Source organism: Camellia sinensis, chromosome 13 (assembly GCF_055761805.1).
Source record: "Camellia sinensis isolate YWXY chromosome 13, ASM5576180v1, whole genome shotgun sequence".
NCBI lineage: Eukaryota > Viridiplantae > Streptophyta > Magnoliopsida > Ericales > Theaceae > Camellia > Camellia sinensis.
In genome coordinates this window covers 68,634,959-68,707,047 of record NC_138973.1, presented here as the reverse complement: position 1 = coordinate 68,707,047, position 72,089 = coordinate 68,634,959, and the positions used below count along the sequence as shown (strand labels likewise).

The 72,089-nt window shown below is 37.6% G+C and overlaps 1 protein-coding gene and 1 long non-coding RNA gene across 2 annotated transcripts; both read right to left on the bottom strand.

The window, feature by feature from the left end:
* Window positions 1-22,445: 22,445 nt before the first annotated feature.
* On the bottom strand, window positions 22,446-22,773 carry LOC145805848 (uncharacterized). Its single transcript, XR_014348003.1, has 2 exons — window positions 22,711-22,773; window positions 22,446-22,631 (listed from the first exon to the last, which is right to left on the bottom strand). It is a non-coding gene; the product is annotated as an uncharacterized LOC145805848 (long non-coding RNA).
* A 34,587-nt stretch (window positions 22,774-57,360) lies between these two features.
* Window positions 57,361-58,358, bottom strand: LOC114299926 (thaumatin-like protein 1). Its single transcript, XM_028244753.2, has one exon. It carries the CDS (start codon window positions 58,276-58,278, stop codon window positions 57,598-57,600), a length of 681 nt encoding a protein of 226 aa, XP_028100554.2. The 5' UTR covers window positions 58,279-58,358; the 3' UTR covers window positions 57,361-57,597.
* Window positions 58,359-72,089: the final 13,731 nt, after the last annotated feature.

The following is a 72,089-nucleotide window of genomic DNA, read 5'->3' as shown; positions in this document are numbered from 1 at the left end:
GGGAAAAAAAAAATAAAAAAGGTATATTTGAAATAATTGAAAGTATTTTTCAAATAGAGATAGAAATGTAATTTTACAAAATTGAAGGGGACACCTGACCCGTCTGGTCCCAATGTGCCTTTGTCCCTACCACCATGACCACACGCAGACAACACCATCCAATTTGATCTCCACTAAACACTATAATATATAAAAAATTTAGAAATCAATTTCTTTTTTGTCAAAAGTAAAATTTTTGTTACAAAAAATATTAAGAGATTAATTTCAATCGTCATTTGAGTCATCAAGAAAAATTGAAAAAGTCAACAAAGGACCTTGCCAAGAAAAAATTTAAAATGTCGCTAGTAAATATATTCTAAAAGAATAATTAATTTTGTGCTAGAAGGTTTAATTTTTTTAGATGAAAACTTTGATCCCAAAATGAGAAAACAATTTGTTATTAAATGTCTAATTGTATTGCAAAAATTTTAACAATGATAGTTTTGATAGCCAAGATATTCTCAGGTCCCAAAATTTGCCGAGATATGTACAAAATGACTTGGAAACACAGTTGTAAAATAAAAAAATAAAAAATAAAAAATACAGGTCATTGCCTGCTTTATTCATAGGCCTACAAATGAACAAAGTCATTCATGAACAAACTCGAGCTCAGTTTGGTAAGAGCTTGTTCGAATTCAGTTCGTTAAAAATTTTTTGTGTTTGAGTTCGAGCTTGTTAAAATTTTAATAAACAAACTCAAACATACTAAAGCTCAACTCGGAAATTCGACTCGTTAGCTGACTCATTTAATATTTATTATTTATATATTAAATAATATAAAAGTATATATAAAAAATAAGATAAATTTGTTATTTATATATTTAAAAAATATAAATGTAAATAATAGCTAAATATAGACAATATATTTATATAATAGTGGCGGTAGATATTATTATTTTGGTAAAATATTTTTTTTAGTATGTTTATATATATTGTATATATAATTGTATAATGAATGTTTCAATTGTCACTTTAGTTTCATACACAAGTATAAATTTATAATATTTTTAATTTGTTAAGGTTCGTAAACATACTCGAGTTCGAATCAAGTCTAAGCTAACTTGGCTCGAACTCAATTCGTTAAATTTTTATTGAGCTCAAACTTGAGTTCGAATTCATTAAAATCTCAATAAGTAAAAACTTAGCTCGACTTGACTCGTTTGCAACCTTATTTATTCAAATACTTTCAAAAGGGCCCAACAGGGTGACCAAAATATTTTTGAAACTTGCCTAACATTAAATTGATGTTTATAGGTCGTGCAACTTTTTTTTTTTTTTTTTTTTTTTTTTTACAGGGAAATCCTCCCACCCTCCCGCAGGTCCAAGGCATTAAACCTACACCAAGTAGCTGATTAGGCATCCTTGAGGTCCAATCTCCTAACCAACAGTGCTTCGCCCAATAAATTGGCCTAAAGAGGGAATTGAACTTGTGACCTTGGGGCTTAAACCCCAAGACCTTACCATAATGCCACAACCCCTTGGGTTAGTTCAACTCTTAAATCTTATGTATAGGAACTACTAAACATGCATGGCTTTAGTGACCACATACCTATTGGGTTAGGCTCATATTTAAACCTGTATGTCTTTAGTGACCATGTTACATATTGGGTTGGAAAATGTCTCGTAGTTCAAATTTTGTGACTCAAAAGTGGCTCAAATGGAACGACGTCGTTTTGGCCATTTTTATGTTGTTCTGTACTCAAACGACGTCGTTTTGGCCATTTGAGCCACTTTTGAGTCACAAAATTTGAGCTACGTAACATTGTCGTTATCAATTTGATCCAAACGTTTTCTTTTGGAGGCAACTACATGGAATGCTATATTGTAATTTCCTAGAAAAACCCAAGTCTTGACAAATTGGTACCCCCGCAAAATTGCAATCTAGATATAAATGACTTTCGCTTGATGACAAACTAGTGATATATTCATGTTATGCATGGTTTAAATAAATAATTAAAATTTAATTTTAAAATTAAATAACAATATAAAATTTGTTTGGCATGTATAGAAAAATAATTTAGAATTAGTTAAATTTTAATCATTTTTATTAACGGTTTTTTTTAAAATATATTTATGACATTAATTTTATGTTCTAGATTTTTAATAAGAACTAAATGTTAGAGTTTAATTGATAGAAATGAAAACAAAACAAAAAAGAAACAAAAACAAAAACAAAAAAACAAAGCGAGAGCAAATTACATTTGTGATAAAATAAAAATACATTATGTTCTATAAGTTTTTTAATTTTAGTTTATCCTATGTCAAAGTTCACCCAATTATATATTAAATCATAGAGGAAACATCATTTTTCTCCCCAAACTATAACACGTTTTTTACGTTGACCCCCATACTTCGATTTATTTCAATTTAGTACCTGAACTTTCCACAAATTGATCAATTAGACCTCTGTCGTCACCTTCCGTCCACAATTGGACGGAATGTGCTGATGTAGGGAGCAAATTGATTTTTAAAGTATAGTTTGGAGGGTAAAATAAAATTTTAAATACCACATCACATTCCGTCCAATTGTAGACGGAAGGTGACGGTACAATTGATCAATTTGTGGAAAGTTCAGGTACTAAATTGAAATAAATCGAAGTATGGGGTCAACGTGGAAAGCGCGTGATAGTTTGGAGGGCAAAATAATATTTCCACTAAATCATATTGCATAAAAGTACAGTTTCCTTTATAACTTTCACGTAAAAATGGATAATAGTTGGATTGAGTAATTATTATTGAGCTGGACATGACACAGAATCCAGTCAAACCGACCTTTACACTAATTCCGCTCTAACTTAATCATTAAAATATTATTTTATGGGGTGTTTAATTACCTATTCAATACTTAGAACTAAATTAATTAAGTGATAATCAATTAAGCCCATTTGATAACCATAATTGATATCACTTAAAAATTTAATTGTCTCTTAAAATGTACACTAAACCTTAAAAAAAAATAAAATTAAATCATATGAAACTTATTTAATTCTCATTGAATTTATAAATACTAAATATAAGTATTGATATACACTATGTTCTACAATTCTGATTGAATTTATAAATACTATAAATACATTATGTTCTATAACCACCACCATCACATTTACCGCCATCACGTCACCGCCACCGCCACTGCCACCATGCCACTGTCACTGTCAGCACTATAACCAGCATCACCATCATGTTGCCGCCGTTGCTACCTCCACCACCACCACCACCACCACCACTACTATCATCACCTTCATCACCATTGTTATTGTTGTTGCAAGCACCACTATCAATTTATTACTACTACCATCACTTGTGCCACGACATCCACTACCATCAACGCTACTGCTACCACCACCACCATCATGTGCTACAATAATTTACACTTTTGGCGACCAAATTTGGTGACTAAAAGGATTTAGTCGCCAAAAGTTCAATTTTTGGCGACTAAAAATGATTTTGGTTGTCGTTGGTTTAGGTTTTTGCTACAAAATTAATTTAGTTGACATATATTATTTATTGACGACTAAAAAACATATTAGTCAGGAAATATTGCACAATAGGCGACTAAAAAAAATATTTGTCACCATTACTCTAGTTTTTAGGCAACTAAATTTTATTTTAGTCGTAGTATACAAATTTTTGGCTAACTAAAATAAATTTAGTCGCCAACTAATAGCCAAAATTGCATTGTTACTCTTTGGCGACTAAGAGTTTGATCGACAAATATGCATTTTTTGCGACTAAAAAATATTTAGTTGCGGTATACTCAATTTTTTCTTACAAAAGAACAATTAGTCGCCAAATAGTCAATTTATGCCAACTAAAAAAAGTTTTAGTCGCTAAAAGCTTTATAAAATTTTAGTGGGAAAATTTTTATGATTGGTGCCCAAATTTACATTGCTTTCCTCTGTCTCTCTTTTACACAGAGAACCTCACATCTTCTCACTTCACTGAAGTCCCTCACCACCATTGCTCACGTCTGCCATACATCGCCACCGCCGCAAATCACTACCGCCACTGCCGCAATACGAACAGGTTTTCTCTCTCTCTCCCTCTCTCCCTCTCTCTATTTTCGTATTTCTCACTCTTGCTCTAGGGTTTTACATGATTTATTGAGTTTAATTTCGTGTTGATTTATGAAATAGGTTTGGTTTAACTGATTTGATTTCTATAGTTTTATGGGTTTGATGTCGCAAATGGGTTTGTTTATTCAGTGGTTTGATTTATACAGTTTTATGGGTTTGATGTTGTAATTGTAGCATGATGAACTAAGACTATTACAATGCATTCATATGCATGATCTAATTTCCATTTCCATTAATTGAAAAAAAAAAAACTTAAAAAGAGACCGATCACAGTGATTAACAAAAGGCTATCATTAATGCATTACAATTGGTTTTAAAACACATGAATAGATAGATACATTCAAGCATGCATTTCTAATATTAATGGGTGCAAATATTTATTTATTTATTTTTATTTTTTTTTTAGATGGCTTTTGGCGTGGACTTGTGGATAATCCATTTTGTGTATGGAGGACAAGTTAGACTTTTGTATAATCCTACTAATTTTGTCGTCATCTACTTTTGTGTAGATTAGTATTACTCATACAGATAACTTTTGGCATCGAGAGGATAATTACTAGCGTGGCATATAGATTATCTTTTTGTCGTGGTACTGATTACGATGGTAATTTATACCATGCCAAATGGCCATTTGGCATGGCAGTGCATATATTTTTTGTATATAGAGTGCCTGATTTTTTTATGATTCTATGTTTTGTATGGAATTATTATTTTAGTTTGGACTATAGTTGGTTTGTATGGAATTTAACATTTAAAGTTATTCATTTTTGGATGGTTGGAAGTGAAATGTATATAGATTGTGGGATGATTGATAATATATGTTGTACGGGAAAGAAATAAATCTTCTCGTATGATCCTGTTGATCAAGTTTGCACTCCTCCAAACAACGTTGCTTTGCCACCTGAAAACACAAATGTGAGCTAGCCGGCGGGTGTGTGCCGGAAACTCCTCCGATGCCTAAGTTAGTAACTAGACAATAGACAATAAGCTCTATGTATTCTAGAGTAAGAATTGGGATACCTGTACAAAGGTCTGGTCATGAGCTTTTATAGACTTTACTTTGGCACAATCTTAGTAGGATTCCAACTCTCTCTATGAGAGTCCTCCTAAGAATCACACACCCTACTCACTACCAACCAAGTGAGATGGTTTTGCACAATCCTAGTAGGACTATACTCTCCTTAGCAGAGTCCTCCTAGGAGTCATACTCTTACTCACTACCAACCAAGTGAGATGGTTTACACAATCCCAGTAGGACTCTAACTCTCCTTAGCAGAGTCCTTCTAGAAGTTTCATCACAGCAAGCCAAGTGAGATGGCTGAACCTTTTACCTCGGTTATACATTCCTGCCCAGACTGATTTATCTCAGTCCCCTGCCTTTCGGACCGTGTGATCGAAAGCCGATCTAACGGATGCCACTCTGCCGAGCTATACACAGCTCGGCCCTCGCCATTGATGCTACCTCATTTTAATAAGCTGCTGCAACCACACCGAGCTAAGTTACCTCTGTCACACACTTAAGTAATGATGTAGATGGCGCCCAGCCGAGTTATACCAAGACCGGCCGAGCTATACCAAGCCCGACATCCTTTCTCACCAATACCTTGGCTAACCACCAGGACCACTTATTTCGGCTGACATCTTTACCTCGGCTAACATTGCGGTCAACCAAGTTACTTCGGCTCTGTGATACTTTAAGCACTACTATCAGTCTTGACTTCGAGATGACGCCTTGTAGAGCTATCGTTTAGCTCGGTCCTCTTTCTACCGATACCTCGGTCCATAGTTTGGCCCAAACCCAAAATATGAGATGTCTTCTTGGCCTAAGACCGAGCTACACCAGCCCTTATCTCGGCCCATTACGCGGTCCAACTCCTAAAGAAGACTCTTCCTAGCTCGGCCCAATTTGTTTACAAATTACCCTCTCAATTGCCCCTTAATTCCATCTGCGTAGCATGATTGGGATTATTTTTCCTCCAGCCGAGTTAAGAAGTTGTTCGGTTTCACGGCCTGTTCGGTCCCAATAAGCCTTGTCAGTTGCTTAGCATGTCCTTCCTCTAATCTGGTACGACGTTATTCCCAGGATACATGGCGTGCCCCCAATATCCTTGTTCTCCTTGTTACCATCGTCATGCCAAAAATTTGAATAGCCCTGATTTTTTTGCCTTTAACATATGTATCCTTCGAGTTTGTATACGTCGAGTCGTTCTTTCTGTGTTTTGCTGAACAGACTAACTCGGTTTATACGAACCTTGCTAACCTGTTTTGGCCGAGGTAATCATCATCCCGGCCAAAGAGTTTTAGAAATTTTGTTGGACATAACTGCCAACTTCCTGCAACCTAGATCCTTATCTCAGCTTAGGAGAAGTAAGTGTTGGTTTTTCCAGTCAATCATTCTTTAGCCGATATCCTTACTTTGGCTAAAGAGTACCAAGTGTTGGTTTAATCCAGCCAACCACTCTTTAGCCGATATCCTTACTTCGGCTGAAGAGTACCAAGAGTTGGTTTAGTCCAGCCAACCACTCTTTAGCCCGATGTCCTTACTTCGACTAAAAAGTACCAAGAGTTGGTTTAATCTAGCCAACCACTCTTTAGTCGATGTCTTTACTTCGGCTAAAGAGTACCAAGAGTTGGTTTAATCTAGCCAACCACTCTTTTAGCCGATATCCTTACTTCGGCTAAAGAGTACCAAGAGTTGGTTTAATCCAGCCAACCACTCTTTAGCCGATATCCTTACTTCGGCTAAAGAGTACCAAGTGTTGGTTTTTCCAGCCAACCTCTAAGTTGGTTATTCCGGCCAACCTAGAGTAAAGTGTTTGGTTATTTCAACCAAACATCCTACAACCTGGATCCTTATCCTGGGCTTAGGAGGGGTGTTGGTTTTTCCAGCCAACCTCTAAGTTGGTTATTCCTTAGGCAGACCAGACTATGCCCAACCCAGCTTTCCACCAACTCCTACCGTATAATAATGGGTATAGCTGAACTAAACCGCCAAGCAGGCATTAACCTCGGTCTAGCCGAAATCTTCCACCAGTATTCCATAGGTTCGAAGGAAGACGGCTGGGTGTACTATCTTAGAATACCCCGTCGACGTGAGAAAATAATAAAAAACACACCGGATAAAGACTTGAATGATGACGACTTTTTCTAGGTGTCTGGGAACTTTGAGGATCACCAAGCCCAGATTCCTGGCCGAAGTATTAATTGGAAAAAAGGAACACCTGGTATAATTACTTCGGTTTCCTCGTCTGCTTCGTTTTATTTTGGTTTCCTATTCTGCAGCCGAGCTAATAGTGTCTTTTTTCGAAGATTCAGCACATCTTCAATCACTTTACAGCTACCCCAATCTAGGCACTCTGCGCGCCGCACTACGGTATCCAGAACGGAGTTGGGCCAAGCTGTTAAGTTTTGAACCGACATATAGATACAGCAGCCGCCGAAAAGCGAGAGTGACCGACTTTCTGCTAGAGGAGGCCCCCGAACCGGACCCAACCTTGCCACAAATTAGACTAATCCCACTGACCGCTGAAGAAGAAATGGCCAAGAGAAACAGAGTCAGGGCCCTCTTGACCAAGACAAACAGGGCTGAGGTACCGCCACCAAACCAAACACAAGAAGCCGTGGTGGCCCTACCATCCCAACAGCCTTCCTCATCTCGGGCGAACAAGCGTGCCCGGACTAGCCAAACCGAGCAGCGCCTTGTGGACGAAGATGAGACCATTCTTCCGCCACCAAGCCTTCTACCGAGCCCTCAGCCGGAGCGATCCGACCGATCTAGCTCTTCCAAGTGGGCAGCCAAGCTCACTTTCCAGAATTGAGATATCCAAGACACCGACTCAGTGGTCGTAGAGAAGGATCACATACTGGCCTTCAATCTGGCCAAGAGTGTGTGTCTTCTAAAAGACATGGAGCACCACCATAACCAACTGAACACTGAACTGAAGTCCATCCGGTCTTCAACGAAATCAATGATTCTGGTAAGTAGGTTTTTTTGATCTTTCTAATTCTTCCAAGTTTTAGCTCGGTTAAAAAGAAACAATTCTTTTGCAGGCCATTCAGAAAAACAATATCACTCACAGGCGAGTGTTGGAGTTAAGGAAAACAACTAGGCAAGCCATGGCGGAAGCCGAAGCCAAAACTGCCGAACTAAACCAATCCCAACAGAGGACGGCCGAGTTGGAGGTCGAGATAACTCATCTAACCAGACTAGTTACCTCGGCTAATACCGACAAATAGAGAGCGCTAACCGAGATGAAAGACAAGTATTTGCGGGAACTGGCGAAACTTGAGGGTGTTAAGGACGCCGAAATAAACGTTTTAAAGAAGAAAGCTGGAGATGTCGAGCTGAAGGGCTTCAAGGCAGGCGAAGCTGCATACATCCAGCAGTGTGATGCTGCGAATGACTTGTTCTTCAAGTGCGGCTGGAGGGGTGCCGTGGAGCAGCTCGGTTGCGGTCCTGACACCGAGGTTTATAATGCTCCGCAGTATTTTATTCCGACCTCACTGGCGGAGTATGCAGCCGATCTTCAGAAGCAATTCCTTGAAGCGTCTGACAACGATGAAGAGAATGAGCCAACTGATACTCCGGTTGACAATGTTCCAGTTAACCAATCAGTTCGGGCGGAGCCTGTGGTAGAAGATTTGACCATTGAGCAACCAGCTAAAATCGAGCTCCAGGCCGAGACCGAGCTCCCAACTCAGATTGTAATTCCGTCTGAAACCGGACTTCGGGTTGATGCCGAGCTGGATGCCGAAATAGATTACCTTTTTAGCTGATTTTGTATTTTTTCTTTTTCTTCTTTTTTCTTCGACTTGTAACCGGGCTGGGCGCCCTTCCCTTGTAATTGCTCTGAACTTGATCAATGAAAATCATCTTTTCTGTTGCTCTGAACTTGATCAATGAAAATCATCTTTTCTGTTACAACACTTTTTTGTTTCAACTTTTATTCTGGTTTGATCTGTATGCTTGAACCTGTAATGACTTTTTAATGACTTCTATTGCTCTAACTGTAATCTTGGTTTACTTTCCTGTTTGAGCATGCTTTCTAACTGCAACTTGAACGAAACACAATATTTTTCAGTCGAGATACTTTATTCTGGTCATAGCTAAGCAATCTGACTGAGCTTACTAGCCAACCACTCTTTAGCCGATATACGTACTTCGGCTGAAGAGTACCAAGAGTGGTTTAATCCAGTCAACCACTCTTTAGCCGATATACGTACTTCGGCTGAAGAATACTATGAGTTGGTTTAATCCAGCCAACTTTTAGATTGGTTTTTCCAGCCAACCTAAAGTAAAGTGTTTGGTTATTCCGACCAAACGTCCTGTAGCCTGGATCCTTATCTTGGGCTTAGGAAGGGTGTTGGTTTTTCCAACCAAACGTCCTGCAGCCTGGATCCTTATCCTGGGCTTAGGAAGGGTGTTGGTTTAATCCAGCCAACCTTTAGATTGATTTTTCCAGCCAACCTAAAGTAAAGTGTTTGGTTATTCCGACCAAACGTCCTGCAGCCTGGATCCTTATCCTGGGCTTAGGAAGGGTGTTGGTTTAATCCAGCCAACCTTTAGATTGGTTTTTCCAGCCAACCTAAAGTAAAGTGTTTGCAATGTTCCTAACTTCACTAAAACTAACTTTTACAGAAAACAACTATGCTGAAAAGAATCGACTTGTTTTATTGAGGAAAGAAAAAATTACACATGTTTGAAAGAGGAAAGCTAAAAATAAAATAACTTGAGATTGGCGATGTTCCATGGCCTAGGGATTGCTTTGCCGTCCTTGTCTTCAAGGTGGTATGCCCCTTTGCCTGCTAACCCAACCACTTTGTAAGGACCTTCCCAATTTGGCCCTAGCTTGCCATCTCCTAGCACCAGGGTGTTTCCCATCACTTTGCGCAGCACCCAATCTCTGATCTTGAATTGCCTTGGATGTACTATTTTATTGTATTTCCTGGATAACTCTTGTTGATATGAGGCAATGTGGACTAGTGCTCTTTCTCTTCTTTCTTCGGCGAGGTCGAGCTCCAATGCTATGGCTTCTCCATTCAAGTCTGGTTCAAAATTTTCGCTTCGAATTGTGGGGAGGCCAACTTCCAGTGGGATTACTGCTTCCATGCCATAGGCTAAGGAGAATGGTGTTTCTCCTGTTGATCGTCGAAGTGTGGTGCGGTAAGCCCATAAAACACGAGGAAGTTCCTCCGCCCACTTGCCTTTTGCTTTCTCTAACCTTTTCTTCAGTCCATCCAAGACAACCTTGTTTGATGCTTCTGCTTGGCCATTTACTTGAGGATATGCTGGTGTAGAATTGTAGAACTCTATCTTGTATTCTTCACAAAAGCTTCTAAAGATTTTTCCATCAAACTGGGTGCCGTTGTCTGATATGAGGGCTCTAGGTATGCCGAATCGAGTAATGATATTTTGCCAGACGAACTTCTTCACATCTTTTTCCTTGATTGATGCCAATGCTTCTGCTTCCACCCATTTTGTGAAGTAGTCTGTTGCTGCGAGAAAGAACTTCCTGTTTCCGAGCGCTGTTGGAAGTGGTCCTACTATGTCCAAGCCCCACATTGCAAAGGGCCATGGGCTGGTCAATGGTAAGAGTTCTCTGGCCGGCTGATGTATTTGATGTGCGAACTTCTGACATTTCTCGCACTTTTTCACATACTTCTCTGAGTCTGCTTGCATGTATGGCCACCAGTATCCTTGCAAAATGGCTCTGTAAGCTAACGATCTTCCTTCTTGGTGGCTTCCGCACACCCCTTCGTGTATTTCGAACAGGAATGCTTCTACTTTGCTGGGGTGGACACACTTTAGATAAGGTCCTGAGAATGACTTTTTATATAATGCCATGGATGGGGAGAGCCAAAATCGCTGCGACTTCGCTCGAATTTTGTTGGCTTCTTTCTTGTCTTCCGGTAAGATGCCATCTTTTAAGAACAGTATGATGGGATCCATCCATGAGGGGCCTAGCTCGGCGTAACATACCTCTTCTGCTTCGGGGTCTTCAATGCTTGGCCTTGGTAGGTAGTCAATTAGTAGTGGGTGAGGGATGGATGTATCTGCCATTGACGCAAAGCCTGCTAGTTCGTCTGCTCTGATGTTTTCCTCTCTACCAATCTGTTCTATCCTTACTACTTCAAATTTCTTGATCTCTGTTATGACCAATTCTTGGTACTTAGCCATCCTATCATCCTTTGCTTCATAGTCGCCAAAAATTTGGTTTACCACCAGTTGTGAGTCGCTGTAGACCATTAATTCGGTGGCCTTCATGTAGTATGCTGATTTGAGTCCTGCAAGAAGTGCTTCATATTCCGCTTCATTGTTTGATGCTGGGAAGCCAAGGTTGATTGCTTGCTCCACAACCAGGCCGTCTGGTGAGATGAGGACTATGCCAAGTCCTGCACCATACCGGTTGGATGCTCCATCCACAAAGAGCTTCCACATCTCTCCAACGAACAACTTCCAGCAAGTGGAGGGGTCAGATGATGTCGTGGGGTCAAGAATGTTGCTGGTGTTTTCTTCAAGGTCCACGTTTACGGTCTGCCCCTCGCTGTCTGATTGTACCAAGTCTTTATTTGTTGGTGAGTCTTGGTTCGATGTAGCTTGGTTTGCTTCTTCCTTGCTATCTCTAGTCTGGTCTGCCATGGGATTTGATTGAGTATCCTGCACCAGGGGTTGTGCTATTCCGGCGTCAACTTCTATCCCTAGTTTGGTTGTATCAGTCAGGTCGACTAGGTAGATATGATGACTTCCTGGAGTGAATTCTGCGACAAAGTCTGCCAAAGCTTGGGCTTTTATCGCGATTCTAGGTTGGAATTTGATGTCAAATTGTCCCAGCTCTACTGCCCACTTTAAGATTCACCCAGAAAAGTTTGCCCTCTCAAACAAAACTTTTAATGGGAAAGCTGTGAGGACGACTATAGTGTGGGCGTGAAAGTAGTGTGATACCTTTCTTGAGGCCATCATCAAGGCCAATGCTAGTTTTTCCAGTGGCAAGTACCTTGTTTCGGCATCCAGCAATGTCTTGCTAACATAATAGATGGGCAGGTGTTGGATTCCTTCCACACGGACCAACACTGCGCTAATTGCGTGCTGAGAGACTGCCAGGTACAGGAAGAGTTCTTCTCCAGGAATTGGGGTCACCAGCAGTGGTGGAGAAGACATATATTCCTTTAAGCTTTCCAGAGCGTGGTCGCATTCTTCGTCCCACTCAAACTTGGCTTTTAGGGCATGGAAGAATGGTCGTAATCTGTCCACTGATCGGCTTATGAACCAATTGAGCGCAGCTGCCATGCCGGTGAGATGCTGCACTTCTTTTACTGAGTTTGGTCTCTCCAAATCCTGGATTGCTTTAATCTGAGAGGGGTCTGCTTCTATACCCCGGTTGGTTACAAGGAAGCCCAGGAATTTGCCAGATCCTACTCCGAATGCACACTTGGACGCATTGAGGCACAACTTGTGCTTTTTCAGGATCTCAGACATCTCACCTAGGTCCTTGAGATGGTCATTCTTATCCTTGCTCTTGACCACCATGTCATCGATGTAAGCCTCCATTGTTCTGCCTAACAATGGTTCAAACATCTTGGTGACCATCCGTTGGAATGTTGCCCCAGCGTTCTTTAGGCCAAAGGGCATGACCTTGTAACAGTATAGTCCTCTTGGAGTTGTAAAGGATGTGACCTCCTGGTTTGGTTCATGCATGGCGATTTGATGGTAGCCTCTGTATGCATCCAGAAAGCTAAGTCGGTTGTGCCCCGCTGTTAGGTCGACCAGTTGATCTATCCGTGGTAGAGGAAAGTTATCTTTCGGACATGCCTTGTTGACTGTTTTGTAGTCGACACAGACACGCCACTTGCCATTCTTCTTTGGCACCACAACTGTATTGGAGATCCATCTTGGGTAGTGCACCTCTCTGATTGCTCCTGCCTCCAGCAGGTTTCCTACTTCTTCCGCCACTATCTCGGCATGGTGGAGTGCCGATCTATGGGTGCGTTGAATGATTGGTCTGGCGGATGAGTGGACATTGAGTTGGTGACAGATGAAGTTAGGATCAATGCCTGGCATGTCGTATGGTGTCCAGGCAAACACTTCAATATTAGAGGTTAAAAATTCCAAGACCTCCAATCTCTCAGTGCTGGACAACGATGAACCGAGCAAAAAGAACTTATCCGGGTTCTTTTCATCTATTCTTACCTCTACCAAGTCTTCCACCGCTTTCTGATTAGCTGCTTTTTCTACATCTGCGAACAGTTCATTGCTCTCAGGTTCTTCCACCGAATGAACGTATCCTTTGGCAGCGCGGCTGCCATTCACCGTGACAAAGCATTGCTTGGACATAATCTGGTCTCCAAAGACCTCTTCAATTACTCTAGTTCCGTTGGGGAACCGCATTACTTGATGGTAGGATGATGCTACTGATTTCATGGCATGAAGCCATGTTCTTCCTAAGATGATGTTGTAAGTGGAGGGGACCTTCAATACCCAGAACTCCACTTGTTTCGTCATGCTTCTTGCCCTGACTGGAAGAATTATTTTGCCGACGGGCCATTCTGGCATGGAGTTGAATCCAATTAGGGGGGATACAGTAGGCGCCAAGTCTTTGTCTTGTAGCTTCAATTGTTTAAATGTTTCGTAGTACATGATTTCACATGAACTACCCTGGTTAATCAGAATCCGCTTGACGTCGAAATCCTTGACTCGGAGAGTGATGACCAGGGCATCATTGTGAGGGCAATATATCCGTTCCAAGTCTTTATCCGAAAAAGACATGACGTTTGTGGCCTCTGTCTTCCCCTTCTTGATGGCAGGTTGGGCACTTAGCACCTCTCTTAAGTGTTCAGCCTTTTTGATTGATCCCCTGAGCTTGCATATATGCTCAGGTTCAAAGTCCCCATGTATCACATTGATAATGCCTTGAGGTGGGGCGTCGACTGGCATCCCGTTGGGGTTATTATGGTCCTGGGGGGCTGGTTACGTCCCTCCTTCAATATATTTATCCAAGTGACCGGCTGTCACCAACTCCTCCAGATGCTGTCTTAATGGCATGCAATTTTCAGTGCAGTGCCCCTTTTCTTTGTGGAAGGTGCACCGTGATCTTTCGTCATAGTCCTTCTGAGCTTCCCCAAGCTTAGCTAGCCATCTGACGAAAGGCTTATCCCGTATTTCACTTAGAATTCGGTAGATCGGTTTCTTGAAGACCGTGGTTATGGCAGTGCGGACTCTCAACCATCTTTTATCCTGGTCCTCGTCGTTGTCTCGTTTGCCTCGTCCGTTTTTGCTTGGACGGTCTACCACGTTGACCTTTGCTGAGGCCTTCTTCTCTGGTACTATGGTCGTGCCAGATTTTTTTTTGGCACGTGCACCATCCTCTTCTACCCTGATGTGCTAATGCACTCTTTCCATCAAGGCTTCCATAGTGAGGGGTGGTGTTATGGTGATTGAGTCCCTTAGTCTGTTCCCAACCGGAAGGCCTCTCTTGTATTGTGCAATGGCGAGATTGGTGGGACAGTCCCCAATCAGATTGAATGTCTCCCAGTAGCGACTATTGTAGGACCTTAATGTCTCTTTTTTCGCCCATGTCGATGGAGAGTAACTGGTCAATCTCCACCGGGGTTTTGGTGTTTGTTCTGAACCTTGTGACAAACGCCTCCGCCAATTGCGCCCAGGAGGCTATGCTGCCTTCTGGAAGTTTTTCAAACCAAGTCAAGCCTAGATCGCCAAGGCTTGACGGGAAGAGGATGCACATTAGAGCCTCGTTTCGCCGATATACCACCATAACCTGGCAGGAGTGGCTTAGGTGAATGTAGGGGTCCTTTTTCCCCTCGTACGTAGTGAATTTGGGCTGAAGGAAGCCTGTAGGTAGGGGCACATTTTCGATTGCCGTAACGAACAGTGAGGTCTGCAGCCTTGCTAATGCTTTGTTCGTTGGTTCGTAGGCAGGGCGTGGTAATGGCATTCCAACCTCGACGCTTCCATGCGTCCGAGGAGCCTACCGTTGAAGGGCAGAAACTCTGCGAGGGTCGCGGGCCCTAGTGTCTTCCTTCCATCGTGCCTTTTCTTCCAACATGATCCGCAAATCGGATGATCTTAGCAACTCTGCCTGCTTAGATGATGTTTGATGCGAGTGCGAGGGTCGGTAGGTACTTCCCTCTGTGTAAGACTTCAATGATCTCGTTCTCTCAGACCTGGAGTAACAAGTTCTGGAGGTTCTAGACTGAGTATCGCCTGTCCTGAGGCTTCTACTCTCTTCTTGTGATGGTGGGGAATGCCTTCTATGGTCTTCTGAGCGGCGAGGGGGCGTCTTATTTTTGCGCCCCTCTCCTGTTGCCACTCCTCCCCTCATCTGGCGCTTCAAGGCCTCCATGTCCGCTGTCATCTTCCTTATTAATTCGTCTTGCTCTTTCACGCGGTCCTCCAGAATTTGAGGGTCAATCCTCCGCCTTTGCCTGTCCGGACTTTGTGAACGAGAGTGACGGGGGCTATTAGTCCGCCTCTCCCTAGTATCCCTCCTAGGGTTATGTTGTTGGGGCTCCAAGTCCGCCATGGGAGGGATAGAAGGTAGTCCTTCACGCCTTGCACCCCCATTTAGTGTTTGCCCGTCGATGGCGGACTGCGGTAGATCTTCATTGTGCGCCATTGTTCCTAAAGAGGTAAAGCTTGATCAAGAGGTTTTGTCCTGTCTGTTTTTCCCACAGACGGTGCCAATTGTACGGGAAAGAAATAAATCTTCTCGTATGATCCTGTTGATCAAGTTTGCACTCCTTCAAACAACGTTGCTTTGCCACCTGAAAACACAAATGTGAGTTAGCCGGCGGGTGTGTGCCGGAAACCCCTCCGATGCCTAAGTCAGCAACTAGACAATAGACAATAAGCTCTATGTATTCTAGAGTAAGAATTGGGATACCTGTCAAAGGTCTGGTCATGAGCTTTTATAGACTTTACTTTGGCACAATCCTAGTAGGATTCCAACTCTCCTTATGAGAGTCCTCCTAGGAATCACACACCCTACTCACTACCAACCAAGTGAGATGGTTTTGCACAATCCTAGTAGGACTATACTCTCCTTAGCAGAGTCCTCATAGGAGTCATACTCTTACTCACTACCAACCAAGTGAGATGGTTTACACAATCCCAGTAGGACTCTAACTCTCCTTAGCAGAGTCCTACTAGAAGTCTCATCACTACAAGCCAAGTGAGATGGCTGAACCTTTTACCTCGGTTATACATTCCTGCCCGGACTGATTTATCTCGGTCCCCTGCCCTTCGGACCGTGTGATCGAAAGCCAATCTAACGGATGCCACTCTGCCGAGCTATACACAGCTCGGCCTTCGCCATTGATGCTACCTCCTTTTAATAAGCTGCTGCAACCACACCGAGCTAAGTTCCCTCGGTCACACGCTTAAGTAATAATGTAGATGGCACCCAGCCGAGTTATACCAAGACCGGCCGAGCTATACCAAGCCCGACATCCTTTCTCACCAATACCTTGGCTAACCACCAGGACCACTTATTTCGGCTGACATCTTTACCTCGGCTAACATTGCGGTCAGCCAAGTTACTTCGGCTCTGTGATACTTTAAGCACTACTATCAGTCTTGACTTCGAGATGACGCCTTGTAGAGCTATCGTTTAGCTCGGTCCTCTTTCTACCGATACTTCGGTCCATAGTTCGGCCCAAACCCAAAATATGAGATGTCTTCTTGGCCTAAGACCGAGCTACACCAACCCTTATCTCGGCCCATTACGCGGTTCAACTCCTAAAGAAGACTCTTCCTAGCTCGGCCTAATTTGTTTACAAATTACCCTCTCATATGTATTATTTTGTTCATATACATAGTACAAGTTGCACGGAATACATGCAGGTTGTGGATGAATTAGAATTTCGAGAAAAAACATAAAATCATGATTTTGGCAATTAAACAATTCATAGGCAAAAAGGGAATATATATTTTAGCGACTAAATAGTTAGTAGCTAAAAAAAAGAAAATGAAAAAAAAAAAATTGGCGACTAAAAGTTTAATAGCCAATAAACAATCAGACTTTAGGCAACTAAAATGTTTAGTAGCTAAAAAATGCAAAAAAACAACAAAAATATTTTGGCGACTAAGGCCAAAACAAGTCAAACTTTAGGCGACTAAAAAGTGTAGTAGCCAAAAAAGAAAAAATCAAACTTTAGATGACTAAAATATTTAGTAGCAAAAAAAAAAAAAAAAAAAGATGAACAACCAAACATTTTTGGCGACTAAAGGTTTAGTAGGCAATAACAAATTAGACTTTAAGCGACTAAAAGTTTAGTAGTAAAAAAACAATCAAAGTTTAGGCAACTAATATATTTAGTAGCTAAAAAAAAATAAGATGAACAATAAAATATTTTTAGTGACTAAAATTTTAGTTGTTAAAAATAATTGAAGTTTTTCACGACAACAAGTTTTAGTCACTGAAAATGTTATATTTAATTTTACTTAATGCTTTTGGCGACTAAAAAAATAGTCAGCAATTTAATACTTTTGGCGACCAAACATGTTTTAGTCGCAATTACTTTTCCCAACAACTCTATTTGGCAACATTCCGTTTTAGCCAAAAAGTCAAAAAATCACTATATGTTGTTACATCACTCTCTTTACTTTTATGTGCATCTTTTCGTAAAAAGACAAAAAGTTACTAATATAGTCTATTCCCAAACGAGGCCGCGACTAAAACTTTTAATTGGTAAAAACCTTCGGCGACTAAAACTTGACTTTAAGCAACTAAAAATTTAGTTGCCAAAAGTTTCATTTGTTGTAGTGATGCCACCACCACCACTACCACTACTACCACCGCCACCACAATTACTACCACGATAACAATAAAATAATCTATTTCTAATTTAACACTTAAATTGAGGAATTTTTTAATATTATGTCCAATAACGCAAAAATTACATATAATTTAAATTAATATTTTGTTTGGAATGATATAAATAAGTATACTTTTTGACTTTTGACGAAAAGATGTGCACAAAAGTAAAGAGGTGATGTGACCTAAATAAGTGTACTTATCTAAGTAAGTGCACTTATTTAGTTTATGTCAAATAGTTTCATCTATTGCAAAATAAATGTGAACAATAGAAAATTTATTTCTCTAATCAAATTGGATAGCTAATTGTATACTAATTTTATAAATTATTAATAATCATGCTAATCAAATAGCCTTGTATGGTATATATATTTTTAAGTGTTTATTCTAGAATGACCATAAGTTTTTGGGAAATTTATTGAAAAATCCTATTTTGGGAACTTTTGTACCATTTGGTCCCATGTTTTAAATGGTTAATTGAGGAGTCCTTATTATGTGTAGTGTATGATCAATAAGTCCTTTTTCAAATGTGGATGGGTATTGGTTAGACAGATGTACCCTCACTAGTTAATTGGAATTTTTTTTTTTTTGGGAATGTGTGACAAGTATGGTGTGATACTCCAATATGATAGGTATTAATGTGACACTATGAGACAACGTATCAGATATGATGTGACACTCTAAAATTTCTACTCATCCCTAGTGTACTTTTTCCAAATGTGACAACATGGTAGATATGATGTGACACTAAAAAATATTAAAAACTCTATAGTATACTTTTTTCAAATGTGACAACGTGACGGATATGTTGTGACACTATAAAAAATTTAAAACTTCTTAGTGTACTTTTGCTAAACGTGACATGTTACACTCCAACATGGCGGACCCAATTTGATTGAATTACTGCATATCTTCACGTCACGAGCCAAAAAACAATTAGTAAGGAATTCACGTCCCACACTGCATGTGTTAAAAACAATCAAATTTAAAAAGCTACTTGTGTGCTTTCCAAACAACGTGACATACAAACATCCTATCACCTTTTTTTTTTTTTTTTGATCAGTAAAGCAAGAGCTTTATTGATGAATAAAAAGCACAAAACATGCAAAAATACATCAACAAAACAGGGAAACGCAAAGAGCATCATAGCTACCCTGAACGATCCCAACTAGGTTGGCACCGCAAAAGAAGCACAATCATATGCTAGCATTTAACCCAAGATTGGTGAGAAACCAATCCAAAACAAAAGCACCCAAAGAAAAAATACAGAACAACTACAAAAGAAATAATAACAAAATATCAACAGCATTTGTTGCTGGGCTCCAAAGAAAAACACTAGTGGTTGGACACCAAAGAATCACACAGGGTACAAACTCCCCTACACCAAAGAGCAGCATGAAGAAACCTCTGTTGCTAGACACCTCTAAAGAGACCTCTGATGCTGGACACCAAAGAAACCTATGTTGCATTGAGATTCCATCAGGAAAGTCAACAATTTATCTCCCCATCGAACGTATCCAGAACAGCCCATAGAAATCCACTTCTATATAACAGAGCAGCTTAACAGACCAACAGGCCTCCTCATAGTCCCAACAAACCTCCACCAGTGCAAACTTAGATGTTGAAAAACATCTCAGCAACCTGATACAAACCATAGAGCCAGCAATCAGTTGCAGCTAGTTGCTTCATGCTTCTCCTTAAAGAATCAAAGATTTTGCTTTGATCAACACATAGACCAACACAGACATTCAAGCAGCCCTAACCACTTCCTACGTACCCAAAGTATTCAAACCCAGTACGCTTTGATACCAAGTTGTAATGCCCCCAAAATAATACAATAAAGATAACTCATATGCGAAATAAATATGAGAAACAACATACTTTCATACATTAGAGTTTACTGTTTAACAAACAATTAAATGTCATATAGGCTTATATCTTTCCAAGTCATTACTTGATTACACAAATTGAGTCTCGCTCATTTCATCTTAAGCCCTTGGCTTTACAAATACCAACAAACACACAACAATACATAATTAAGAAGCTCTTACTTACCAAAAATCCATCCACGCTATTGTCTTGGAGGAAACATCTCATCTGCACCTAAAAAATGGTATTCCCATATAGGGAGAGCCAACAGCCCAATAGAAATAATCTAACACAATTTATGAAGTTTAGCAAAGGTATAAATACCACGTATATAAACAATACTGATATGGAAGCATCCACAAGGCCTAAATACCCATATGCCACTGAGGCCAATCTTATTCTATTTTCCTTCAATTCATTTCCAGTTCATATATATATGCCACTCAATTCATGAGTTAAATTCATTATCATCCAACAACCGAAATGAGACTACAACTCAATGGTTTTTCAATTATGCAAACATACACATAACACTTCAAACTTTCCATTTTACGGATATTTCGTCCGAAGGAACCAGCACCCATTTATATAAGAGATTTCGGGTCTTTCACCCAGGACACTTAGGCCAACTTGCTTCAAATAGAGTCCATCTCCTTTCTCCTCCCCAAACAAATATACATATGTAATGCATTTATAAACATAATCATATATATGGAGTACGACCCTTTTCTCCTCCCAACAAATATACATATACAATGTATTTATAACATCATCAATTATGGAGTACATCCCTTTTCTTCTCCCAATAAACATACATATACAATGTATTTATAACATGGTCATATTCAATGACAACTAACAATAGATTAGCATTATATCGCCTAATCCTCGTACAATTTCTACAACAATCATAACTATCCTCCACCGATAGCCCAATGCAATTATTTCCAAGATATATTCAATATTGGATTTAATAGTTTGTTCAAAACTTCTATAGGTGATATAATACATATCCAATATCACCATTTATATCAATAATCATTAACTTTAACATATTCAACGTTAATTCCAATCATTTATACAAAATAATCATTTTATCAAATTAGGGCAAGATCTCCCTTTTTCCAATATTGACCCAAATACCCCAAAAACAACTATTTTGGTGCACCAAGATCTTATTTTCAAGCCTCATACTCATTTACCTCATATTCATCAAAAACTCCTCTTTTCATTTTACACCCAAATCTTAAATTGTCCAAACCACAACCAAATCTCATTATCTATACACAATAGCAAATAACTAAACTAAAAACCATACTAGAGTGTAGAAAATCCCTACCTCAAGTGTAGAAAACCCAAGCAACAAGGTGGAACTCCAAAGATGACGAAACCCACTTTTATTTAGATCAATATGAAGCTCTTGAAGCCTTCTACCTTATTCTCAAAGACACTAGGGTCAAGAACACAATGGATCTAGATGAAATCTTAGAGAGAATGTGAGTTTTAGAGAGAGAGTATGAAGATCTTCGTTTATGGAGGGTTCTAGAGAGAGAATGGGCTATTGAAAATGACCAAAAATGTCACATTTATGATCTGATATGAACAGGGTCGCTCGAGCGAAGGAGTTCTCGCTCGAGCGACCAGACACAAAAGGTCGCCTCGCTTGAGCGAAGGAATGCTCGCTCGAGCGAACAATGCAAAGTTTCAGGTCTGCAACGCAGAAACACGCTCGAGCGAAGGACACCAACTTTCAGGTTTTACAAAGACGCAGACGCACTCTCGAGCGAAGGAAATCTCGTTCGAGCGAAGAAGCAAAGTTCTGGGCAACAACATTCTAACGCAAAAGACAACCAACCTGTTCCAAACTCACCTAGCAAGTCCTAAAACTCAAATTCAAAGAATTAAAGAAAAGAAACAAGACATAGACAACAGTATATAATCACGAAACTAGAATCCGGAACACCACAAAAGACGGGTCAAAACCAGGGTCGCTATACTTTTCCTAAACGTGATATGTGATACTCCAACGTGGCGGACCCAATTTGATTAAATTACTGCGTGTCTTCACGTCACGCATCAAAAAACAATTAGTAAAGAATTCAAGTCCCGCACTGTGCATGTTAAAAACAACCAAACTTTAAAAAGCTACTAGTGCGCTCACTACTACAAATATAGATAAAGATCACACTTTTTTGGTGTGATGTATGTTTTTTAATCACACCTTTTAAGTTTTATTAAAGTATGGTCTTTAGGAGTGTGATTAAAAATGGTCATTTTTAATCACACTTTTTAAGTGTCATTAAAAAATGCTTTCATCACATCTTTTAAGTGTGATTAATAATATTTAGATCACACCTTTTAAGTGTGGTTAAAAACATTTAGATCACACATTTTAAGTGTGGTTAAAAATATTTAGATCACACCTTTTAAGTGTGATTAAAAACTTTAGTTCACACCTTTTAAGTATGATTAAAAACTTTAGATCACACCTTTTAAGTGTGATTAATAACTAATAAAACCTGTGATAAAAAAAAAATTTGACATATTTAAAGAATAATCAATATTATTTTTGCACGCGCATTTGAATAATGTAATACACACTATATACTATATATTGAATCACAACCATATATTGAATGAAATAATATCATATATTTCATAAATGAAAGTTAAATGTTTAAAAGTATATACAAAGAAATTAATAAAAAAAAAATTAACTGTGATTACATACATTAAAAAATAAAAAATAAAAAACTTGAAAAAAGTAAGTTCTTGAATTCTTTGACCATATTTTGCATCTCTCCAAGAAATTTCTGACCTGAAAAATAAAAAAACAAATTAATTTAAAAACTACCAGAAGCATATGAATAAACTTACTAATTAATTTATAAACTTACATTTAGATCACACCAAAAATAATGTAATTTATCCAGTTGTTAAACTGCCCCCAATCCTTTCCCCACAGCCATCAAAAATGACATAATTATTTTGATTCTCCACACAAATATCAATAAAACAGCACCACAAAAGAAGACAATGTGCAACAATGCAGAAAGGATCACATAAATGATAAAATGGAGTATTATATGGACAATCAAAATCATATGATATCAACATATAACTCACTAAAAACTATAAAACAAATAAGGATCAATAAAGCTTATTGGTCTTAAAAGCAGAAACCACATAGCCTGAATAATTACAAATTGGTATGGGAGCAATCCAAGTAGAGGAAATAATAAGAGCCCAGCACACTAAATTAAAAAGAAACAATTTGCATACAACCCCCTTATCTAAACCTTCAGCTCCCGAATTTAATAACTTGAGATGAAGCACATCTTTATAGGAATAGGATCAGCCACAGATAGATACTTTAAAGATTGTAACTGTCAAAAATACGAGAATTATATGATTTTCAACCATGACAAAATACTCTATTGAAATAGCAAATTCTCCACAATTAAAGTCTGTCCATGTAAGTGACAAACAATAACAGGTCCTCACTATCCAGCACTTCTCTCTGTGCATGTCAGTGAAATCCATCACATACAACATATAAAAGCAATTCGCAAAAATTGAAGTAGGAGACTTGTAATTATCAATTCATTCAATTAGTATATCTTAACTCTTATATGAACCCAATTTTCTGTTGGACCATGACATTATTTGCTGAAATCATATTTTTTTAGGCAGAAAAAGTAGCTCATACGGATCTCATCAACGATATCATATCTTAGATTCTGCACCATGCACCTCAAATACAACTTAGGCCCATTTGTGAAACCAACTTTGGAAGTTTACCAATGTCAAGAATTAACAATTATCTTGCTATGTTTTAACAGTCTTAGACCATGCAACCTTGCCCTTCAGTGGGGGCAGGATGGTTAAAATAGTATCCAAATTCACATGTTTTGAGTTCCTATGTTGCCTTGACAAATTCACACTGCAACTATGATGTGGTCAAATAGCTATACCTCTGGATGATTTGTTATGACATCAATTGATCCAACAGTTTAAAGTATAGAAATACTGAAGCTCAAATTCTAGCAAAATTATAGTTTGCTTTTGAATTTGAGCCCTATCAAATTCTCGTCAGATCAATACAGCCAGTGCCTAGCCTTAACACTGAACAGATTTTAGGTAGGCATGCCAAACCAGCCATTTAAATAACTTATCTCAAAAGAAGAAAAATAGACATTCAAAGACTTTAATATATATATATATATATATATACATCTAGAACTTATTATTTGTGTTAATTTTCAGTTCAATGAGTTAAGGAGGCAACCTGAATCAAAACCTATTATGTTCAAAAGTGAGTAGAAGATTACTTGAATGCAGCCCACCCAAAAAAAAAAGGTCAAACTACATGCTTACTTCAGGCAGTTCTGCAGGTATAAAATAGTATTGCCAGCTAAACATAAATTCAATCCCACAATAGACACTGCTACTGCCATTTACATAAATCTAGTACATCACAAAAGTGACCAAAATGGCAATTGGGCTTCATTGTTCGAGGCCTACACAAAATGCATTTACACCCAAAAGGTTGAAATAACGAACTAGCATAAATGACCTTACCTTTTCGTCAGCAGAGTACTAAGTGCATTTGAAATAAAACCTGAATATTTGGATCCCCAAGTATGTCTGCAAATAGTTTTAACATTTCAGTCAGTTCACTGAACAATAGTAATACATATATCATAATCAAAGTCTGAAAAGGATGTATTTTACCAATCATAGAAACAAGGATAAATAGAGTGAAGATAACAATATTATAACCATAACAAGGGTATCCATCTTTCAAACAGCATAATGTTGAAATTTCATCCAATGTCACCTCATGCTGTTACATAGAATATGTTCAGTCAGGACATTATTTCATCAGGTTAATCCCTATGTGAAAGTAGAAAAGATAAGGTAGATGGTAAAAATCTGGCATATAGAATAGTAGTAGATTTGTAGTGACAGTACTGGGGGTACATTGAATCCACATAAAAATATGGTTGCTCTACTTAGAAAGTGTCTCTAGATTTATGATCAATAGTTGCCTTCTTCCACAACTTGTGTTAATCCTCTAACCTCAATTGGAGACATCTACCATTTGTCACTAGTTAGGAAATAATAGGTGACCCACAGAAACAGGGGTAGAATAATAACTTCTAACAAAGACAAAACAGAGGGAGATCCTGAATTTTTGTGTAAAAAAACTTATAAGGGATGAACTATGACAATGTTTAACTCAAGGAAATTGAAAAGGAAAAAAACACTAGATTATTGATTTCATTAGCAAAAGAGAGGCTTGAGTAATTGAGCGAGTCATCACTACACATGTCCCAAACTTACTGTAAATGTATGTTGTTGTTTGGCAGCACCATAGCTTTCCTTAACAACTCTCCCAGCAATAGTTCTCTTTCCAAACCTGTTTGGATATAAACCTGTTCGGAATTAGCTCCTTCATTTACCGAGAAAATATGATTTACAAACTACGATGGAAATCAAGAGATTCATATACAGAAGGAAAACAAGAGCTGAAACCAGTGAGTTACTTCTTGTATACTTTTTGTGTAAACAAAACAACATCTCCTTTGCAGACATCACCTGAAAAGAGAATCAAAGAAGCTTTAAATTTTCAAAACCACCTTGAAGTGAACAAAAATAGTGCACTCAAAAGAAATGTACGTAAATAAACCTTTACCAGTACAATTGATGGCAAAGGATGATCTAGGATAGAGTGTTTCAGCATTTCCATCTTTTATCCTGAGGGTTAAAAATCATACAATAAGGATACTCTTATGAAAAAATAGTATAAAGCTACAAAAGATATTAATACCCTTGTAGAAGCCAAAATAAATCATCAAGGCATGAATGATTTCAAACTTTCTTAAGCTAGAATAATTTAATAATAAAACAAAAAAGTGATCTAAAACTCAAGATATGCACTTGTAGAAAATGACAATATTATTTGAGAAACAAGACATTTAATAAAAGATTAGATACTAAGCACGACACAACAAAGAGAGTAGGGGTAATATGTATACATCCACTCACTTATAGATCAATGTATTGTGCTAGTCTAGAACAATACAGTCTACACCATTCAAGTTTTTTCGGTGTCACTTATAGATCCACTCACTTCTCTCAAATTATTTCCCAGCAAAATACACATTAAACTCCCCTTGCTATTTTTTTGCTTCTTCAGAATCTTTGCTAATTGAATCTAGGTGTGAAATGATATACATAAAACTATGACAAACTCTAGTTCTATCAAACCTTATGAACAAAGTTTCCTTATATATGCCTAAAACACAAAATTATGAAACACCAAACATAAGCAAAATTAAAGCAATTATAGCAATTATAGTCCATTTCATTCCATATTACACCAAACATAAGCAAAATTATGAAAATCAGATTCCAAAGTAGCAAAACCAAACAATACCAAACAATGTCATTGAAATCTCAAGTTCATTTTATTTGATACAAGACACCAAAAACACTAGTCGAAATTGTAAAATGAAGATCTCTCTTTTATGACCAAACTTGTGGAACAAAAGTGAAAAATAAACAAATAACATAACTGTAACACCCTCAAAATAAACCCATAATAGCCATAACATTAACATGCATTTATAAAAGAAAACGAATCATTTGAGTTAGTCATCAGAGTATTCTTATTGACGGATATTACTTGTAACATCCTGCAACATCAAAATAAATGCCCTAAGGGCTTACATCTTTCCAAGCTAACACTTGGACACAAAAAGGATGAGTACTAACTCATTTACAAGTTAAGCCCTAGGCTTGAATGTTTACATGAAATCCCAAAAATAACAAAATAAAACATATAACTAAAGACAAGTCTTCAAAATCCCAAACATCAAATCCTTCCAGGCTAAGTCCGTGGAGGTAGTTTATCACCTGAACCTGAAAATGATGTTCCCATAAAGGGTGAGCCACAGCCCAGTAGAAAAATACTAAACCAAATATAAGCATTGAATAAAGCTATAGCATTCAATAGATGGTTAATCAAGATAATCAATTTTATTATTAAACAGTCTCATGACACTAATGTCTAAGACACATTTCACTTTCCATTATTATCAACATGGCTCAGAACCTGGCCAAACTTACAACAGTGAATTATATATCATAATCACATTACTTCCAATATCAACAAAACAAATGAGACTCATGCTCATATCAAAACACTTCATACTTCCCATTTGATACACATTTTAGTGCTGTATCAATAATCATGTAAAAACACTTCAATATAATAAGCACACATAAAAATGGTGCTAATGGAGTCCATCCCCTATCTCCTCCCAAACAAAAATCCGGTTTAGAGGTCCATCCCCTATCTTCCCCTAAACCGTGGAGTACATCCCCTATCTCCTCCCACACAATATGCAAATGCAATGCTCAACCAATACACGTATTTTCAGTATTAATTCAATAGTCAAAATTAATGACTTAACCAATGTGATTAGTTTCAGTTATTCCTAATCCACATGCAATGTCTACAACAATCACGACTATCCTCCACCGATAGCCCAAAACAATTATTTCTAGACTGGAAATAAATATATCAACAATTTAATAGGTGAGTGATTTAAATCATCCAACTACACCATTTAATCTATGAATTCATCAATTTCATGAATTTAACCAAATTCCCCAATTCCCTTAAATTAATTTTACAAATTAATTAATTAATACAACTAGGGTTTTTCCCAAAATTATCTAAGTGACCTCAACATCTTAAAATACCAAAACTTAGAACAAAGCTTATAGAATAGAGTAGGAAATCCCTACCTTGAAGATCACAACTAAAATAGAGAAGATGGAGATGATGACCCAAAATCCAAAGTGCTCCAAATCCTCTCTTTTTCAGATTAAAAGAAAGATCTCGTGAAGCTCTACCTTTCTTCCAAAGGAACTAGGGTAGAAGACCACAAGGAATAGATCAAATCTTAGAGAGAAGGTGAGAGTAGAGAGAGAAACTCTCAAATGGCGGTTTTTAAAGGTTAAGAAAGAAAAGGTAGGTCAAAAAGTGATCCAAAAAGTGAAATCACGGACTGATATAATCGACTCTACGCTCGAGCGTAGAAAGCCCCGCTCGAGCGTAAGACACAGAATCATGCTCGAGCGTGAAGAAAGCCGCTCGAGCGTCGATTGCACCCTTCCAGAAGTTTTGCAGGCGCTGGCACCCGCTCGAGCGTCAAACTCCCCGCTCGAGCGGAGGAGCAAAAACAAGGGATCACGCTCGAGCGTAAAAACTACCGTTCGAGCTGAAGAACTGCAGAGCAAAATACTGGGAGATGAAAAATCACGCTCGAGCGTCAAAATTCCTGCTCGAGCGGAGAAGCAACAACGAAGGGACCGCTCGAGCGTTAAAACTTACGCTCGAGCGTGAAGACCAAAATCTGGGCATCACCTATTGGCATCTAAAATCAACCAACCTGTAACAGACCCGCCCAACACAACCTATAATTCAAATACTAAGAGATTAAAGGACAACAACAACCAATAAGTAATGACAGGATCCACGGAACCTAAGTCCGGATACAATAATCTAAAGAGAAAAGACCGAGGTCGCTATAATAACAGAGCAAAATTAAAGCAATTATAGCAATTATAGTCCATTTCTAAACCTTTTTTTCTCCTATTTTGTCAATCTTTATTTTGGACCTTTTTAATAAAATATTGAATTCCTTTAAACAGATTCAGATTAATAAAATATTAATAAAATATAAAATACAGTCACAGATTCAATTAAACAGATTGAATGTAAACAGATTCAGTTTGAATGTAAACAGACACAGATTCAGTTTGAATGTAAACAGACACAGACTAACAGACACAGATTCATGCAATTAACTGGGCAGTGAGTGTTCAGCTGAAGCACAATCATAAAAGAAAATTTATTTGCTTACCAAGTTGCCCAACTCTAAGACTAGTTTCTTTACTGTAGGCTTGAATTGCTAAATGACTAATCTCTGGTCACAAAACCTTGTGTGGAAGAATGAAGATAAGTACAAAATCAGCATTTCCGTGTAATATTTTTTCAAAATTCAAACTATAGGAAATTCAAAACAAAAAAATAGAGAAATAAAAAAATATAGCAAATTCAAGTAGGGGAAGATTGAAAATTGAGGAAGGTAGCTGGAGTTTGATATAAGCCTCTAATCTGGGCTGGTAATACTTATTTGAACATTGCGTAACTTTTTTATGACCAATATGGCATGGAGGGCAACAAATCCACTAAGATTTGGCCTGTTCATTGTCTTTCCAAATATATAATAAACTTATTTTTTTTGGGAGCCATCAGTGATCAAGTCTTCTAAAAGTCAGTGGTCAAGTTTCCCTAAATGTTTTAAATATGAAAGCACTTAATAAAATAGTTTTCTAACTATAGTTAATCATGTTGCAGGTTTTTCTTCAAGTTATGGAGTGCTTACTCAATCGTTTTAGTCAGTCAGCATTTATCAATTCTGTTCTAGATACTACTTTTCTCTGTTATTTTCATCACTATTGGCGAGAACTTTCTTAAACATTTAATAACAGACAGATTCATACAGATTATTCCACCTATTATTAAATTCATACCAAAATTAACAGACAGATTCATACCAAAATTATTCCACCTATTTTTTTCTGAATTCCACCTAGTTGGTCAATCTGAATTCCAAACAAAACAATTAATAATAGACACAATTAGATGCCAAAACAGATTCAATAACAGACACAATATGAATTCCACAATTAGAGACCAAAATTATTCCACCTATTTTTTCAGATTTTAGATTTAATAACAGACACAACACAATTAATAAAATAAAGAGATTCAACTAAGACACAACTAAGATCAAAACAGATTCATATTTACATTCCAAGTAGAGGCCAAAACAGATTCATATTTACAGATTAATAACAGATTCATATTTACATTCCAAATAGAGGCCAAAACAAACACAGAGAGTGAGTGTGAGAGTCGATCGGTGTGCCAAAACAAACACAGATTAACAGACAGATTCATATTTACTTGTGTGTGAGTCGATCGGTGCAGAGATGCAAAACCAGAGAGTGAGTGTGAGACTGATGAAATGAGAGAGTGAGGGAGCCGATTAGGTCAGATAAGAGATATATATATATATATATATATAAAACAAAAAAAATCAACGATCGGGAGAGAGAGAGAGACAGAGATTGAGAGAGAGAGTTTACCTGTGAGTAGATCGGCTGTGCGATGATGATCGGTGCGATGAGATGAACAACGAGAGAGTGAGAGGGTGATCGGTGCAGAAACGAGAGAGTAAGAGAGACAGTGATGTTGAGATTAGGGATTTTGGTTTTGCGCCCGAGGGGTGGGGGGGATGGCAAAAAAATAAGCGGGAATGAAAAAAAAAGAGAGGGAGACGGGGGTTGGATAAAAAAAAATTAAAATCTTTTTTTTTTGGGGGGTCACAAATAAAATTTAAACAATAAAATAATACCGTTTAACTCTTCCTTTTTTTTTTTTTGTGAAGCGGGTTGCTGTCGTTAAAAAAATTTATTTTTTGTTAAAATAAATTTTTTTATAGTTAATGAAAAAAAATTCATTTTTATTAGTTACTAAGATTGAAAATTTATTTGTTTCATTTTTATTTTAATTAAAAAAAATATTATTATTATTTTTTATTTGGTAGAAGTATGGGTAATATTTTAATGAAAAATATTTTCCACTAAAATAAAAGTTTATTTTCTGTGGTCAATGAAAAATATTTTTCTACGGCCTATTTTTTTTGGTTAGTAAAAATCATGAACTATTTTTTTGTGGTAGAGGAAAGGGAGTGACATTAGTGGTGGAGGTGGTGGATAAGAGATGATGGTGGTGGTGGTGGTGGTGGCGAAAAATATTAGTGGTGAAGTTGTGGTAGTGGTAGTGTAGATGGAGTGACAGGGGTGAAGGAGAGGTAATGGTAGTGGTAGTGGCAGTAGTGGTAGTGGTGGTAGTGGAGTGGTGGCGATGGTAGTAGTAATGGTAGTCGTAGAGGTGAAGTGGCGGCAGTGGAAGTAGTGGTGGTGGTGGAATGACGTTTGCAGTAGTGGTGAAGGTGGTAGAGGAGATGGGTGGTGAGAGAGAGAGAGATGAGTGAGAGACGGATAGAAGAGATAGAGAGAGAGAATAGAGCGGGAATGGAAAACAAAAACAGGCTGGAATAAAAAAATATTTTTTTTTGTTAGAAATGAAATTTAAATAACAAAATAATGTCGTTTAACTTTCTTTTCTTTTTTTTTTTTTGCGACGGGAGTTGACGTCGTAAAAAAAAAAAAATTTGTTAAAATATATATTTTTTTGTAATTAATGATTTTTTTTTTTTTTTTTTTTTTTTTTTGTAGAGGATAGAGAGTGGCAGTAGTGGTGAAGGTGGTGGATAAGAGATGGTGGTGGTGGTGGTGGTAGTGGCGAAGGAGATTAATGGTGAAGTTGTGGTAGTGCTAGAGTAGATGAAGTGGCAAAGGTGAATGAGAGGTAATGGTAGTAGTAGTGGCAGTAGTGGTGAAGGTGGTGGATAAGAGATGATGGTGGTGGTGGTGGTGGTGGTGGCGAAGGAGATGAGTGGTGAAGTTGTGGTAGTGGTAGAGTAGATGAAGTGGCAAGGGTGAATGAGAGGTAATGGTAGTAATAGTGGCAGTAGTGGTAGTGGTAGTGGTGGCAATGGTAGTAGCAATGGTAGTCGTAGAGGTGAAGTGGCGACAGTGGTAGTAATGGTGGTAGTGGAATGGCGTTTGCAATAGTGGTGAAGGTGGTAAAGGAGATGGGTGGTGAGAGAGAGAAAAATGAGTGAGAGACAGATAGAGGAGAGAGAGAGAGAGAGAGAGAGAGAGAGAGAGAGAGACAAAGACAGAGTGATGAGCGAGAAAGAGACAAAGTGGTCGCTGAAAGTGCATTTTTCTTGTAGTGGATAGATAAATCGAGAGGGAGCTCAGTAAATAGAGAAGACAGAAGGGAGAGAGTGAGCAACGCGAACATAGTGGGAGAGAAAGAGAGAGAGAGAGAAAGAGAAGAGAGAGAGAGGGACAAAAAGATAGAGAGTGAGAGACAGAAAAAGATAGAGAGAGAAGAGAGATGACCGAGAAAGAGAGATAGAAAGAAGAGAGATGAACGAGAGAGACAGAGAAGAGGGATGAGCGAGAGAGACAGAGAAAGATGAGAGAGATAGAGAGAAGAGAGATGAGCGAAAGAGACAGAGAGAGAAAAGAGATGAGAGAAGAGATAGATGAGTGAGAGACACAGAGAGAGAGAGAGAGACAGATAGACAGAAAGAAAAGAGTAATGAGTGAGAGAGAGAAAGAGAAGAGAGAGAGGAAGATGAAAAAATGGGTGAAAAGATATAGACAAAGAGAGAGGAAGAGAAAAAAAGAGCAAAAAGAGATAAACGAGAGAGAGACAGAGAGAGATGAGCGAGAGACATAAAGAGAAGAGAGATAGAGAAGAGAGATAGAGAGACAGAGAGAGAGAGAGAGAGAGAGACAGACAGACAGAGAAGAGTAATGAGTGAGAGAGAGAGAGAGAGAGAAGAAAGACAGAGACAGAGAGATAGAAAGATGAAAAAATGGGTGAAAAAGTTCCGTGTCTAAAGCGTCATTTTCTAGTAGTGAGTCATCTCTATCATTCATGGGTAGAATAGAGGCGCGGATTTGGGAATTGTATATTTTATATAAAAATCAAATTGAAATATTTTATACAATCACACCTATTTAGGGGGTGTGATTAAAAAGTAGTAATGTATATATAATCACACTTTAATTAAAATGTGTGATTAAAAAATATATATATAATCACACTTATTTAAAAAGTGTGATTAAAAAGTAGTAGTGTATATATAATCACACTTTAATTAGAAGGTGTTATTAAAAAATATATAAATAATCACACTTTAATTAGAATGTGTGGTTAAATATATATATATATATAATCACATCTATTTAAAAAGTGTGATTAAAAAGCAGTAGTGTATATATAATCACACTTTAATTAGAAGGTGTGATTAAAAAATATATAAATGATCACACTTTAATTAGAATGTGTGGTTAAAAAATATCTATATAATCACACCTATTTAAAAAGTGTGATTAAAAAGTAGTAGTGTATATATAATCACACTTTAATTAGAAGGTGTGATTAAAAAATATATAAATAATCACACTTTAATTAGAATGTGTGGTTAAAAAATATCTATATAATCACACCTATTTAAAAAGTGTGATTAAAAAGTAGTAGTATATATATACTCACACTTTAATTAGAAGGTGTGATTAAAACATATATAAATAATCACACTTTAATTAGAATGTGTGATTAAAAAATATATATATAATTACACTTGTTTAAAAAGTGTGATTAAAAAGTAGTAGCGTATATATAATCACACTTTAATTACAATGTGTGATTAAAAATATATATATATATATAATATCACACTTAATTGAAAAGTGACATAAAAAATAAATATTATCACACTCAATCAAATTAAGTGTGATTAAAATATCAATCTAATTTTTTTTATCACACTTCCAATAAAAGTGAGATCTTTTTTTTTGTCAAAGTGTGATCTTTAACTATTTTTGTAGTAGTGGCTTTTCGAACAACGTGACATATAAACACCCCACACCTTCCCCATACATAACCACGCCACCTGTCCTCCAACTGTACTGACAAAGGAAAAACTGTCAACAAATAATTTAAGAGACCACTCAGTCACCAAAAAAAACATTCAAGACCTTATGGATTACAAGTTTACAAAACGAGATTTACTGGTCAATTCCTTTATTTCCTAAAAAAAAAAAAAAACACTCAACTTTTTGTAATTTCCCTACTTTGTCTCTATCCATCATTCTTATGAACTTTTTTTTTTATTCATGGGTAAATTGGTAATTTTACATAAAAATATAACAATTGAAAAAAATACCAAACATTGCCCGAGTCAAAAAGTTAACAATGTATCAAATAAATTAGTTTTCTTAGTATTAAATTTTTATAAGTTGATTGTGAGTCAATAAATTATGTTTTGGCTAAAATTCTAATAAAAACTATATTTTAACAAATAGACAAGTTACTTCATTACATCTCTATTTGGTTGAGTTTTAGAAACTATGTTTTGAAAAATATTAAAATTTTAAAAATTAGTTTGGTAAAAAATAAAAATATATATTATTTTCATCTGATTTTTTATTTTTGGATAGGAAATAATTTTTAATTTTTTTTAAAATTTATTTTTGATATTTATTTATATTAAATTAACTTTTAATATTAAAAAAATAATAATTAAAAACCCAACCAAATAGAGCCTAAGCCGAGGAGGAGCGATAATCTTCTAGAAGCAAATAATCTATTTGTTGTGCCACGCCAGCAGCACACAAACAATTAGTGCCTTGTTTTGGAGAAGTTATTAGTCGGTTTCATCCCGCGTGTGCAAGGCACACATGGGTTTCCGTCCAAAAAGTCAACGACTGTTAACTATTAGATCATATAGAGCCAAAAACCAAACTGTAGGGGCAAAATCTATACAATTAGAAGTATAAAGACCAAAATAAAACCACGAATAAACTACAGAGACCATTGCTGTACTTTGCCCTAAAAAGAAATTATTGAATACTTCAAAGTTACAAGAAAGATAGAAGTATATTTACTTGCAAGACTAGCCTATTGACTATCATTTTACAGGACGAAATTCATACATTTTTATAGGTAAAAAGTGGAGTTATAATTCAGAATTCAAATATATACAAATAAAAATAAGATAAAGTTCTTCTAACAAAACAATGAATTTTTTATAAATTCAAAATTGTTAAATTTAAAAAAAAATAAAAAATAAAAAATATCTATATAATAAGGGAGAAGGGTTTTTGAAAATGTGTAATTTATCTTAGAGATACATTTTGATCCAATGGTTTAAATTGTCTCATCTAAACTTCAATGGTTGAGATGTTTCCATTTCCCGCCCAAATGCTCTTTGAGCATCAACGGTTGAAATCAATTACCATCAAGATCTCATGTCCAAAATGTAAATTGAAGAAAATCTCTCTCTCGTCTACGTCACAGGTACTCATCTCCTCTCTCACTCTGATTTTAATTTTTGAACTCTCTCTCTCTCTCTCTCTCTGTGCATCAGAGCCCATCCCATGCGACGACCACCGACCATCGCGACGCTGACGACCACTGACCACCTCTCCTCTGTGTGTCATCCTCTCTCGACGACACCACCAACCACCTCCTCTCCTCTCACCCTCCTCTTTCATCTCTCTCCCCTCGCAAGGTAAACTAAAACTTCCAAGTTTTGCAATTCATGATGTTTTTGTAGGTTTGGTTGTAAAGTTGCAATTCATGATATTTTTTTGCTTCAATCTAAATATTTTTGTGGGTTTGTAAAGTTGAATTTGGATATTTTTGTTGAATCTAGATATTTCGGACATGTGGGTGTTTGGTTGGGTTGATTTTTAAATGAGAAATGAGTTTTCATTTTTGAAATAGATTTTAAATCTGGATATTTTCATTTTTAAAAAGTTTTGGGTCTAAAATGGGTTTAAGACCCTAAATTTTTTTTTCTCTAAATTCACTACATAGCAGGGGTTGGGTCTTGGTTGATTCCAAAACTAATCAACAACAGCATATAAATAGTACACGCCATTGGGAGTATATTTAGGAGTATCCAACGTTACTCAATAAATACTTACCAAATCTAAGTATGTAGAGATGTTCAAAGTAATTGGAGAATGTCAAATTAAAGGGAAAATTTCCAATAAGTCTTACTTTCCCATGAAATGTCCATTAGGTCTTATTAAACTATTTTGATGTATGTTTTCCCGTTCTTGATTATCAGGTTATCCTTTATGTTTACTTAACTTTCATTAGCTGTTAATGGATGCAGTTATATTGAATTTATTGACAGTATATTATGTGTCATTTAGCAGGTTCATGTATAGTCTAGTGTATAAATTGTTTTCTTCTCATTATTAATTTTTGAAATACACATAAATGTTGATTAGTGTCAATAAATTCAGATATTCTAGTCCAGTTATGTTGTTTTCTTCTCATTTAGCAGGTTCATATATTCTATGTCATTTGGCAGGTTCATGTATAGTCCAAGTTCATGAAACCCCATATCCTCTCATTTCATATATATCTATTGGGTTATAATTTCTACTGGGTTTTGTTTGTTTTGATGTTTTTGTAAAGTTTAAGGTGCCATTCATGGGTACTCTGTTTCATGAAATTAACTGTTCTGTTTTCATATCCCTATTATATAAAAAATTGGTATAGGCTGATATGTTGCATTTATTTTCCTAAGATTTGAATCGGAGAAAGAAAGATAAACTTTTGTAGTGGAGAATAAACAAAAGATATTTGTTTGGTCCTCTCACTTTCTTTTTCTCTCTCTCTCTCTCTTTGAGGAACATGTATGTGTGTTTAGCTAATATCTGCTTGGGTTTAGGAATTTGCTTACATACATTAATTATAAGTTTGATTGAATTAGCTAGAAATTCTATTAGGTAGTTTCAATTATATTCTTAGCAATAAAATTTGATGTTATCTGACACTTTAACAACAAATTTAGTACATCACTAAATTTGTCTTTCTTAGGTTAATAAAAATCCCAGTGGTATAATTTTTTGCTTCTTTTTTTTTCTATAATTTTTTTTTAAAAAAAAAAAATTCTATTAGTAGCCATGCCTATGAGCTTTATATCTTAATAAATACTACTCAATAATCATTTTTGGCACTTCAATTTTCCATGGGATTGAATTGTGGAGGTGCTAATATGACCTTTTTCTTTTCTTTTCTTTTCTTTTTTTTTTTCCCTCTCTTGTAGGAACATTGCTTAAGATTGGCATAGTTATGCTTATGTTTCTTTTTAAAAGATATATTTGTGAAAATGTCTATGTTACGGATGTGTTGTATAATCTTCGTAAGTGTGTTTGGATCGTGGATTTTGATAGGATTATGAAAAGATAGAGGAAAAGAATGAGTGAAATGTGAATGGAATATAAACTAAATTATTTCTCTATTTTTCTTTTCCTTTCCAAGTCTCTATCCAAATTCATGATTCAAACACAACATTAGCATTAAAAGAAAGTAAGAATGCAATTCCAAGCCTGATAAAATATTGAAATGAATGTTATCTTTTGTTGTCTATTTTGACATATGTAAGTCGTGAGTATTGCACTTTAATTCCATTTGTAGAACAAAAATATTTCAAGTAGCTCATAATGCTTTGAGTTTTATAGGTGAATTAAATTTCTATTCAAGCCTCTCCACCATGGTATGTGCAAAATTTGGGTATGAACTGGTCACCAACACTATGACGCTCTAATTTTGACTATTCAAGCCTCTCCATCATGGTATGTACAACATTAGTTCTATGCGACACATCAATGGTGTACCACACATTAAAGTAGGTGGTCCATCTAATAAAATTTTTGTTTTCTCCAAGTGACAGGTGTTTAAGACAATTTCAGTCTCATATTCAAGTTCGGTAAGCCTCGAATCTCTTCTTCTATAAGGTTTCACTTTAATTTTTCTTTTTATTTTTTGAGATTGCAGAGCGCTGGTTGGTGTGCATTGTTTATTATTTATTTTAAATTTATTTTTTTGATTGCAGAGCATTGGTTGATGTGCATTGTTTGTTATTTAATTTTGAATTCTATTTTCTAGATTACATAGCACTGACTGGTGTGCTTCATTTGGTGTTTGGTATTTTTTATTTATTTATTGTAAAGTATTGATATATGTACAATAGCTTTGGCTGGTATTATTTGGTAACGAATGAATAATGAAAACATAATATTTTTTATTAAACAACAAATATATATAACTGTGTCTAGGGGTTGCTATTTTTAATTGAGTTCTGTAGCATGTGTGATACCAAGAAAATTGTTGGAAGTGTTTTAAAAACAATATATATACTTGTGCCTAGGGGTTGTTATTTCTCAATGTCTTAGTTTTTGGTATGTTTTTCGATAAATTACATTTGTATTCAACTACATTTTGATCTCAATAATTATTTACATCGTGCCTTTAGGGACGAGCATACCTCTTATTCTTCCATTTTTCCACTTCTCCCCTCATTATGAAAATTATTTAACACTAAGGTAAATGATGGGAAGTGAGCATTGTTTTGAGGATTGCAAAAAGTCCTGAATTTATGGAAACTTTGACATATAATTAAGATTGCAAAATTAATACTTTTTCATAACTTGCTATTTCATGTAATGAATTCTTTTTCCTTATTTTTGTTTGTTTGTTTATTTGTGTAGTATTAGATAATTTGATAAGCATGAAGGGATTGAATTAGCTTGAAATCAAGTAAAACTTCATGATTTCTAGGAAAGCTTGAAGATCTAAAGAGGTATTGTGAAATTCATCTGTTGAAGACCTTGACTAGATTAAGTTGCTTTTGTTTATTAAACTCTATCTTTCACTATATATGTGTTTGGGTCTCTCTTTCTTTTTTTAGGTTTGTGTTCTGTTTCTTTTTTTGTTTCCTATTTTTTTTTTCATTTTTTTGTGTTTTTCTTTTTCTTTTTTTCCTGTGCATTTTTGCCAATAAAATCTCACATTGTTGTGTTCAAAATACCACTTGAAATTTTGTTGAATGCTTCTTGAGGACTTTTTCTACAAATTAGTTTGGCCCCTCTTCATCTCCTCATTTCTCTCTAAACTTGAGAATTTCATTTTGGGTATTTTGCCTATTTTGGTACAGTCAAGCTCTTTTATTTTGCATCTTTGTGCATACACCATGTTCTGTAAAATGCCTCATTCAAAATAGTTTATTTTCTTTTGGTTAAACCAATTACTTATATAATTCAACTTTTTTGTTGGTCAAATAGTGAGTGAATCTATCATAACAATCCAAGTAAATGATTAAACAACCTTTCCTATAGATAATTTGATCAATAGTGCATGAATGCTCTAATTGTTGGTAATGTCTATGTTATGATAGAATCATATAAGATATTAAATTACGATAGATTCAATCACTATTTGGGGGGAAAATGTAGATTCACTCACAATACTTGGCCTATTATAATATCTTCTTTCAAATTGTGAATGATACATTATTAGAGAGTTTGATTAACAGTGCTTGAATGCTCTAAGTGCTGGTAATGTCAATGTTATGATAGAATCAAATAAGATATTAAATTATGATATATTCACTCACTATTTAGAGGAAAATTTCAGATTCACTCACAGTACTTGGTCTGTTATGATATCTTCTTTTAAATTGTGAATGATACCTACCTTGAATATTTGGTTTTTCATACTTATTATGGGAATGACCAAGAAACTGGTATATATATATATATATATATATATGTCTATCTAATAAGGGAGAAGGGTTTTTGAAAATGTCTAATTTGTCTTAGAGATACATTTTGATCCAAGGGTCAATATCAATATTGGGTATATATCAATGGATCAGAAATATGTAGTTCCCGCCTAAACATTTCTCTCCTTCAGTCTTCCACCTACCCACGTCTCCTCCCCATTCCTTCTTTATCTCTCTCTGCCCCTCTCTGTTCTTTTCTTTCCTACCCTCCATCTTCCACTGCTCTCCAGTCTTCTGCCTCTTGAACTCGACTTTATCTCTCTCCCTCTTTGTTCTTCTTTCCTACCCTCCCTCTTTGCTCGCTCCTGACTCTTCTCTCCAGTCTCGCAAGGTAAGATTTTTGCCTTCCCCTTTTTGTCTGTGTCTGCCTCTCCAGTTCTTGAACTCGCATTTTTCTCACTTCATAATTCTCTCTATCAGGCTGTGAACAGGTTATTTTATTGTTTTGTTTTAGGGCTATTTTATGTTATTTTAGGGTTTTGTTTTAAGGCTATTTTCCATTATTTATTCTGGGTTTGTAATTCTAACATTCGGGTTGTGAACAGGTTGTTTTTTTTTATTATAAGATTGATTATTGTTTTGATTTTGAAATCAGAAATTACGAAGAGGAGTTTTTCGGATGATTTATTGTTTAGACTCTACTCTCCAGTCTCGCAAGGTAAGATTTATGCCTCTCCATTCTCTCTCTGTTTGTGTCTACCTCTCCAATCCTCGAACTTACATTTTTCCAGCTTCATAATTCTCTCTGTCGGGCTATGAACAGGTTATTTTAGGGTTTTGTTTTCTATATATTTTCTGTTATTTTAGGGTTTTGTTTTAGAGCTATTTTCCATTGTTTATTTTGGGTTTGTAATCCTAACATTCAGGCTGTGAACAAGTTATTTTGATTTTGTGGATATTATTTGATTACTTTCTCTACCAGAACCTGATGTGCGGGAAGAATGTACTTATCGATATGAGCATACATACAGCATATGTAAAGGCTATTCGTGCTGCTCGGCATTTCATCTATATTGAAAATCAATATTTCATATGGTCTTCATACAATTGGAGCTCTCATAAAGACATAGGTAAGGAACTATTCCCTCACATGCAAAAATCATGATGTTTATATTTCTTTTTCTGAAAGCACAAATGATAGAATCTTCTATAGACCGAAGACTACCCAACCCAGATTAAACTGGTTGGTTTGCACCATTATAATTCTATAGTTTATTTTTGGGTCAACCAAAACTTAAAAAAGTTTTATCTGGCATTTTTGTTTATGTTATGCAATATTAGATATTATGGTGTGAAAAAATTGATGCAATTTAAGAATACCTGGTGGACTTGAGCATGGTTAATGATTATCTCAAAACTGGGTAGCTGAAGTCACTTTTGGCATGAAATTTGGTTCACAGAAGTGGCTTACAGACTCCACTAAGTATATATACACTCATATATGACGATTTCATTGCATAATTGAATCTCAATCTCTCTTTCTCTCTGAAGAAATATGGAATAAGAAACTACAATGGAGGAGGCATTGCTCTCAGGTAAAATTCCAGTTTCATAGGCTTTTAATTTTGGTTTTCCCCATTGTTTTGTTTTGTAAATTTGGGTTTCTATTGACAGAGAAGAGCAATGTAGTAGAAGAGAAATAGAGCTTCGAGAGATGAAGTTCGTACTAGTGCGTGGAGAGGGCTGGTTCTATAATTCCAACAACTTCCTTGGCTGGAACTGAAGTCAGCGTCGACGAAATTCGATCTGCTACTGCTTCGTATGATCGATATTACCCTCATTCTCTTCACACCCTTTTGATCAGTTCACTTGAACCAGATCCTAATGGTAATCCAATTCAATAATATCCCCAATTGATTCACTCACTCATTGACACACACACAAACAGTTGAATGTTACATTGAAATGTCAGCAACCCAGTAGAGGGTTTTGTTTTAACAATTGGTTACTGCAATACCCAGAAGAAAGTTTTGATTTTTTAATTTTTTTTTTTGGTGGTGTTGTAGTTCAGAATTTGTGAATTTTGTTGCTACATACTAGGAAAGTTGTGTTTCATTGGATTCACGCATATATATGCATATGAACAATCACAGAAACAGTACAGTTTAATGTTATATTGAAATCTCAGCAACCCAACAAAGGGTTTTGTTTTAACAATTGGTTACTGCAATACCCAGAAGAAAGTTTTGATATTTTTTGCTTTTAAATACTTTGGGTGTTGTTTTGTGGTTTAGAATATGTGAATTTTGTTGCTGTATCCTTGGAAAGGAAAGTTGTGTTTGGTAGGTGTGTGAGTGCTTTTCTGATCACACTGCTCGCCTAGTAATCAGCTAGAAAAGCACTGGCAGAATAGATGGCCTCTAGCTAACCTGCAACAGAAAGAGAAGTCTCTGGCGGTGGTTCAACCACCCGGGGGCACTTCGACGATCAAGTCAGTATATCTCTCAAAGATAATCAAGTGCTAAACTCACAAGCTTAAGCATAAAAAGCATACCTTAGACCCATGGGGGTGCCTCTCTTTTATAGCCAATACAATCCTAGTCCCAATAGGAGCCTGACCCTAATGGACTTAGGATTACTGCTAATCTGGGACTCCCAGTGGGATTAGGATAAACTCTCTAAGAGTCTTATCGTTATCCAAACTGAAGTCTTCTCCCAATCTAGGACTCTTGTCCATATCCAGGTTGAGTTCCCTCTTCATTCTAGGACTCTTGTCCTTTATCCGCTTATCTTGGATTTTGATATCTTCGGAGATAACCTCGGCCTTGCCGAGATCACCTCAACGTCACGATCAGGACACGTGGCACCTCCGCTGACACATCGGCGTCACCTTGCCACGTGTTAGTACTCAGAAAATACATCCCCACAACTGCCCCCTAGGTTCCATTACTCAGAAAATATATCCCCACAACTGCCCCCTAGGTTCTATTACCTCGGCATTCTGAGGTGATGGAACCTATATCAATATTTTCTTCCAGTAAATCGGTTTAAAGTTTGATAGCCGAGATCATCCATTTCTGGCCGACATGCTTTCCCCAAAAAATCAAAGATTTTTATGGAACTTTTTACGCGCATGAGCTGTCATGCACTTCAATTCAACCGTTTTAGACACGCGTTTCTTTCTTACTGGCTCGTGCCTGTGACGCGCCCATAAGTCATCTCTTCTTCACATGTGCCGTCTGACGTATGCGCTCTTTTTTAGGCGTGTTGATTGCTTTTGCCGCCGTTTTCATTTTTTGACAAAACCCTTCCCCCTTTCTTTTATCTCTTCACTTTTGCATCTGAGTTCTCTTGTTTTTTCTCTCTCTAAAACTCTTTCGAAATCTTCCATTGCTAAAGCTTTCAAAGCTCTGCAACCTCTTCCATTCACCCCTTCCGGCAAGATTTCCACCGATCTGCTGCTCCTGCAATCGTCGTAGGACATCGGCAAATCCCTTTCCGGCCTCCCTTTTTCTGGTAAGCATCTGTTTCTTTCATTTTCAGTCCCTGATGTTTCTTCTTCTTGTGCTGTCGCCATGACTGTACTGTTTCAAGCATTTCAATTTATAAATCGTACATCTGAATGCATTCATTCATGATTTTGCCTTTGCCCACATTTTGAACATACACACTGTTTCACTATTTCTTTGCACTTTTGCCACTGTTCTTGGATATATACTCTTGTATTCTTCATGTTCTTGATAGTCCATCCCAATTCTTGTTTCTGAAACTTTGTTTTTGTCTTCTGTTTTTTTTTTTTTTTTTTTTTGCATCTTTTCCAGATCTGTACCTTTGATCTTTATCTTCATAGCTTAGGTTTGGGATTTGTTTGTAGAACCCACGATTTAGGGCAAAACTAAAACATTCCTTACAATTTTCTGTATTAGCCCAAACCTAGGTATTTGCCGAGGTCTCATTAATAAGAAACATCTTTCTTCTGAATTTCAACCCTTCTAATTCAGGCCGATATCATGGGTATGTGGAGACACAGGGTAGATACCCCGACCAAACTTGAGTACTTTAGGCAGGAGTTCTCTATCCCTGCCGATGTCCATCTGAGACTGGCTGGGGATAATGACTCTATCATGCCCACAGAAAACGCCATGCCCCTTCCCATTGTAGCTTTTACTGAGTGTGGACTCCGGTTCCCACTCAACATCCTTTTTCGCGAGATCTTTCATTATTATAAGTTGAACCCCATGCAACTGGCAATCAACTCTTATCGAGTGATTTTTGGTATTATTGCCTTAGCTAGACAAGAAAACGTTAGGATCACCCTAGCCGATATACAGTATTGTTACACCATGTGTGCCCTTAACTTGAAAGAAAAAGGCTTCGCTTATTATCTTAAGCCGAGGTCTACAGAATTCAAAATCGTAGCCGACCTCCCAGACTCCAACAAGGGGGCTGGAGATGATTATGTTATTGCTTTGGGAAATTTGGAGTTTGGCGCAGACGAGGACGCCCATCTCTACCCTCTTCCCCGATCAGTGAAAGAGGGCAAGGGTAAGAGCCCAGTGTCAATACTTAGTTGTTTCTGTTCAAGTCTTCAATAGTTTATTTGTTTCTAATGTTTGTTTCTTCTTGCAGACGTTCGTAAGCCAGTGAAAAACTTCTGCCAATCTTACGTTCCCAGTAAGGACCTGAAAAAACTCCTAGACTTGCCAGTTCACAAAAGAAAAGCACCTCTTCTTCTCAACTTTATTCCTACATACAAATCGATTTTGCCCGACGTCCCCAAAAGAAAGAAGAAAAGCCTTTCTCCTCCTACTGCCACAACTCAAACCGCCTCTACATCACGAACAGATCAAGAGTCAACATCTAACCCAACCAATCAACCATCTACTTCGGCCCCATACTTGGTCCCAATACAAGAACGAAAACGTCGGCGAAGACTTGTCAAAACTGCTGAGATGGGTTGCCCAAAGCCCGTTGCTCAAGACCTCCTTGCCGATCTCCCTGTTGACGTCGATGCTCAGCCGACGCAAACCATGCCCCCACCAAAGCCGAAACGAACCAAGAAAGCCCAGTCAAAGGCTAAAGCCACTGAAGTTGAGGCTGAGGATACCCTGACAATTTCACAACTGGCAGGGAGTGAGAAGACGACTTCCGTTCCCAAAAAAAGGTCTGCTGAGACACAGCCATCAGAGTCCACACAATCAAAGAAGCCGAGGTCATCGTCTGCGACGACCTCGGGGTCCAGAATACCAAAAGTCCCCTGGACGCTTGAAATTACTTTAGAAGATAAGCCTGTTCTTGCCAGCGATAGTGCCGACGACATTAATGTCGGCGTAGCACTCAGTACCGCCCTACTTCTCCCAGGGGATCTTGAGCGGAATGCCAAGATGAGTGAGTACAAGAACTATGCCTTTATGCTCCAACGTTCTGTCCAAGTAAGTGTCTTTCTATGGAAACTTGTCTTCTCTTTTACTTTGTAAAATTTTGTAATAATTTTTGCCCTGTGCTCTTTCAGGCCATTCAACATGCCCACTCTCTCTCTATGCAAGCTTTTGAAAACAGGGCAAAGTTGGCCGACATGAAGAGGGAGGTTTCTGCCCTTAAAAAGGAGAACAAAACTCTTCAATCAAAAATGAAAAAACTGGAAGACCAGGCTGAGGCTGCCACCAAAGCTCAAACCTTAGCCGAAAAAAAGGCCGAATATGCTGAGGCCATCAAGAAGGTTGCCAAGGCCGAGAAGAGAGAAGCCGAGGACAAAAAGGCCCAAGCCGAAAAGGAACTTCAGGAGGCCTTGGCCACTAAAGATGCTGAAATCAAAGCGGCCGACGAAAAAGCCCATGCCCAAGGAATGACTGATGTTACAGAGGAATACAAATTACAAGTTAGGCAGGCATGCAACAGGGGCTTTTCCCTTGGTTGGATGTCCCTGGCCAAAAAGCTCAATATTCCTGAAGATTCACCTCTGCGTAAGGCCGAAGCTATTCCTCTCCCATTGCCTCCTCCTCCTACACCTCCAAGTCAAGCTGAAGAAGAATCTGAATCTGAGCCTGAAGATGAGGAGAAAGGTGAGGATGAGGCTTTAGTAAGGAAATCCAAGGAGGCTGTTGGGCCTAAGTCTCCTTCTCTGAATGAGCAGGTCTTGGACCTGACTCAAGATGATGATGGTGATGCAGTTGCCAAGGAAACTACTCCTGAACAGGCCTCATCTGACGTTCCTCCAGCCGAAAAAAGTCTTGATGAAATCCTTGCGCAGATTGATGCCGAAATCGAGGCGGAAAAGACTGCTGAAGTAGCTCTCCAGGAATCAACCGAGGTCCAGTCTCAAATTGCGCCTGAAGTAGAAGAATCATAACTTTGATGTCCCTCTTTTCTTGTCTTTTGTACTTTTTTGTTTCCTGGACAGTAGAAGCTTCTCTGTACGGCCGATGTGCCTTCTGTCTGTGTTGAATATTTTAACATAACTATCTTTCTTTGAATGACTGCATTCTTTTTTGCCTTTTCTTTGACCACCTCTGTTTGATTCTATACTTATAATTTTTTTGCATGCCTTTCATACTTTGCCTCCTTTGTGCAATCTTCTCGGGGTTACATACCTCGGGTATAATAGCTACAAAACTTTTACTTCGGCAAGATACTGACCTATAAACTTTTCATAAATTCTAACAAGTGTGAAACATATACTACTCAATGTTAACTTTGCAAACTTTTTCTCAAGTTTCAACAAGTGTTTAAATGGTGATCTCGGTCTAGCCTACTTGTAAATTGCTACAAATTTTAACGAGGATTAACATATACTGTAACAGGGATCAACAAGGATTAACATAACAAGTGTTAAACAATAATCTATTTGTAATTTGTTACGAATTTCAACAAGTGTTTAAACAACAAACTTAGCTTTTTCCTCAACCTGTAAATTACTGCAAATTTCAACAGATGATCATATGTCGGCTTAACGTTATCTTGTAAATTGCTACAAATTTTAACAAGTGTTAAGCATCTTCTTTGGTTTAACCAACCTGTAGATTGCTACAAGTGTTTAGAAATAACCTCGGCTTTGCTTCAACTCGTAAATTGTTACGAATTTAAACAAGCGAAGAGAAACAGTAATCTTGGCTTAATTTCAACTTGTAAATTGCTACAAATTTCAACAAGTGAAGAGAGGAATAATCTCAGCTTAACTTCAACTTGTAAATTGCTACGAATTTCAACAAGTGAAGATAAGGAACCATCTCAGCTTAACTTCAACTTGTAAATTGCTACAAATTTAAACAAGTAAAGATAAGGAACCATCTCGGCTTAACTTCAACTTATAAATTGCTACAAATTTCAACAAGTGAAGATAAGGAACCATCTCAGCTTAACTTCAACTTGTAAATTGCTACAAATTTCAACAAGTGAAGATATGGAACAATCTCGGCTTAACTTCAACTTGTAAATTGCTACAAATTTCAACAAGTGAAGATAAGGAACCATCTCAACTTAACTTCAACTTGTAAATTGCTACAAATTTCAACAAGTGAATTAAGTGTCTCTGTTATTACAAATTTCAACAAGTGAATTAAGTGTCTCTGTCTTCTCTCTGCCCCCAATGTGAACTTGAGTTCTACTTGGGTTCTCATTATTCATGTCTCCAAAAACGCCAATATGTAACTTTATCAATCATATGTGTTTAAAGAAAAGGGAAAAGATTTTATTGATGACATCGGCCAAAAATAATGCACATCTAATAATAGAAGAATTTCAAATTACAAGTGTTCCAAGGTTTTGGCAGTGCTTTGCCCTCGTTATCTTCAAGCCGATAAGCTCCATTGCCTAATACCGAAGTAATTCTTTAGGGTCCTTCCCAGTTTGGGCCAAGCTTGCCCTCTCTGGGATCCTTCTTGTTGCCGACGACTTTTCTCAGGACTAGGTTACCGACTTGAAAATCTCTTGGATTGACCTTCTTGTTGTAAGCTCTGGCAAGCTGTTGCTGGTATACTGCGAGCTGAATTACAGCTTTCTCTCTTCGTTCTTTCAAAAGATCCAGATCTCGGGCTATGAGTATGTCATTTATCCCGTTCTCAACTCCCTGGGTTCGAATCCCTGGGATGCCGACTTCCAGTGGAATGACTGCTTCTGTGCCATAAGCCATGGCAAAGGGGGATTTCCCTGTTGATCTTCTCGGCGTAGTCCGATATGCCCAAAGCACGTTGGGCAATTCGTCTATCCACTTTCCTTTTGCTGCCTGCAGCCTCTTCTTTATTCCATCCAAAATTACTTTGTTGGATGCTTCTGCTTGCCTATTACTTTGGGGAAAACTTGGTGTTGAAAAGTAATTCTTGATCTTGAATTTCGCACAAAAGTTCTTGATGAGTTTGCTGTCAAACTGTGTTCCGTTGTCGGCAACTATTGCTCTTGGAATCCCAAATCTGGTGATGATGTTTCTCCATATAAAGTTCTTGACGTCCACATCTCGAATTTTGGCAAGAGGTTCTGCCTCTATCCACTTGATAAAGTAATCTGTTGCTACCAGCAAGTATTTTCTCTGCCCAGTTGCCTGGGGAAGTTTCCCAACAAGATCCAAGCCCCATTGGGCAAACGGCCAAGGGCTGGATACTGGGTTCAGGTCAGTGGCTGGCTGATGTATCAAAGGTGCAAACCTTTGGCATTGTTCACACTTCTTCACGTAGGCTTCAGCATCCTTTTGCATGTAGGGCCACCAATACCACTGGGTAATGGCCTTGTGGGCTAATGATCTGCCCCTAGCATGGCTTCCACAAATTCCTTCATGAATTTCATATAGGAAATCTTCAACCTGCGAAGGGTGTATGCACCTTAAAAGGGGTCCAGTGAAGGACCTTCTGTAGAGGTGTCCATCTGCTGTCAGACTGAATCTTGCCGATTTCAATCTAACTTTGTGTGCCTCCTTACGATCTTCTGGCAGCTTTCCTTCTTTCAAGAATGCAACAACTGCATCCATCCAGCTTGGCCCCATGTCCACACACATTGCTTCCTACTCTGTGCTCTGTGGTTTTATGCTCGGGTTCGACATATAGTCAATTATAATTGTCCTTGTTTTTCCAGTCTGTATTGAACTTTCCAGGTTAGCCAATGCATCGGCGTGCGTGTTGTCATCTCGGCTAACTTGGAGTAGTCGACAGTTCTGAAATAAGGCTGCCAATCTGATGACCTCTTTTGCATATGCCGACATCCTTTCATCTCTGGCTGCAAATTCTCCTATTGACTAGTTAACAATAAGCTGTGAATCACAAAAAACTATTACCTCATCTGCTTCTGCTGCTGCTACCAGTTTTAGCCCTGCAATTAATGCTTCGTATTCCGCTTTATTGTTTGAGGCCTTGAACCCCAAATGGATGGACTGTTCTATTATTTCTCCATCTGGAGATATCAGCAGTACTCCTGCCCCCGCTCCTTGTCGGTTCGAACTTCCATCGACAAACAGTCTGAATGAGTCGCCGATGTAGATGCAGCAAGGTCTAAGTTTTTCTTTCCTTTGTTCTTTTGCCTTAGGCTGGGATTCTCCTTGCTTGCTGGGACAATGCTCATCCTGGCTCAACGGAGCCCGATGTTTGATGGTTTCAGGTGTGAATTCTGCCACGAAGTCGGCCAAAACTTGGCCTTTTATTGCTGTTCTGGGCCTGAACTCCAGGTCATACTGGCCCAAGGCAACTGCCCATCTTGCTATTCTTCCTGTTAAGTCTCCTTGTTGCAACAGGGACTTCAGTGGGTGCTCTGTGAGCACCACAATCTTGCGCGCCTGAAAGTAATGGTTCAATTTTTTTGAGGCCATTACTAAGGCCAGCATTAATTTCTCTAGTGGTAGATACCTTGTTTCTACGTCGGCCAAGGTTTTACTTACATCATAAACAGCCTTTTGTTCTCCTTGTTCTTCTCAGATTAGCACTGCACTTACTGCGTGTTCTGACACAGCTAAGTACAAAAACAACTCTTCCCCAAGTTCAGGTGTCGAGAGGACCGGAGCCGTGGTCAGATATTTCTTTAGGTCGGCCAAAGCGGCCTTACATTCCTCAGTCCATAGGAAGTCCGTGGTCTTCTTCACCAGGTTGAAAAAGTGTTTACATTTGTCTGAGCTTCGGCTTATGAACCTGTTTAGGGTTGCGGCCCTTCCAGTAAGCATTTGTACCTATTTTGCCAATGTTGGGCTCTGTAGGTCTAGGATGGCCTTGATCTGATCTGGGCTGGCCTCTATGCCCTTCCTTGTTACCAGGTACCCCAGAAATTTACCAGATCCAACTCCAAACGCGCACTTTGATGCGTTGAGTCGGAGCCGATATGTTTTGAGGATCTTAAATACCTCTCTTAGGTCGGTAAGATGACTCTTAGGCTCCTTAGTCTTCACGACCATGTCATCGATGTAGACTTCTACTGTTTGGCCAATCAGGTATTTGAACATTTTGGTTACCAGCCTTTGGTAGGTTGCTCCTGCGTTTTAACCCAAAAGGCATCACTCTGTAACAGTACAGGCCTTTTGGGGTGATAAACGCTGTCTTCTCTTCGTCTGGGGGGTCTATGGCTATCTGGTGGTACCCCCTATAAGCATCCAGGAAGCTCATCCTTCCATGTCCAGATGTGGCATCCATCAACTAGTCAATCTTGGGCAGAGGAAAGCTGTCTTTGGGACAGGCTTTGTTCAGGCTCGTAAAATCTACACAGACCCTCCACTTACCGTTCTTCTTTTTTACTACCACAGTGTTTGATAGCCACGTCGGGTAATTGACTTCTCTGATGGCTCTGGCTTCCAGAAGTCTATCTACTTCCTCCTCTGCAGCTTCGACGTGCATCAACGTCGGTCTTCTGGCTCATTGTATTATAGGTTTGGCCGACCTGTCGACGTTCAGTTTGTGACATGTAACCTCGGGGTCAATACCAGGCATTTCATAAGGTGTCCAGGCGAACACTTCTATGTTTGTTCTAAAAAAATCTTCCAGTTCTCTTACCTCTTCTTCGGCTAAGTCTGAGCCAAGAAGAAAGAAGCGCTCTTCGTCGCCCTCCTGGACGAGGATTTTCTTTAGTGTCTCTTCACTCTTTTCAGCTGGCTCTTTGCCGACATCATCTAGGACCTCCATGTCCTCGTCTTCAATCTCTGCCTTCCCTGGTTCCCGAATGTTGCAGGTAGTTTTCATTGCTGCCATGGAGCAATTCTTTGCCTGCAGTTGGTCTCCTCTGGCTTCTTCAATCCCATGTTCTGTGGGGAACCGCAATAGTTGATGCAACGTTAAGGGAACTTCCCCCATTGCATGCAACCATGGCCTTCCCAAGATGATGTTGTAAGGTGAAGGCATGTCAATCACGACGAATTCTGTTCTAATTTTCTTAGTGCCGGCTTGTACCTCCAAGCTTGTTGCGCCCAGTGGCCACGTCGGCGTTCCATTGAAGCCGACCATCGGGCCATTCAATTGCTCCATGTCGTCTAGGTGAAGGCCTATCTCCTTGTAACATCTAACGTACATGATGTCACAAGAGTTGCCTTAATCTATTAGGATGCGTTTCACTTGGCACTCCTCAACCTAGAGGGATACTACCAAGGCATCATTATGCGGATGCTAGACCATCTCTAGGTCAGCTTCAGTGAAGGCTATCATCGGTCCTCGGCACTCTTCAGGCTGAGGTCTTTTATGTCCGACCTGGTTCACGTGCTGCAGGTGTTTTACTCTTTGGGTTTCTCCCCGAATGTCGCTTTCGTTCACTTTTGAGTGAATTACATTAACCACCCTAGGTCTCCCTCCCTGTGGTTGCTGTGCTGGGGGAGGCGGGGCCGCTGGTGCTTGAGGCAATCTTGCCTGCTCTTCTCTTGTCCTGGCTTCGTCGACGAGGTCCCTCAGATGGCCTTGCCTTACTAAGTCCTCTAAGTATGCTTTTAGGGCTCTGCAGCCCTGAGTTGGGTGCCTTTCTTCATTGTGGTAAGCACAACGCCTACCAACGTTCCTTCCCATGTATTCCCCTGGGGCCTTTGCTAGTGCTCTGAAATAAGGTTGATTTCGGATTTGATCCAGGACTTTGTGTACTGGGATTCGGAACACAGTCGTCACTGCCTGTTTACCCCTCAATTCTATCTCCAATTTGTTAAATCCGTTGTCACCTCGGCTTCGCTTCGGCTCGCCGTTCCCTTTTTCCTGTTTTACCTCCTTATTCCCCGATGTGTCCTCCTCGGCTCTGGCATATTTCTCAATTCTCGCCATGACCTCTTCTATGCTTTTTGGCAAAGTTTTCGCCAAAGACTTCCGTAGTAGACAATTGTCTTTCAGGCCGTTCTTGAATGACACGACCGCTACTTCTTGATTACATTCTAGTATTCGATTGAACACTTCATAGTACCTTTTCGCATAGGTCCTAAGGCCTTCGTCTTTGCTGATCTTCAGAGCTATCAATGCGTCCACCCTCAATGGCTGCAGTTTGTTTGTCACAAACCTGGCCACAAACATCTCGGCCAGGCCTTCCCAAGTCTTTACGCTTCCCTTCGGTAGTTTATGGAACCAATCTGATGCAATTTTCCCAAAGGATGAGGAGAACACTTTGTAGAGCAATGGTTCGTTCCCACTATATAATGCCATCGAATTCAGGTATAGCCCGACGTGGAAGTTGGGATCTGACTTACCATCATATATTTGGAACCTCAGCATACTGAATCGCTTTGGTGCTTGAAATTTGTCCAGTTCCACCGAGAATGGTGTCCTCGGCTTAACCGAGGAAGTTACCTCAGCTTCAGCATTCTGTTGCTTCCTCTTGAGGTAATCTCTCAAGTCTTCTTTACTCCTTCCTGGAGCTCGGCTAGCTCTGGACTTCAATCTCTTCGGCACACTACTTTCGGCCTCGTGGTGGGCTCGTTTTGATCTCTCTCCATGTGTTGTGTCAAAGCAAAGCGCCTGCCCTTGAACATGCCAATGTTCTTTCGGTTCTGGGCCCTTCGTGTGATACGTTCTTCGGGACTCCTCTTGTCTCGGCTCCTCTCGTCCGCCTTCCCTGGAAGGTCGGTGAGAGTGCCTTCCGCTCCTGGTGTGCTGAGGGACTTCGAGGATTGTTCTTCTTCCTCCCTTCTGGGTGTTAGTTGCTGGCATCGGCGTATCCTGCAGCGGGTATGGTGGCCGCATGACATTGTTTTGCATCATGAAGTTGACAACTGACTGTAGGTCTGCCAACTTGTTTACCAAGTCTTTTACTTCCTCATCCCTCCGTAGGCACCTATCCCTCCATACCTGAAGGTTATCTTCATTATAATACTTGCTTTGGTCTGTCCTCTTCGAAGCGTCGCCCTCCTGGCCGACGTCTTTCTTTCCGTGGCCCTGGTCATGAGTTTCTGTATTGTGATTGTCTCCTTCAACGTCAAGGTCAATTGGTCTGCCACTCCCAGCAGGAGTGTCGCCCCCAATGTTTTCCCTCTGTCCGTTACTGGCCATCTATTCTTATAAGATCCCACAAACGGCGCCAAATTATGTGAGTGCTTTTCTGATCACACTGCCCGTCTAGTAATCAGCTGGAAAAGCACTAGCAGAATAGATGGCCTCTAGCTAACCTGCAACAGAAAGAGAAGTCTCTGGTGCTGGTTCAACCACTCGGGGGCACTCCGACGATCAAGTAAGTATATCTCTCAAAGATAATCAAGTGCTAAACTCACAAGCTTAAGCATAAAAAGCATACCTTAGACCCATGGGGGTGCCTCTCTTTTATAGCCAATACAATCCTAGTCCCAATAGGAGCCTGGCCCTAATGGACTTAGGATTACTGCTAATCTGGGACTCCCAGGGGGATTAGGATAAATTCTCTAAGAGTCTTATCTTTACTCAAACTGAAGTCTTCTCCCAATCTAGGACTCTTGTCCATATCCAGGTTGAGTTTCATCTTTATTCTAGGACTCTTGTCCTTTATCCGCTTATCTCGGATTCCGATATCTTCGGAGATAACCTCGGCCTTGCCGAGATCACCTCGGCGTCACGACCAGGACACGTGGCACCTCTGACACGTCAGCGTCACCTTGCCACGTGTTGGTACTCAGAAAATACATTCCCACAGTAGGATTCACTAAACAGTAAAACATGTTCAGTTTAAGTGTTGAATTTGGTGTTTCTACTAAATCACTGGTTGAGGAAGTGTATGGTTCAAATTGGATTTTGATCTCATCCCTATGTTTAACATTACCAGAGATATGATATTTACTGTTAGCTTTGGCCTCCCTGAATTTGCATTTTCTTAGCCTGGCAAAAGAAAAAAAGAAAAGAAAAGAAAAGAAAAAGCGAGGGGATTAGAGAGGAATTTTGCAACTCACATGTGAGTTAAATCTCTCAGAAATGTAGCATCACTCTGCAAAATTTTAATCCAAATCAAAAAAACTAAAGAAAAAAATTTGGCAACAATCTACAAATTTGACCTATTAGCGGTGTTTTAAGTTATTTGTTTTCTTGAGCTAGATTCACCAAGGATTTAGTAAAACAATGGAGTCACGAATGAATTGTTTAGGCATATAGACAATTACTTGAAGTGATTATGGGCACTGTATAGTCGATTAGGCTACTGGGTTTTATTTACATGGATTATTCGATTTGAATTGATTAGATTCACCGCTTAATTTAAAAAGGCCAGCTTTTTATAGTTTCAATACATGTTTCTATTTAGAACACATTATGATGTACTGAAGGCTAATATGGCAACATAGCTTCATTGATTGCTTCCCTACAAGTACTAGACTATAGCATATTACTTTGGATGCTAAACTATGAGCCACTTTTTGCAGAGCAAGCTATCATTTATCAAGGTGGATATGGAGGAGATTATGGTGGAATGTCTAATGAATTTCAGAGGTGAGGTTCAATAATGACTTATAGAATATTGATTTTCTAAGGACCTATTCAATAATTAATTGGGATGATAACTTTATCTTTTTTTAATAATTGTGGGTTCAATTGCCCTTGCATTGGGGCTCTATTGTTTTAGCTAAGAATGAAATAAAAAAGCGCTGATTGGGATGCCATGGGAGGAAGATATGTTACTATGCTTCTTTTTTTCAACACTATTTATTGAGTGTTAACATAACATACATTATTGGGCTCATTTATTGACAATTTAAACTTTTGGGATAACTGGTGTTCTATCCGTTAATGAATGAGAGCATGGTCACATGTGAGTGTGAGTGTTAAGGATACAAATAATAAAGTTATCTATGCATCTTGATGAAGTTACTCCTTTCTCTAACAGAATAAGCTTTCAATGTGATGGTAGTGAAACTTGCTTGGTTGTAGCAAACAAGGAGACTGGTTGAGGATTTTTTCTGTGCCTTTACTTACGGTGGAGGGTTTAATAGGATTAGGTAGTTCTTTTGATTTGCTACATCGTGTTTTAGTTGAAAGTGAAGTGGCCTTTGATATGACAATAAATAGATGCTTTCCTGAGCTTTTATGCTTAAAATCCCTTTACTGAATACTGATTGTGAGCATATTTTCTTGCTGCAGGTGCGAACAATTTGATTCCCATGGAAATTGCACTTAAAATTGCTAAGAAAATCAGAACATGTGAGAGGCTTGCAGCTTATATTGTTATTGCGATGTGGCTAGAAGGCAATCCAACAAGTGCTACTACACAAAGGATTTTATTTTGGCAGGTAGGAACCAATTATGACTTCAACGCATAGCATTGTATTTTTGCATTTTAAAGGCAGATGTAGAGATGGATAACTTTGTTGCTTTTTTTTTTTCATTGGATTAATTTACTTCCAATGGGAAATCAAAAAATTCTATTAATCTACCCACCAGTGTATATACTTCAGAACGATCAATTTTTTATTTTGAAATTATCTCTCATTTATTGTACAGAACAAAACAATGCAAATGATGTATGAGATCGTTTACAAGGGTTTAGTGGAGGTTGGGCTTCAGAATGAATACACCTCACAAGACTATTTGAACTTACGTTCACATTTGGAAAGCACTGGTGTGCATTGTTTGTTGTTTGTTGTTTGGTCTTAAATTACAAATGATTGGTTGGTGTGCATTGTTTGTTGTTTTGTTTTAATTAAATTATTTTAGAATTGCAGAGCACTGGCGTGCATTGTTTGCTATCCAATTTTAATTTTTTAGAATTGTAGAATACTAGCTGGTGTGAATTGTTTGGTTAATTTTATTTTATTATAATTGCAGAACATTAGTTTACCATTTTAATTTTAATAAACATTATAAATTTTATATGTTTATTCCTTAATTTGCATTAAGACTAGGAGCAGTTGTTATTTTTAATTGAATTCTGTAGAGGGTATGATACAAGCAAAATTATTAAAAGTTCTTTAAGAAAAAATGTTACAGACTCTATATGTTTTAACATGATACGTATATAAATTACAAATATATTTCGATCCCAATATTATTTACACCGTGCCTTTAGGCACGAACATACACTAGTATATATATATATATATAGTAGTATCACCACTATATATGTCTTATCTATTAGTAGTAGGTATGGGGTCTCCCCACCATTAACTTTGTTATCATGTAACCTATTTTGTTGTGTGTTCCACTTGAAGGTTTTTGTTCAATGAATTGTAATGAATTTGAGCTTCTCTTGATTTTATAGAACTCCTAAACAGAAGAAGAAATATTGGTACCCCAATTACTTATTCTTTAAGCATATGGAGCATTTCTTTTGTCCCATCGGTCCTAATATGAAGATTTCCACAGAGACATTTCCATCACAACAGAATGTCGGCTTATAATGTTGAAAATTGTATTCAATGTCTTGTGGAAAAATATGAGATTATCAATTTTGCCAATGATGGGGATAACTTTTTCATTGTCTATTTTTTCTTTTTAAGAGGGGATTTGGACGAATGCATAATTTTGATAAGGTTAATAAAATTGAGTTTCAATTTTTTCAATTAGGCCATGTTTGATTCACAACACTAATAGTGAGGTATTAATAATCCTATTAAATTAGTGTGGTATTAGTTATCCCACCTCTACCCCATTACTAATAATCCTACAAATTTGTTGGATTAATTATCCATTAGATTAATAATCCTAAACTAAAATGTCAAAACAAACATAGGATGATTGGGCCCACGGATTAATAATTCCAATCCTATGCTTTAAACCTTCCAATCAAACATGCCATTAAAGTAGATACGTCTAATTTGTGTCATAGTAAATTTTGGGCTTGCTCTCATAACTATAACAGTTTATTTAACTATTGTTAGTTTTGGGAATCATCAATCCCTTTAGATTGTATAACTAGTCTCATGTTTGGATTGCTTTAAAATTATGAGAAACTAATAAAATCTTATCAATTTTACATTTTAACTAATAAGTCTAGTCATCTATTTTGTATTTCACCTCCCTATTGGGATTCAAAAGTCTCTTACATGAGGGATATCATGTCCAAATGAACTTTTAGTTCGAATCTTAATTTTTTTTAACTAAACATTAGATTATATATTTTGTTGAATTATTAATTCAATTCCAAAATCATATCGGTCTAGGCAGACATGCCCTTCTTTTATGAAATTATCCAAATTAGATGCAGTTTCAGATTTGTTTTGCTTAATTTCAGCTTTTCATGTCTGATTTATGGTCTCAATGATCTTGCATTTTTTTTTTTTTTTTTTTTGCCAAAAAATGTTAGGGATCCACAATTTATTTATACCTTCAAATTCACAACAATTACATAACAAGGGAGTTGGATTTATATTAAATGTGTGCCGAATCAAAGTTGACATCTATCATACCACATAATTGTGGTTCAATTATGAAAAAAGTTTAGGAGTCTAAAATATTTTTCTTTTTTGCCATTGATCAACCCATTAATCATGCTCTAGCTAAAATATTTCAATCAGAACTTCCATATTTTTTTTTTGATCAGTAAAGAAAAATTTCATTTAACAGCATGAAATTAAAAGTACAGGAAGATGAGATGCATCGAGAGAGATTCGGAACTATAAAAATACCCCTACTACTGCTACTCGTATCCATACAACTAACCCCTAAACCTCTCGATTTTTTAAATTAAAAAGTTAAGAAGAACTTAACTAGAAAATTAAAATACATGAATCCCCACATAAAAACCCACAAAATCACCCAAACCAAACAAAAAAACAAAACAAGACCCAAAACAAACTAATTAAAAAGAACTAAACTACAAACACCCAAGCAGCCCGAACCCAATCAGAACTTCCATATATATGCATAACAAAGCTATCTAAACATAATCAGCACCTCAAGTGCAAACAAGCAGTTGTAATCATAATTTTCTTGTATATATATATTCATTCTTTCTTGGCCTAGATGTCGTATTACAAGAGACTAAAAACAATCACATATCACAAAACAGACTTTGTGGACAACACTAAATGTGCACAAATTTATTAAACAACAGTGTCTGAGTCTCACAAAAGATTGAAACTAGTGAGGCCTTATTGTACTTATAACAGTGTCCTATAATCATAAAGGGAGGGAAGGGAGTGAAAAAGAGGCCTCAAGGGCAGAAGGTAATAGCGTAATTGGTACCAGCAGGGCAAGTGAACAAACTGGTTGGATCATCCTGAGGATAGCTATAAGCATCTGGGCACCTATCCTTGAAGAACTTGGACAAAGGTGTAGGCCCACAGGTCCCAGGCCCATCAGTGCAACAATATTGATTGGTCTTGTAGACGGTACATGGGTTGTTGCACCCACCCGGGGTCTGCAGCTCGGCTGGGCACTCGCCAACTATGTTAGCGGCGCACCGGAGTGACTTGCAGACCGCGGTGGTGGGGCTAAAGTCCATCGGAATATTGAATCCATCAACGTTGGATATGTCGACAAAGTCCAAGTTATTGGGCTGGTTCAACGCGAATTCAGCTAGGGTATTTGGGGCCTTACCGTAGCCTTGGCACTGTAGGAGCCCATTGCAGTCACCGGTCTGACATTGGCCCTTGCCATTGGCATCGAAGTTGCAGTTGGTCCGGCCCCAAATGCGAGCTCCGGTTGTACCCGGGGGCACATTGACGGTCCAAGACTGGCCCTGGTCGAGACGCATACCCCCACCAGGTTTGGCCGCAGCCCAAACTGTGTAGCTACATTTGTTTAGGACAGCAAAGGTGGCTGCATTGGTGAATGGGATCAATAGGGTGAAGAGGAGAGGGAACAAAATGGTGAGGCTTTTGGGGAAGCTCATGTTGGTGACTTGTTATATGCTCAAGCAAGTGTTAAGAGTTTTTATGGGATTGTATTGATGTGGTTTTGTGAGCATACATTTGAGGGGTTTATATATAGTTTCAAGGCGGCAATAGTTTTTGGTTTATGTGTGATCACCTCCATGAGTTGTGCTAAGAAAATTCAGAGATGTTGATACATTTGAAATTGCTATCATATCTCACTAAATTTCCATGGAAGTCAAGTCACCATTAATTCGATAATAAAATGCCAATCTGTTGATATTTCCATACTTCCGCCTAAATAGTGGCGAAACCATGTTTGTCTTTAGACTAGGGGGTGGTGGCTACACTAATTTTGATTTTTTTTTAAATTTTTTTTCTATTCAAAAAAAGTTAGATGTTAATTGTTAGATTAGATTTTTGAGAGTTAAACCTTCAACTTCTACCTTGCAAAAATGTTGTTTCTATGCTACTAAACCACAAGACCATGAGCTCACTTTGAATAAATTTACTATAATTCGATGGTAGCTTTTAAGTCTCTAGTTTATTCTACACTACAACATTTTCTTAGTTTAGTGACATTTGAAAGTGCCACAAAACTATTCTTCTAATGACATTTTTTGGTTTTGTGGCATTTTGAACAAGTGCCACTTCTATCGGTGCCACAGTAGATACGAGTGCCACGATAGATACTTGCAAGTGTCACTGCACCATCATGACTAAAAACTTTCAATGACATTTTAATGTCATGGTAGATATTATTTGTGGCACTATCAAGCGCCATTAAAAAAAGAGTTAGTGACACTTATAAGTGTCATTACACCATCAAGACTAAAACTTTTCAGTGACACTTTAATGTCATGGTAGGCACTATTCGTGACGCTGTCAAGTGTCATTCGTGACGATAATTCGTTGTAGAACAATTTGATCTGCTCTTGCAGAGACTCGAACCGCCAACCTCCCGCACTATAAACCTTATACACCACACTCTTCCCACTACACATTTATAGCACCATATAATTATATATGCAACATATATTATTTATATAGTACATACATTTATATTAATATAAAAGTATATGTATAAACATAATTATTTTATTGAACATAAATTATGTAAAATAAACTATTTACTAGTAAAATAAAAAAAGACCACTTTTGGCGACAAAATATTTTTTAGTCGCCAATTCTATACTTTTGGCTACTAATTATTTTTAGTTGCTAAAAAACTTAACTTTTGCCAACCAAAATCGGATTTGGTCACCGAAGATGCACTTTCAGCTACCAAAATTTTGGTCGCCAAAAAATTTAATTTCCGCCTTAGGATTTTAGTTCTCCCGCGCTAAAAATAACCACTTTTGGCGACTAAACTTATATTTTAGTCACCAATTATAGACTTTTGGCTACTAAAATTTTTTTAGTCACCAAAAAGCTTTACTTTTGGCTACTAATTTTTTTTTAGTTGGTAAAACCCATATAATCAGTGACCGAACTTATTTTTAGTCGCCAATTGTAGACTTTTGGCTACTAAATTTTTTTAGTTGCCAAAAAGCTTTACTTTGGGCTACTAAATTTTTTTTTTTTCACTAAAACCCAAATAATCAGCGACCAAACTTAGTTTTGGTCGCCAATTGTAGATTTTTGGCTATTAAAATTGTTTAGTCGCCAAAAACCTTTACTTTTGACTACTAATGTTGTTTTGGTTACTGAAAGCTATACTATCAGCGACCAAATTTTTTTTGGTCAGGAAATTTAGTCGCCGAATATGCTTTTTCCTGTAGTGTATATTGAGTTTAATTTATTTATTTTTAATCATTTACTGCATTGTAAAAATTTTAAAAATATATTGGCATTTTTTGTTTTTTCAAAAATGCCATTATAAGCTTGGAAAGTTTTTGACTTAGTGGCATTTCTCAAAATGCTATAAAATATTTGTTTATGAAATTTTTCACCTAAGTGCCATAAAAAGTAATTTGCACCTACCTAGTGTCCTGGCATTTTTTAAAAAATGCCATTGCTACTAAAGTTTAGTGGTATCTGTTGGTAAATGTCACGAACATAATTTTTTGTGTCATTATTTTATAAAATGCCATAAAATTGATGTGACATTTCTTTATTGAAATGCCGCTAGAGCTTTATATGTTTGTGGCTTTGTGGCATTTATCTAAATGTGTCACCAAATATTATTTTTATGGCATTTTCTAAAAACATGCCACTAGTATAGTGTCACTAAAGTGTGTTTTTGTTATAGTTTTGTGACATTTGTTCATTGAAATGTCACTAGAGCCTTTTATGTTTATCGTTTTGTGGCATTTTTCAAAAATGTGCCACTAAATATCATTTTTGTGGCATTTTCTAAAAATATGCCACTAGTGTAGTGCCACTAAAGTATGTTTTTGTTATAGTTTTGTGACACTTGTTTATTGAAATGTCATTAGAGCCTTTTATGTTTGTCGTTTTGTGGCATTTTTCAAAAACGTGTCACTAAATATCATTTTTTGTGGCATTTTCTAAAAATATGCCACTAGTGTAGTGCCACTAAAGTATGTTTTTGTTATAGTTTTGTGACACTTGTTTATTGAAATGTCATTAGAGCCTTTTATGTTTGTCGTTTTGTGGCATTTTTCAAAAACGTGTCACTAAATATCATTTTTTGTGGCATTTTCTAAAAATATGCCACTAGTGTAGTGCCACTAAAGTATGTTTTTGTTGTAGTGCTAATTGGACATTTATTCAGGAGTTTCAGAACATTAAGTGACATTATTCATGTGATAATCTTAATCGATGATGTAGAAAAAAAAAAAATTCAAAATGTTACATATACTTAAATTCTTTCTAAAAACATATATGTCCGAACATTATTGGATGTTTGAATATGGTTTTTTTTTTTTTTTTTTTTTTTTTTGGGGTATTACAAGCACCAATTGGTATACCAACATATGTTACGACATTATCATTTCAAAACTATGACCCTACCTATTATACAAATTACAAAGACCCAAAACTTCTAAAATTATACCACATCACTTGTTAGTACACTAACTGGTATACCAATTAGTGCATATAGAATTATTTGTTTTTTTTTTTTTTATATAGCCAATCGCATTTGCCCTCTTATATTTTTAATACAATAAGATTTTTAATTTGTATAGAATTATTCTAAAATAATGCTGACTCAATTTTATTAAATAGTTATAAGGGCAAATTTAAAAAAAAAAAAAAAAAAAAAAACCCAGGGTATAGCATGTTTTTCACATTAAACCCCAATATTTTAATTTTAACAATTTAAATTATGAATTTTTAATTGTGTCCCAATGTTGACCCTCCGTCTGTTTTCGTTTGTTTTTGTTAACTTTTTACACTTATTTGATACTCGTGTTGCTTTTTGATTCGTCCATAATTATTATAATTATTTTATTTCTAAATTACTTTTTTTTCTATTAGCTCTCTCTCTCTCTCCTTCATTCTCTCAAAACCCTAACTCTCTCATTGCCGAAGGAGTGTCACCATAATGTAGTCGAACATGTATTTCGATCGCTACTAGTTCTGCTTATTGAAAATAATCAGAACAAAGCAATTTCTGGGCGGGAAAATAATCTCTCTCTCTCTCTCTCTCAAAAACCAAACCCAAAAACAGTCTCTATCTCTATCCCTTCTCTCTCTCTCTCTCTCTCTCTCTCTCTCTCTCTCTCTCTCTCTCATGCCTTTAGAATTCAAATCTGGGGACCTGACGTCCATGTAGAACGGGTGGAAACCATACAGATTGAAGTTGAGATTGGCATGAGATATGTCAGCGTTCCACAGTGTCAGAGTCAGGTTATGAAAGAGCTTGAAGGACTTCTTGGTGTGCTTTCTAAGGTCATAGAGGGAGGAGTGGTAGAAAGGGAGAAAAGATAAGAGTTGTAGGTACTGATCCTTGAATATTAGAAATGTACCGGAATCAAAGACAACTGGCAAGATGCGAGACGTCGCTAGTGTTAAGGTATATCTCCTTATTGGAGTTTAAGACCCAATTGGTTTGTTAAAGAATTTTAATTTGGTTTGATTTAGGTATAATATATTTTAATATATTATATCTAATTTTTAGAGACCTAATTCAATTTGGTAACAATTAGGGTTTTGATAACCTAACTCAAGAATCAATAATATATATATATATATATATATATATATATATATATTATCTTTGGTCCGGTGATAGAGTGCTGTGGAAAATATATATATATTTTGTTTGTTGTTTTTTCGAAGTTCGTGCGGCTACTACAGATTGTTAAATCAATTTGGTGGGTTTTTGGTCTATGCGGGGCTGCTACATAGTGGTTCAATTTTGATTTTTGAAGCTCGGTCTGGGGCATCTTCGATTAGTGTTGGTTCGTTATTTTGGGTCTTCTACAACTTTAGTTTTGAAAATTTTTGTTCATCTATTTAGTGAGGTCTTTCCTCTTGTTTATTTGTGATTATTTGGAATTCACCTAAGGGTAGTTTGTGAGACCATTCGTGTCTCGTTTGTAATCGTTTGGAAACTCTTTGGTTGATAGTGGAATCGGATTTCGATCCCGTGGACGTACCTCACATTGAGGGAACCACGTAAAATTCTTCTGTTGTTTTTTATTTAATTTTTCCACATTAGTTTTTATTCCCATTAATTGATTTACTTGTGGGGAATCATATATTTTCCCTAACAACTGGTATCAGAACTTACGGTTTATTTGGGTTTATTTATTTGTGTAAATCAATGGAGGGGAATATGGGTCGTATGTCTAGCTTCAATGGAGCCAATTGGGTAACTTGGAAAACAAAAATGGAGGACCTATTATTTTGTAAAGATTTGTATGGATCTGTTGAGGGTGATAGTGGCAAACCCGAGGGTATGAAAGATGATGAATGGAATAGGCTTAATCGAAAAGCCGTTGGTGTTATCCGTCAATGGATTGATGACAGTGTGTTTCATCATGTTGCTACTGAAACTTCAGCACATGATTTATGAAAAAAATTAGAGAGTCTTTATAATAGAAAATCAGCCACAAATAAAGCTTTTCTGTTTCGTAAGTTGGTTAATTTAAAATATAAAGAGGGCAACCCTATTCCGAAACATCTGAATAAAATAAAGAGTATTGTTAACCAACTTGCTTCTATGAAAATTATTTTTGATGATGAGTTGCAGGCTTTGATGCTACTTAGTTCTTTGCCCGAAAGTTGGGAGACTTTGGTTGTAACAGTTAGTAATTCGGCGCCCGATAGAGTTGTCACAATGGACCAAGTCACTAGTAGCTTGTTGAATGAAGAAACTAGAAGAAAATCAGTGGGTTCCTCTCATTCGGAAGCATTCGTTGTGAAAGGCCGAAGCAAAATAAGGGGGAGGAGTAAGACTCCTCATGGTCGTGATCAAAGCCGTGAAAAATCAAAAGATGTTTCTTTTTCAAAGAAAGACATCGAGTGATATTATTGCCATGAGAAACGGCACATGAAGCGAGAATGCCGAAAGCTCAAGAACAAGAAGAAAAGGAGTGACAAAAGTGTGGATAAGAAGCAAGAAGACACAACAACAGTTACTACTGATGATCTCATAGTCGTTTGTGAAGATGGTTGTAACAATTTTGTGGGCCAAGAGAGCAATTGGGTGATTGATTCTGGTGCTTCTTTTCATGTGACTTCTTGAGTTGATTTCTTCACTACCTACACCAAAGGAGATTATGGTTCTGTTCGAATGAGTAATAAAGGTTTGTCCAAAATTATTGGCATGGGTGATGTTTGCTTGGAAACAAATTTGGGCTGCAAGTTGTTGCTTAAAGATGTGAGGCATGTTCCCGACATTCGCCTCAATTTGATCTCTACTGGGATGCTAGATGATGACGGCTTCAACAACAAATTTGGTGATGGAATATGGAAGCTCACAAAGGGTTCTTTGGTGGTGGCCAAGTGTAAGAAGACTCATACACTTTATTTGATACAAGAAAAAATTTGTAAAGGTGTTGTCAATGCACTTGAAGATGATACTTCTACCGAATTGTGGCACAAACGGCTTGGCCATATGAGTGAAAAGGGGCTACAAGTTTTGTTCAAGAAAGAGCTTCTACCCGGTTTGAAAGGTACACATCTTAAAACTTGTGTTAATTGTTTGGCGGGTAAACAACATAGAGTTTCTTTTCATAAAAATGTTGCTTCTAGAAAAGAAAATGTGTTGGAGTTGATTCATTCGGATGTTTGTGGTCCTTTGAAAGTTAGAACACATAGTGGTGCACTTTATTTTGTTACTTTCATTGATGATTATTCAAGGAAAGTTTGGGCTTTTCTACTAAAAACTAAAGATCAAGTTCTAGAAGTATTTAAACATTTTCAGGCCATGGTTGAAAGACAAACATGGCAGAAATTGAAGTGCATCCGATCAGACAATGGTGGTGAATACATTAGGCCATCTGATGAGTATTGTCACAGCCAAAGTATTCGGCACTAAAAGACAATTAAGAAGACTCCTCAACAAAATGGGGTTGCCGAGAAGATGAATCGTACCATTGTAGGAAGAACAAGGTGTTTGCTTTCACAAGCTAAATTGCCAAGATCTTTTTGGGGTGAGGTAATGAAGACAACGGTTGACATGATCAATTTGTCTCCTTCCTATCCTTTGAATGGTGATGTTCCAAAAAGAGTTTGGACCGGCAAAGATGTATCTTATGAGCACTTGAGAGTGTTTGGTTGTCGAGCCTTTGTTCACATTCCAAAGGATGAGAGGTCCAAGCTTGATAGTAAGTCAAGACAATGTATTTTTCTTGGCTATGGGCGTGATGAATTCAGGTATAGATTGTGGGATCCAGTTGACAAGAAAGTCATCGAAGTCGTGATGTTATGTTTCTTGAAGACCAAACAATTGAAGACTTTGGCAAAGGTGATCAACCGGAGCCAAAATCTAGTGATCTCATTGACATGGATCCATCTCCTTCATCATCAGTTGATGATGAAAATGGGGGAGATGTACAGCCACCCATTGAAGATGTAGAGGATGATGCTAATCCTAATGAAGTTGAGCCAGAAATTGAGGAAGAGCATCCAACTCAAGAACCGCCACCACAACTTGAGTTAAGAATATCTACAAGGGACCGACAACCTTTAAGAAAGTATCCTTCCAATGAATTTGTGTTGATTTCTAATCAAGGGGAGCCCGAGAGCTACCAAGAAGCAATTGAGCATGCAAAAAAAGATGATTGGAAAAAGGCCGTAGACGAGGAGATGAATTCCTTACTTGAAAACCAGACTTATGATTTAGTGAAGTTGCCTAAGGGGAGGAAAATTCTAAAAAATAAGTGGGTTTTCAAATTGAAGAATGATAGCAAGAATTTGAGGTATAAAGCACGTCTTGTTGTGAAAGGCTTTGGGCAAAAGAAAGGTATTGACTTTGATGAGATTTTCTCACCGGTTGTGAAGATGTCTTCTATTCGGGTTGTACTTGGCATGGCTGCAAGTATGAACTTTAAAGTTGAACGACTTGATGTGAAGACCGCATTTCTTCATGGTGACCTTGAAGAAGAAATTTACATGGAGCAACTGGAAGGTTTTGTAGAGAAAGGGAAAGAGAAATTTGTTTGCAAATCGAAGAAAAGTTTGTATGGCCTCAAGCAAGCCCCACGGCAATGGTACAAAAAATTTGACTCTTTCATGATGAATAATGGTTTTTCTAAAACCACTTCCGACCATTGTGTGCTTGTGAAAAAATTTTCGGATGGTAAATTTATTATTCTTTTGCTTTATGTTGATGACATGTTAATTGTGGGTCAAGATTCTACCATGATAAACAGGTTGAAATTGGAGTTGAGCAAGTCTTTTGCTATGGAAGATTTGGGGCCAGCAAAGCAAATTCTTGGTATGAAAATTGTTCGTGATCGCAAAGAGGGGCTGATTTGGTTGTCTCAAGAAAGCTACATTGAGAAAGTTCTTGAGAGGTTCAACATGGATAAAGCAAAGCCGGTTGGTTGTCCACTTGTGGGTCACTTCAAGCTTAGTTCGAATCAATGTCCTACAAGTGAGAAAGACAAAGAAGAGATGTTGAAAGTTCCTTATACTTCAGCAGTTGGTTCTTTGATGTACGCCATGGTTTGTACAAAGCCGGATATTGCTCATGCCGTTGGTGTGGTGAGTCGTTTTCTCTCTAATCCGGGTAAAGAACATTGGGTACCGGTAAAATGGATTCTAAGGTATCTTCGAGGGACTTCGAAGGTGTGTTTGTGTTTTGGAGATGGTAAGCCGATGGTTCACAGATTCTGACATGGCCGGTGATGTTGATTCAAGGAAATCTACTTCAGGATATTTGATGACTTTTGCAGGGGGAGCTGTGGCATGGCAATCTAAATTACAAAAATGTCTTGCTCCCTCAACTACCGAAGCTGAATTTATTGCCATTACGGAAGCTTGCAAAGAAGAGTTATGGTTGAAGAAATTTTTGCAAGAGTTGGGTTTGAAGTAAGAAAAGTCTGTGCTTTATTGTGATAGTCAAAGTGCTATTCACTTGAGCAAAAATTCTACTTTTCATTCAAGATCGAAACACATTAATGTGAGATACTATTGGATTCGTGATGTGTTAGATTCGAAACTGTTAAACCTCAAAAAGGTTCACACAAATGATAATATTTCGGATATGTTGACAAAGACCTTGTCGACAGACAAACATTTAAAGTGTCGAACTTTGGCGGGTATGGTTAATGTCTCCACTTAAGTTGATAGGGGGAGAATTGTTAGGGTATATTTCCTTATTGGAGTTTGAGACCCAATTGATTTGTTAAAGAATTTTAATTTGGTTTAATTTAGGTATAATATATTTTAATATATTATATCTAATTTTTAGAGACCTAATTCAGTTCAATAACAATTAGGGTTTTGATAACATAACTCAAGAATCAAATATATATATATATATATTATCTTTGGTCAGGTGACAGAGTACTGCGGAAAAAATATATATATTTTGTTTGTTGCTTTTCCGAAGTTCGTGCGGCTATTACAGATTGTTAAATCAATTTGGTGGGTTTTTGGTCTATGCGGGGCTGCTACATATTGGTTCAATTTCGGTTTTTGAAGATCGGTTTGGGGCATCTTCGATTAGTGTTGGTTCGTTATTTTGGGTCTTTTACAACTTTAGTTTTGAAGATTTTTGTTCATCTATTTGGTGAGATCTTTTCTCTTGTTTATTTGTGATTATTTGAAGTTCACCTAAGGGTGGTTTGTGAGACCATTCGTGTCTCATTTGTAATCGTTTGGAAACTCTTTGGTTGATAGTGGAATCGGATTTCGATCCCGTGGACGTACCTCACATTGAGGGAACCACATAAAATTCTTGTGTTGCTTTTGATTTAATTTTTCCGCATTAGTTTTTATTCTTATATTTTCCCTAACAGCTAGAGGAGAGGCCTGATCTAGGTTTTGGTGAACATGGTGTCGAGGGTTCATGGCCGGAGCGAGCGAGAGAGAGAGAGAGAGATATAAAGGAAATGACGCCGGGGGTGGTGTGGTTGCGGGTGGATTGACAACCACCGTGGCGACAGATCTTGATATCATAGAGGCAAAGCTGTGACAGTGTCGATACAAGCAACAGCAAATGAGGAACAACGGCAGAGGAGAGCGGCGGTGGAAGAGAACGATAGAGGGAGTTAGAATTTTGAGAGAAGGAAAGAGAGAGAGTTGATAAAAAAAAGTAATTTATAAACAAAATAATTATAATAATTATGGATGAATCAAAAAGTGACACGTGTATCAAATAAGTGTAAAAAGTTAACAGAAATAAACGGAAACAGATGGAGGGTCAACATTGAGACACGGTTAAAAATTCAGGATTTCAATTGTTAAAATTAAAAAGTTAGGATTTAATGTGAAAAACACGCTAAATTCTAAGATTTTTTTTATAATTTATCCTAATTACAAAGTAATTTATTACTTCTCATATGGCATGAAAATATTTTATAGACAATACCAATACGATATTCTTATACTTCCAAATAATGATTTTTCTTCCCTGTACCATCTTCCCTTACCTTAGAAGTCTAGTTTTTTGTGTATAGTCTAGTTCTTTTCTGGCATACGCAAAAGTAAAAAAATATTAAAAATATATACACCACCATAGTGGTCAATATAAAGACCGAGCATAATATTATTAAGTCTCATGATTTTATTTTTTTTTAAAATTATAATTTTTAAGATCGGTTCCACTATATTCATATGTGTATATATATATTGACATTTAGTTGTGTGTACATAAAAGATATTTATGAATTTATTTTTCAAAAAACGTTTTTTTGGTATTGGTAGTAAATTTACTTGGAATTTATTTATCCAAAATAGGAAAATAAGCATGGATAGTGTCCTAGGAAACCAAAACCAACCGGTGAATTACATGCCGAATGTGCTCCAAAGAGGAAATAAGAGGTTTAAATTTTGGAAAATTCTACAATTTACATTTTATTTTGGGGTGTCTATTATATGTTTTTGTTGGACAATCTTCACTATATTTAAATAAATTAATTCTGTTTGGGTATTAAACGACAAGCAGAATACAAAAGAAAAATAGAAAATAAGAGAGAATGTTTGATTACAAAAATTAAACCAATAAATAAAAATAAATAAATAAATAAAAACAGATATTTATTTTGTTACAAAGAATAAAATCAAAATCTGATTTAAATACATAATAATAATACAGAAAAAGAGTTAACTTGATTAATTTCTTGTACAATATTCTGACCAAGTCCAGTGTTAGACACTGTATCCTTAAGACAGATTCGTTTTCTTCGCGGTACTTTCAGAATATGAACGTCTATCTTCTAGGATAAAATGATCAATCAACGAAAAATAACAGCACTACAAATTTTTCATGCAACGAATACACTAAGTGTTTATACTCTTTCTCGGAAGAAAATAATGCAGCAATATGTAGAGAATAGTTGTAGAATTATTTTGGACGAAAATTATAAATGAAACATCAAATGAGGGCTAATCTATTTATAGATGTAATGGCACCCTTTTATTTTGAATTGAACAGGTAGCATACCTGTTTGAACAGGTGCTGAGCTTGTTGGGTTTGAATTGGTACTGTTTGGATAGATAACCAAATCTGTTTGGGTTTGAAAATTAAACAGATTTGAAATTTGTTCGGGTGGAACAGATTTGAATCTGTCCGGCCAGTGAACCTGTACAAAACAAATTCCGAAGAGGTGCAACAATTTTGAATTCAAAAATTGAAATTTAAATTGGACAAATTTTATTTTACCAAAAAATAAAATTGAATTCAAATGTTTTTGGCCCAAAAAGATTAGTATTGGGCCGGACAGGCCCAACTCAACCTCACACCACGCACTTGCGCCCAAGCCCAGGCCTAGCCCGACCGATCAGACGGCGGCGGCGCGCGCGTATGTGGTGATTTTTGGATCCAATGGGTCTAGCCCATAACCTCCCTCTCTACAAAACTTGGGTGCCCTTTGAGGCCTACCCCAAGTTCCAACTCCAAGCCTTACTGTAGACACCCCATTTTTGACCGTCCTCAAGACTTGGACGTCACCGTTTGAACACCCGGTGATTATCCATGTTTGTGTTCGTTTGGAGTTCCCAGAGGTCTCGGCTCGCGCGCCTTGCCTCAGGATCCCCGAACTCGACCGTTTAGTGTCTGGTTTTGCACCAAACACTTGCATCCTGCCTTGGAAGGGCAGGGTGGGGCTTGTAGACCATCCCCACCCATCACCGGCAGTGGCTAGATGCCACCGGCTGGTTTTTGCTGCCACCGGCAATATAGTTTGCCGGCCGGCACTCTTTGTTGCCGGTCAGCACTATTTTGTGCCGGTCGGCACTTTATTTGGCCAAGATGGCATTTTTTGCCGGCCGATTGCTGTTCATCTGCTTTTGCAGATATTTTTTTAGACAGCTGTATAGCTTTTGCTCCCCTCCATACACGTGTATGGAGGGATCTCCCTCTTGCAAAGCTTGTCTTATAAGCTTTACAAGAGGCATATAGAGAGAAGCTCTCTCTGAGGCAAAGAGGAGAGCCTTTAGACATTTTTGAGAGAGAAAATACAGAGGAGAGCTCTGGTTTTTCCTAGGGTTAGGGTTAGATACACTCACCTATCTCTCTTTTCCTCTCATTTTGCACACTAGGTGTTTTGTGTCTCACTATTGCACACAAACACCTAGTGTTTCACCTTCCTCTTGGAGCTGAGGTTCTAAAGGGTTTGTTTTGAGATTTTGGTGTTGGATTCAAGCCAAAGGAGGCCATTGGAGCACCATTGTTGAAGAGGACTACAAGGGTGAGAAACTAGTCCCTTTTTCCCCCTTTTTTGCATTGATTTTCTACTAGTCTTAGAGCTGTTTTTGTGATTATTGTATAACATAAAAAAGTTCTATTTTTAAGCCCTCTTTATTGTTTATTAAGAGTGTTTCATTGTTTGAGGGTTGTTGACCACCCTTAGGCCTCAAAAGGCCTCATTTTGAGCCATTTTGGGCTAGCTCCGGGATTTTGGTGTTGAGGTCTCTTCACCACTGAAATCTTAAGGGATTTTAGTGGTGAAGATGATGCTTTGAAGTCCCAAGAAGGAGAGGGCCACCCCCTCTCCTTGTTGTCCTTGAAAAGGACACATTTTGGCCTCTTAAGGAAGCTTATGCTTGAGTGTGTGTTGAGCATGTTTGGTTTGTTTTTCATGCTTATATATCCATGATATAACATGATTTCAAGTTGGTTTTGGAACTCCATGCATGTTTAGCATAGTTGCCATATAATGCCCTATTTGTGCCTTAACATGTTCTAGGTTGTTAGCCTTTGTTGGAGCATGTTTTAGGCTTGCATCTGTGAAGTTTATGTGCTTATTTTGCCATGTTTTAGCTCTGTCCATAGTCGTTTGGGTTGATCTTTGCATGCATTATATAGCTCCTTTGTATTTGGGCTTGTTGGCCTTGAGTATGTGCATGTGTAGCATGCCATCTTTGCATTGTTTTGATGATTTGGAATCATCCTACATGCTATTTCAGTCCCATTTCCATGCTTGTTTGATTACCTTGCATGTCTCTTTAATGCTTTGAAAGCATGTGTTGCAATGCTCCATGTTTTGGCCATGGTGCATGCCTTTGTATTTGGGCCATTTAGATGCCATCTAAGTAGTCCTTTAGCTTTGTTTTAACATGCTAAACCTCTGATTTTGGTCCTTCTTTGCATGCTATGTTTGGTCATGTTAAGTGTAGTTCAATGCCTTATTGATTTGCTTTGAACACTTGGACTATTCGTTGCATGTTTTTGGCTTGATTTTGTTGCTTGGTTTGGCACCATCCTAACATGATTTCAATGCTTATGTTGCATGCTAATTGCTCTTGTTTATCCCTTTCAAGTGTGCTTGAGGGTTGTTTAAATTGTGCCCAAGTGTAGGCCTTCCATCATGTGTATGTGTGCATGTGTTTTGGCTTCTTGTTTTGGTCATTATGGCCACTGTTTTAGGCCTTATTAGAGCTGCCTAATTCATGTATAAGTCCATCTTGCCATCCGTTTGCATCGCCATATGTATGCTTGCATGATTGCATAAGTGTCTTGCCATGTCATGTTGCATTCCTAGCTTGTATGTCTAGGTTGCATTGCATTTTGCATGCATGCCTTGTTCCTTGAATTGGTGATAGGAATTGGGCCTAATTTGTTTGATTGATTTGCATTGCATTTGAAATCAAAGTTGCATACTTGGTTCTTTGGGCCATCATGCATGGAAATGCGTGATTGGTGGTCCGAGAACCGAGGCACATGTCCCTTTGAGTCATTACAATGATAAGAGACATGGTTGGTGCATACATGCCTTGAAATGTGCTACCATGCTTTGTTTTTCCC

Excerpts from the sequence above, each read along its gene's own strand:
- LOC114299926 (XM_028244753.2), bottom strand. The coding sequence starts at position 58,278 with ATGAGCTTCCCCAAAAGCCTCACCATTTTGTTCCCTCTCCTCTTCACC.